Below are 70,360 nucleotides of genomic sequence, written 5' to 3'. Positions count from 1 at the left end.
CACACACACACACACACACGTTCACTCATCATGATGATAATAAAAGGACGTTTTCCCAGTGATACATTTTTACCCCATTCCCCTAGACAAGAGCATAAAATTGGTCAATTAAATGCTGGATCTGTGTAAGATGGAGAGTCTTGATGGAAAACACTAGCAGTGGTGATGAGCACTTTTATTTCCACGACACCCAAGACGCCAATATTCGGCCGAACTGAAGACCACTTCAGATTCGTGCTGTTTTACGCTGGTATTAAATTCTAATGTGTAAGAAATTCTCATGATCGTACTATGCAGTTCTCACAATAGTACTTACCTGACCGTCCGAGTCCTCATCTCTTGAAAAGTGGACCGAATAAATGTGGACCATTTTACGAGACTAAACCCTGATCTGCATCTGCTTCATTAGGGGTAAAACAACTGAAGGCTGTTGAAATAAAGTAAGGCTAAACAGAGAAATAAACAGAATTGATTAGAAACCCTCTTATTTTTTTACCACTGTCATTTCTAACATCTGGGTTTGAAAGATGGGGTGAAAATCTATAGATATTTAGCACATTTTGTGTCTGGGTGCTCTGGTTTCCTCTCACAGCCCAAAGAAATGTGTTTCAGCTGAACTGGAGGATGTAAATTGTCCGCAGTGTGTGCGCATGGGTCAGTGTCTTCAGGGAGTTTAGGGTGTGTACCTCGTTACAAGATGCTTTGGGCAAAGGTATCAGGTAAATATTAGTCAATAACTGTTGCGTGACTTTTTGAGGAAAAGCATCTGGTGAATTAATGAATGTAAATGGAAATATTTGAGTTGAGCTGAAAATGTCCACCGCATGTGGAGGGGGGTTCGTTCATAGCCGGGGGGGGGGATCCTGAAATGTTTACCTTCAGGTGAAAAAAAAATGGAAAATTTGAAATATTAAAAAGCGGACCACTGCTGGGCAGCAAGATTGTTATAAATTGTTGCACCCGCTGCTTGTGTTGTGTGATTTTATGCATCCGTATGTCTGCATGCCTGTTTATTGTGATCATAGAGTCTGCGTGTGTGTGTGTGTGTGTGTGTGTGTGTGTGTGTGTGTGTGAGAGATTGGTAGAGGAGAACTATGCTCTAGTTCCGCACTGCAAATCACCACCTGCTACACAAAAACACACTTACACTCAGTTAACTTGAGAAAAGACTGAATTTAAATATTTTGTCCATTGGGCTGCTGACCGTTGTTGGTTTGTCCCACACACACAATCCGTGCTTTTCGTTCACTTTAATGTAGTGACAAATTTCCGTCTCAGCAAGGAGCGCCTTCCGCACGAGATGTGAATCTCAGTAGGGTTAAATAAAGGGATGATAAAAAAAAAAAGAAATGAATTTGGAGTCAATTTCCCGCCCGCCGTGTCCGGCGCATACGGTCCCCACGAGGAGGCCGAAGGTTCGGACGCGCGCGAGCGCTTGTGGGTGAGCTCCTTTGGGCGAGCGTGCGCAAGTGTGGCGACGGACGTGCCGCCGGGACGGACATTTGCGACGAGGGCGGACGCGCCGACCAAGGAGAAGAGCATGTGCGCTCAGCTGTTTCATTTTCATTTTCAGCCTTGTCCCAATTAATTTTGTCGAATTAATCGGAGGCGCGTGGCGCCGGTACAGCTGTGCCCGGGGAACGGCCACCCCCGGCACGAGTGCCCACACCCATCTGGCGTCCTCACGCCACCTCACCAATCCTGCTTCCAGCTCCACCCTGACATGTGGAGAGCAGGAGAAGGGGTGGAGGGTGGGGGGTGGGGTGGCTGAATTATAACCAGTCACAATTACTCGCGTTGCTGTCGAGCACTGCTGGGTGTGTGTGTGTGTGTGTGTGTGTCTCCGCCGCAGAGGCAGAAGTTACCCGAAAGGCCTTGGATCCCGATGTCGTGTAAATCAAGGTTTAGTAATGAACTCTGCGGGCGATCACCCATCTCAAAGGACGCAAGCGCTGCTTTGGATGCAGGCCATATGGCAGTGACAGAACGTGTCTTTCTGCGCTCCGCGTCCACATTACGCCGAGTTCAGATCTGCCCTCGGAGCCGTGGGGCCTTAGAGCGTCGCGTGGCGGCGGGGCAGAACACACCCGCGAGCGCTCCGCCGTTAGACACAACGAGAAAGGATGGGAGCGTGAACAACATTACGTTCGCCCGTCATCCGTCCATCCCTTTCTTGGTGAAACGACGTCTCCGTGATCTCCGAAACAAATCGAAATCATTTGTAAGCACGTCGTCACGCATGTAGGCGATTAGCGCTAACCCTGTTTTTAGGAGGTAACTGCAAAACAAATTACAGCCAAATAACTTCGAAATATCTCAGCAATTCCATCATGTCTGTTTTTTTTTTTTTTTTTTTATTGGAATTTTCTTGGTATTTTTCTTGGTGTCAGAATGTGATTAGGGTGTAATTAAATAGTGGAATTGTGAGAAAGAACCCGGGAAAGTGATGGTACACATTAATAACGAAACTGTTGACGCTGCGTAGATAAAGATAATTTCTGCATACTGCACATATATAATTGCAGTTGAATAAAATACCACCACATCACTTGGACATTTGCTTAATATTGCTAATTAAACAAAAAGTAGCCTCGAGATGTCAGTGTATAATTTATGTGTTAATATTTACTGTAAAATGTTTTTTTTTTTTTTTTTTTAAAAATCCCAATTCATTCTGTACCTCTGGAAAATAACTAGGTAATAAACGCAGGATTTATTGTAATTGCTTGATGTAGCAAGTTTAATGAATGGGGTCATATACAGGGATTTAAAATCACCAATAAACGGCACGTTCGTAATGAGTTAAATTAGACGGGAGGAGCGCTGCGTAGGGGCAGCGCGCGATGCGTTGTTCGGCCGAACCGCACGCCGCGGTGTTGCCGTGCCGAGCGCCAGGAGACGCGTCGCAGCGGGTTTACCTTCAAGGCCGCGAATTCCTCCGTCGGCAGCGAGAAAAAGAGGCGAGCGAGGTCGTGGGCGAACCAGTCGCCCCGGGAAACGAGTTGATTCGCGTCCCGCACCCGCCGCCCGTACAAGTACGCTGCGCCGCGTAATTCCCGTTAACGTTTTCGAAAGCGGAACTCGCAAAACGCCGCTTTTGCTCACTTTCTCCGAAACCAGGTACAGGCGGTCCCCGGGTTACGAACGCTCGACTTACGAACAACCCCTAGTTACGAACCGCCCCGGAAAGCCTGCTATATGAAAAATTTGAGTTACCGTACGTACGTACGATGATTCGTAATAACGCACGGCGCTACTTTACGACGTGCGTCCGAACATTGTGGCCACGGCGGTTCGTCAGCTCGCGATCCCGAGGTCGAACAAACACACACACACACACACATTTTCAGAACCGCTTGTCCCATACGGGGTCACGGGGAACCGGAGCCTACCCGGTAACACAGGGCGTAAGGCCGGAGGGGGAGGGGACACACCCAGGACGGGACGCCAGTCCGTCGCAAGGCACCCCAAGTGGGACTCAAACCCCAGACCCACTGAAGAACAGGACTGTGGTCCAACCCACTGCACCACCGCACCCCCTTGTCGAACAAACACTTCGTTCTATTCACTCGGACCACGTTGCTGTAAGCGTCTTGCGTCTTGCTGTATTTCGCTTGTTTTTACCCTCCTAACCATGACACTAAAGCGTAAATGTGATGCAAGCGATGGTGACGCGTCGAAGAAAAGGAAAACGATCGCGACTGAGACGAAAGCGGAAGTAGTAAAGCGATCGGAAAAAAGATGAAACGCCAACGAACACTGGGAAAGAGAACATTAAGGTTTCTTTATTTTTGTACCCACACACACCTCTCCTCCTCTCTCTCTCTATTATAACATTTACTATTATTAACATTTAGTAACATATAGTAACATCTATTATTATTATTATTATTATTATTATTATTATTGTCTTTTTTTACATAATTACATTGTATTATTGTTGTTATTACTGTGTGATGTTAAAGATGTTTTAGTGTACTCGGAAGTTTTTAATGTTTTTTCTGCATGGAAAGGTACGTGATATACTATATAGTAAAACGAACATTTGACAAAACCGATGTTAGACGCCAACCGTATCTAATTTACGTTAAAATCCGACTGAGGAGGATGCGGAACTCGTTCGTAATCCAGGGACTCTGCCCGTAGAGCCAAGTATCTTGACGCCGAACCTCCGCATCAGATGTTACGTTTTTAGGAACCTGCACTTTCTGAGAACATTCAAAGCGTCTGTGATATTATGGTGGAATCCTCTAAACCCTCATGCCCTCGACTCTCTTATTATGTATGTTTTGAGGCAGTTTGAGACGAAACCGTTGCTCTCCTGAAATGATATGTTTTGCAGGGCAGAGCGCCGTTCCCGTCGGTGTGGAACGTGCTCACGCGTTGCCTTCTTAGGCCTCTGCCATCTGGGACGCCGGCTTCAGCCGCGTGAACGTAAATGTCCCGGCCGAGCCTAGTGGCTGCCGAAGAGCTCGGCGCCGCACGCGTTGCTCGATCGACGCAAAGAGACGTGTGGTGCGGCGAACACTTCGACCGGCCCTCCGCCTGAAGGCCTGGGGCAAGAACAGTTTCATTTACATTTATTCATTTAGCAGAAACTTTTCTCTAAAGCAACTTACAGTGGATACTATGTAGTGTTACCAGCCCACACACCTTATTTACTGTGGTGACTTACACTGCTAGATACACTACTTACACTGGGTCACTCATCCATACATCAGTGGAACACACTCTCTCTGTCACTCACACACTATAGGTGAACCTGAACGTCATGTCTTTGCACTGTGGGAGGAAACCAGAGCACAGCAGCACTACTTGCTGTGTCACCATGACGTACAATAATAATAATACACACATTTTCTGAACCGCTTGTCCCATACGGGGTCGCGGGGAACCGGAGCCTACCCGGCAACACAGGGCGTAAGGCCAAAGGGGGAGGGGACACACCCAGGACGGGACGGCAGTCCGTCGCAAGGCACCCCAACCGGGATTCGAACCCCAGACCCACTGGAGAGCAGGACCCGGTCCAACCCACAGCACCACCGCGCCCCCCCATAATAATAATAATAATAATAATAATAATAATAATAATAATAATAATTAATGTGGATCTGAAATCAGTGTGATGGCACACGAGTAGCCCTGCTGTCTCACAGCGCCTGGGTGGTGTGAGAGGACAGGGGTTTGATCCCCGCTCGATCTGTGTGGAGTTTGCATGTTCTTCCCATGTCTGTGTGGATTTCCTTTAGGTGCTCTGGTTTCCTCCCACACTCCAAAGACATGCTGTTCAGGCTCCCCCATAGTGTGTGAGTTACAGAGAGAGTGTGCTCCACTGATGTATGGAGGAGTGACCCAGTGCAAGTAGTGTATCTAGCAGTGTAGGTCACCGTGGTGAATAAGGTGTGAGTTCATTGGAAGTTGCTTTGGAGAAATAAATAAATGCAAATTTATTTTTATTTCCCTTTCAGGTCACTGGACACCAGGCATCACACTCTACACCAAATGAAGAACGCCATGCACTTATTTTAATGGAGGAAGGGTTGTGTGTTCCATTCCATACTTTTTCCTAACTTGGCAAACTCGTGAAAATACTAAAAGCAATTGGGAGACATCAATAAAGCCTGAAACTAATTATATTATAATTACACAGTGCCTTTATTAAGGATGCTCATGTTTTGTTTTTTTCCTAATATTCAGACAGTCAGCGTGACATTTCGAAACGTCTTGTCACGCACTTCATATTTCAGCACATAATTATTATATTTATATTGCATTTGTAATTCCTCTTCCAGGCTTTTACTCAATGAAATCCTTTGTTTTTGAGCAGTATTTCTAACTGACACAAGCTGTGGTATTCTGGGTGAGACCAAGGGACTGACAAATGGTACATCACTATCATCAACATTTGGCGATGCTGGAAAGCTATGCAGAACCCCCCCCTCCGTCCCCCAGACAAATTATCATGGACATGGAGATTCGTGCCGTTGACAAGATGCCAACCTCTGGAAGTGCAACTTGGCGCTCTGGTGACCATGCCAGTGCCGGTAACCGCAGTTTGCATCAACGTTTCATAGCGATAGGCTCTTCTTAAGCCGACGGTGACCTTTATGAGGAGTAGCGGGCAGTGAGACGACAGTAACACGTCTGGATCTCTTCCATCCCTGCTCTCCGCTAGCAAACACACAACGGTGCGCCAGTAGGACATTATTGATCCCGGTGGAAAGTGTTCGAGGCTACACCAGCGCACAGGCACCATAGCGACGGAGCAGCGGCACAGCGACCCTCAGTAGATGCCTGCTAATAAAACAGGATATTAAAACCGGGGGAAATGTGAGAATTGTCTGAGCTTTTGTGGAACGTTCCGGAGAACTAACGGTTCGCTGGTAACGGATGTCGCTGTCTCTCCATGACAACTGCAGAGCGATAAGAGTGTGCCATGGCAATCGCGTGTGCTGTGTGTGTCACGTGGGTGTGGGAGTGGGTGTGTGTGTGGGGGGGGGGGCACTGAGCTGCTACCCAGTAGCACCTCGGTGTCATCAGCAGACACTACTGCCACCTAGTGGACAAGCCCCTCTACATCTTCCTGTTATCAAATCTTTCCTTAGAATATTACCTTTCTGAGTCATGCTCCTGTTACAAATTAAGTTCACATTTTAAGCAATAAATGTGCTTTTTTAACTGTAAAATGCATCATCTTTAGTTTAGTTGTGTTAGGAAAAGGACAGAATTACAAAATTTCTTTTTATTCCATGCATTTTCTTAGGACGCATCAGAAGAACATAGAAAGGCTGGTTTGCAGACGGCCGCACGCGAGCCTGGGACGGTTTCTCCCTCATGGCTGTGCTGGATATCCACACGGGTTCGCGCTTCTTCACACAGCCAGCGAGACATCCTGTCCATTGTTGAAGCCCCGCAGGAGTCTTTGTCCTGTCTGAGAGCTCGGGCTGGCAAGTACATCCTGCGCCAGCTCATTTGAACCGGCCCCGGAGGTCACCGACCCCGATGAAGCCCGACGATAGAGGAAAGGGCCGAAGAAAGTAAAAGGACAAGGAGAGGTACACATGCACACACAGACACACACACCCACACACGGGCTGAGCTTTAGCCCCTGGGACTCAATCTTTCACTCTCCCTGTGGAGACTGACACATGAGGCCTTCTATTCATGGTCATTAATGGTGGCTGTGCAGAGGCCAGGGGTGAGTCTGGGGTCTGGGGTCACGCAGGAGGCAGCGGTCATCTCTCGGCCAACTACAGTAGCTCATTATTCAGGCTCGGCCCCCGGTCAATAGCCCCGACTAGAAGTTCTTCACTTCTGCCTGAGCGTCGCAAATGAGAATTCTCACGATCGGTTATCGTTACGGGCTTCCGGCTCCAAACTCAAATGTACTTTAAACTGCAGTTTAATCAAGAATTCGCCCGTAGTCTTCGTTGCGTCTAAACGAGAAGGGATCCAACCTCTCTTTGCAGTGTTTGTGTCTGATGAATGTGTCGTTTCCCCGCGCTGTCAGCTCCATCAATCTGGACGTCTCTCGCTAGCCCTCCCGTCCTGCTCGCTTTCATAATTTCATCTGCGCGCAATAATTCTATTAAATCTGCTGCGGCAAGCGGTGAGCATCCAGTGTTTGCTGTGATGCCCGTGGAGCGGGACACCGAGAATCCACCGCACTGTTCAACAGCAGGGAACTGAGCGGAGCGTCTGCGCGCGATCAACCGGTGTCCGTAGCGGACGAGCCGGACCCTTTCCTAGCGCCCAGCCGCAGACGTAGCGCTCGGCGCGTCCCTGGGTCCCCAGCCTGCCTGTCTGGCCCATCCTTCTCGAGCCAGCATTCAGAGAAAGAAACCAGCTGCATCGCTAATGCACCGTCGACGTTACCATGGCAACCGCTCCCCCTTCCCTTTTTGTTTTTTCCTGTGTACCCTTTGTAGGTCTCATTTTCACCGCTGCTGCCTGGCACTCTCTGCCAGTCTGATCCACCTGCTCCTACCCTTTCACTGGCGAGGTCACGGGGAGGTCAAGACGAAATATGGAGCGCTACGAACGCCGAAAATCCCCCCTCCTCCTGCTGAACGCCGCGTTGCCGATGCTTATTCCCCTCGCTCGTCTCCTCCTTCTGCTCCCCGTCTTTTACATTTCTCACAATTGTGAAGCCGAATTATCTGGCTCGTCCGAAGGCGTCAGCAGGGAATGTCCTCGGAGGTATTTTTTAAGATTTGTAGCAGGCGTTGACACAAATGTAGGCTGGAAACCTTTGCCCCTGTTGTTTTATGGTTCGGGCTCCACCAGATCAATGGCCGTGTTTGTTAGGAGGTCAAAAAGAGAGCCAGTGCCGCTCTCTGATGACTCCGGCTCCCTGACAAAGATCGGAGAGGTCAGAGCAGGGTGTGTGTTTGCGTGTCATGTGTGTTTCCACGCGCTGTGTATTCGGTGACAGACAGACGCAGGATTGCCGCCCGACGTCACTTTGTGCCTTTCTTATCCGTTATTCTCCTCTCGTACGTAGTGGAACGGAAATTCGGTGTTACAGTACTCGGAGTGCCGAGGTGTTTTGAGTTTTCTTCCCTTTCTGGTTTAAGCTCTCATTAGCTTTCAGCCCGAGAGCCGAACGTTCGGTGGTAATTTTCTTTTCCTGAGGAAAATTGACTTGTTCAATACCATTTCTATTATGCCAATGATATTCTTAGTAATGGCATTTTAATCAAAACTATTGATTCGGACCCCTGGATACGAAGCTCAGTTGCCCATGACGAAACATGAATAAGATTGGAGAACATGATGAAGCATCATATCTTTCTTACTTTGGAAAAAATAAAAGGAGGGCGGCGGGAGCAGAACAAGTGGCGGCTTATCGGCTTTCTCTCACGAGTGTACTATATTTGAACTCGTATTTCTTGGCGGAGAGGGAAAAAAATTCAGAGACCAAAAGATTCGGTAGGGAGGGAGATCTTTGTGGAATTACAGAGCGCAGAATTCATTTGTAAGTGATTTTGAATTGCGCTGTAATGGAAATTGTTTAGAAGAAGGAGATTTCACGGAGAAATGTTAAAACACCTCCGTACAAGCAAGATGAGCAAAAAGAAAAAGTTGCACCGACGCATCTGGGAGAAGGCACGGGAGCCGCATGAGGGACGAGAGAGGAAAACAGCCCCACCATGACACCATCGCCATGAGTCCAATGGCCACGTGTACCTAATAAAGTGACATTATTGGACCAGGTTCTCTAATGCTCGCTTCAGCAACCATATTCTAAAGTAACAAATGTATTGCTCATTCAAATTTATATTTACGTTCATAATTTATTGACCAGGCCAGCAAGTGCACTGCTCACAGGACTGTATTAATCAAATCTTTGAAAATCAAACCCTAAAACATACATTATAACGTACACCTAACTTTAAATAAAGAAGGAAAGGCGTTTCAGTTTCATGTATTTTTGGTGGGGGAAGAAGAAATGCAGTGAAATCCATTGATTAATTCTGAAATGTATACATGTACGTTCTGTTAATGTTTTATGGTAGTGTATTGTGTTATCACCGTGTTGTTGGAATCGCGTTATCGTATAACATCACGAGCAATGGTAAGAAAGAATTACGCATTTTTGAAAATATTTAGGGTTTTTTCATTCATTGTGTAAATCCGGTGCTTTTTAATGTGTTATTTCAACAATTTATACGAAAATATTGCCCCTGCGTGGGTCGTGCACAAGTGCGGTTACTGCCAGGGTTTTTTTCGACCCAAACTCACACTTTCACTGAGTGATGACTGTGTGTGTGTGCATATGTGTATAAAATATATATAGTTCAGATATATATACTGTACATATATATACACATATATATATACACGCACGCACGCACGCACACACACACACACACACACCGATGAGCCAAAACAATAAAACCACTGACAGGTGAGGTGAATAAAATTGATTATCTCGTTACAGTGGCACCTGTCAAGGGGTGGGATATATTAGGCAGCAAGTGAACAGTCAGTTCTTGAATCTGATGTCTGGGAAGCAGGAAAAATAGGCAAGCGTGAGGATCTGAGCGACTTTGACAAGGGGCCAAATCGTGATGGCTGGACGACTGGGTCAGAGCATCTCCAAAACGCTAGGTCTTGTAGGGTGTTCCCGGTATGCAGCGGTTAGTACCGACCAAAAGTGGTCCAAGGAAGGTCAACCGGTGAACCGGCGACAGGGTCATGGGACCCCAAGGCTCACTGATGCACGTGGGGAGCGAAGGCTACTCTGGTCCGATCCCACAGAGGAGCTACTGTATCACGAACTGCAGAAAACCGTAATGCTGGCCATGACAGAAAGGTGTCAGAACACACAGTGCGAGAAGTCAGAAGGTCTTGTGGAGTCCATGCCTCGATGGGTCGGAGCTGTTTCGGCGGCACGAGGGGGGCCTACGCAATATTAGGGAGGTGGTTTTAATGTTTTGGCTGATCGGGGGGTTGCATAAGGGGTGCGGTGGCGCAGTGGGTTGGACCGGGTCCTGCTCTCTGGTGGGTCTGGGGTTCGGCTCCCGCTTGCGGTGTCCTGTGGCGGACCGGTGCCCCATCCTGGGTGCGTCCCCCTCCAGCTTTGCTGCAACCCTGCTTGGGATAAGCGGCTTCAGACAATGTGTGTGTGTCTGAACTCTGCTTTTCAGCTCAGTCTGTGTAGTGGAGTTGGCAGGTCACAGGATTTCTCCCCCCTTGTTGGACTGGATTTCCTCTGGATGCTCCAGTTTCCTCCCTCGTTGCAAAGACGTGCTGTTCGGCGGATTGATGATTGACGTGTCCTTAGGGGATGAGCGAAACCGCGCTTGTGGAGTGCTGACCCCCTTCAGGACATACCCTGTTTTTACCTTCTAAACATTTCAATGACTGGTGCCACATCATCACAACTAGAAAAAAAGTTTATGTCTTAGAGCGAATTAACTACGGCTGTACCTGGGGTTACTCCTGTTTTTGGTTTCCGTCCAGCAAGTCCAGTGGGGCTGAAAGTGACGAGTTGTTAAGTTTACATACGTGTGTGTACATTTGTGTACTCTGACTGTTGCTCTGTGTGTGAAAGAGAAAGAAATGCCTTCCTCTTAAAAATGCATATGTGTGCATCCACTAACCGTCATGTCCCGTCCCGTCCCCCCCCGCTGCCCCATGCGTATCTACAAAACGCACAAATGCATACGGAGCTACGGGGGTCATAGTCATTAGCTGTTACAGTTGAATGGAAGGGCCTGGGTTCAAGTCCCACTCCTGCTGTAACACCTTTGAGCAAAGCATTGATACAGTAAAAATCAGCCTACTGTATAAATGGGTAAATTGTCGTAAGACGGTTAGCGTACAAACCAAGCGTTGTATGTCACTTTAGAGAAATGTGTCAGCTAAATTAATAGATGGTAACGATACTAATATTGGCCACAGCTATGTGTAGAGCGCGTAGGTGCCCCACACACTTCACAGCTCCTTTCTGTGGACATAACTTTGGTCGGAACCCCTGGGTGAGCGTACAGCCCTTTTCTTTAGTGTTGGTGATGAATCATAGCGCAGCAGCGGGACGTCCCTGCCGTTCTGCGCCAGACCTGCTCCTGACCCACAGGTGACACGCTCGCTGGAGCTTCCGTGAGACAGAGCCATCAGCGGAGCAGCCGGAATCACTCACCCAGCGGGAGATGCAGTCCAGCCCCCATCTTTCACGTACGAATCTGGTTCTTATTCCCATCCCGCAGCAGGGCTGTGTTCTGTAGGGCCGCTCGTTTGAAGTGACGCGGAAGATGAAATTTATTGACGGTGCAGTCAGTGTTCTGTTGCTCTGTTCGGTGTTGCAGAGGCCCTCGCTATCCTGATATTATTCCGGATCCCTCGGGCAGAGTTGGGAAAGACCACAGCAATGTGTGTGTGTGTGTGTGTGTGTGTACATGGTGTGTTAATATTGTTAACCTAACCCTAACCCTAACATACTCATTACCTTCTTCAGTCTTATGAAAGCCTTCATCAGCCAAGGAGCTGTGGGACCACCTGGGCTGCTGAGCCCTATGATCCCAGGAGTGTACAAGGTGCCAGAGTGCAGAAACCCCCTGTGTGACACGTGCCCTGTTGCGTACAGTGCTACCGATTCTGTCTCCTGTACTTGTACGGGACCTGTGACTGTATTTTAAAAGCTGCCTGAGAGTAATTCACGTCCTGATTAGAGCATGAGGACGTGGACGACATGCACATTTTGCTTCACGTAATTTTCCACTGCATCGGTATATGACCCTACTAGATGTTTGCATCTTCCTTGCGTAAATATCCATGGATATACTGATGCATAAGGAGTATGAATGGAAAGAAAGTTCCTCATTGAAGCGTCAGATGGGGCTTTCTAGGGATTTGCTGTGAGTCAGAAATACCATCTAGCAGCATCAAGGTCTTGGCTCATTTCTACTCCGTCCTTCTGCTCTCTTTCAGCTGTCCACCAAACCCCATTCCACCAGGAAATAAGACACGGGAGTACAAAACACCATAAGGGTTTGTCTCGACGTGTTTACTTGCACATGATCTGCTCCTCCTCCTTCTGCCCTTCGCAGCCACAGGTGGTATTTGGGTGGAAGCTGAAAATACTCCTCTCCTGCTCTACATGAAGGTCATGCTATGCTAAAAGTTGTAGGAACTTCACATCAAGCATAAAGCCATCGTGATTAAAGCAGAAGGAAAAATAAAACATGGTGAACGCGTGCTTATCGGGTCACTTGTGGGAAAAGTTGCAGTAGTGTCGGTATTCTTATCTGACAAATTAAGGATCGTGCCAAAACAATGGAGCGGAGGCAGATTCTCCGGGAAATTTGCTTCCCTGTTGTTAGGAATCCCGACAGCCCCGTCCCAGCATTGGGGCTGGAGTGTATTAGTGTACGTCTGATGCTTAAAGGGAGACATTAAATTTATTACTGCCATTTTTTTTGGAATTGGCACGAATCCCGTCATAGCATCAAAGAAGCAGTCTTTCTTGTATCGAGACACTGGACTCCGTTTGCTAGTTAGCTCTTTGTTGGCTCTTTGAGCATGACTGCCAAAAGAAAAAGCCTGAACCACAGTTGAGATGACAAATTTTATTAGTGTTAGTCATTTGGTTCTGCTTGTTAGAAGTGGGAATCTTTCTCCTGGCTCTTTTCGGACTGCCATTTGTCAAACTTTTATAGCAGGAACCGAAAACGTAGAAACATCACGCTCTGCAGATGTTTAACTTATTAATGTGTGTGGTGTAAACACCAAAAAATGTAAAACTTGCACAACTACGTACCTGCCCGGTCAAATGAAGGTGTGCGAGTGGTCTGGAAATGGGGTCTCCTGTCTTTCTAACATCGATTTTGCGCCTCTTTTGGCTGCAAGATTGTCGGCTCATGGTTGTTTTGGAGAACATGATCAGTGTTTTTGCTTTAATAGTGAATAATGCAGGCAAAATGTATCCTCTTTAATAAGAAATGGTGAAGGTAACCCTTTAAAAGACATTGGTGCTATTGTTCTTTTTGAGATTATGTAAAATGTCAGGGATAGAACTGCTGGTTTTAATAATTCTGACTCTTTGCTGAATATACTGGCTGTATTTATGACTTGACAACCAGTTTGTAAAGATATGTTTGTATGAAAGATGGGTCCTTTTGTCTCCTCACACTGCTGTGTCATCTTGCTTTTCTTGTTGCAATGAAACATGAGTGTCATAGAAATACAATGCGTAGAAAAGGGACAGAAATGGCTTTTTTTTTTTTCAGGTTTTTTGTCTGTTCTCTTTGACTGAATTTGACTCACTATGTTTTCACACCATCTTGTGTCCAGAAGTTGAACTACAATTAACATGGAGGCAAAAAGTAAAATAATTTGAGTGGGAAATGAATGACAGCAGCCGGAAGACCCACCATGTGGAATTAGAGGCTCAGCGAGAAGCACAGCACAGCAGCAAGGTAATGAAGTGCCGACTAATCGGCCTAAAGTCACTGATGTTTCTTAGAGAAGGGCATCTCTAACAGGGTTCACATCCCACATGGGTTTCCATGCCAGCTCCAAAACTCCCTGAAAGTGCTTGCTTGGGTTGCGTCTGCACCGTCCCTTTCACCACCTCATCCCACCCTGCCTCACGGAGCATATAAAGGGCCTCGTGGGATCAGCCACAGCCGCCATACATGTCCTAGTCCTACTGATGGCCCCAGTATTCGCCAGAGACACACAGAGTGAGCACTGTATTCGCCCTCTTCGTAGAGTAACACGAAGCTCTACCAGAAGACCGGCCTCTTCAATCTGTTTAACCAGGAGCCTGAAATATTACAAAAAGAAATGTTAGTGGAAGATATTTGACAATGTTTTAAAAATGAATGAATATGACGAAGTTGGAGGTTAAAGTCCCAGGAGGGGCAATACATTAAAGCGCTCAGAACTACCAGAGCAATTACCCACTTTCATAACTTGGAAAATTACCCCTGGAAAAAAGATCGTAATTATGCACAATCTCCAGATAATGCTCCTATATTTCTCTCTCTAACCTGAGGCAGCAAGATCGTTCTCATTTATGTTGCCATTAGAAGCTACGTAAGTGTCCTTTCACCTGAGTTAACCGCCATGACGGCTATTAATTGTTTTATATCAGGGGTGTGCGGTTATGCCCTACAAGGGCTTTACGGTATGCAAGTTTTCATTGAATTGCAGCCCAAAAATGATTGATGGGAACAGAAAGTAGTAGGCTATTACCTGGCTTTGGAAATAATGAAGTGATCTGATCTGTAAATGTAGACTTGTAGCCGAACAATGAGTTTAATGGATCAGTTGAGCTCAAGGAGATTTCAGGAGACATAGAGGCCTACGGCCCTTGTGGGGCATGATCCCCACCCCACCCCTATATGACACACACTAGGTGGCAGCATCTACTCATTGATTCTATGTCTCTGGCAGCTCAGTTCATGTGTTCAAAATGGAAAATGGAAGGTGGTATTGAAATGACCCTTTCAAAGACATTAGCACACAAAGCAACAAGTGAAGAGGAAGCTAGCACATATTGGCTAGGCAGCAATGATTATTAGATATAGAGTGAAACAACTGGGGAATTCCTGGCTTACAATGACATGTTGACCTGGTAAACACAGCGTACCTATCCACACCGAGCAATTTAGTTACACGAAGTAACGGAATCACTTAGACAAGTAGGCCTATTATGTTTTTTCAGTTTGTGGATAGAAAAATAGCCAGTCAAGATCCTAAGGCTTAGAATATATTGGAGACATGTGAGGTAACATTCAGAACAGGCAATTATATGTCTGCACTGGAAAGACTGGTTCTACTGAAAATTATTTACACCCTTCCAGGAGTGAATAGTAGCATGAATGGAACTGCATAAATGTTTCATTTCAGGTCGATTGCTGCAAAACGTACATTTGTCTTGATTATGTTTAAATATAACTTTTTTTTTAATTAAGCACAATTAAACAACATTCCCTTATTTTATTTGCGATACCAAAATTATGGTCACAAAACGTATCGGTTGCATTGGCCGCACCGCGCACGTGCGACACAGGCCCTGGCGTTACGCGGGAACAAATGTGCCCTTCCGGTTCCGGTTCTGGCCTCTGTGTCGAACACGCATGCGCTTCGGATGTTGGCGGGTTGATGAGGCGCTCCATCGCTTCCTTTTGTCTGGGGTACAGGTCTCGTGGAAAAAGCTGGAAGCTGAGAAGCCCGGTGACCATTTCAGTGTTAGTGAGCCGTCGACGCCTATTACGCTTCGTTAAGATTTACTGTTAAATTAGATGACCGAACTTTAATAGTAACGTCGCTTTTAAATCGTTTCTCCAAGGTAAGTAGGTTTTTTTTTTTTTTTTTTTGCTTCTACTACTACGGCTCTTCAGTAGCTAGTCGCGCTGCAGCTCGCCGTAGTAGCTTGTTTAGCAGGCTAACACTACAGTGTAGTGCAAATAAATATGTTACTCTTAGAAAAGTGGTGAACGATTTGGACTTAATGGAAATGTCTCCATTGTGATTATGTTTGCGTCGTATTTTTGTGTGTGTGAGATTTTATATGTGCTGTGTGCGTGTGTGTGTTCGTGGGCCAAGTAGTTGGCACTCCGTCCGTGTGTTTACGCGAGTCATGAATGAGACGGGAGTTCATTAAAATAAGTAAAGAGAAGCAGCTGGTGGTGGTTGAATAGTCAGTGAATGTGGAAGTTTCGGTTACACAAACGCATGATAATATGTATTAATATATCATATTATATCATATCATGTGTGTATAGAGAGAGAGAGAGAACATCCTTCGCCACGGTGTCTGTGTGCAGCAGTCAGTGATAGAGAAAAGGCGGTAGGAGGAGGAGGAGCAGCAGCAGCAGTCCTCGTCGGATCTATTCACACCTTCTGATTTTAGTGAGAATGAGAGCAGAAGCTCCAGGTGAAAAAGCAGAGTGTTTGGAAGAACAGGGCTGCACCTGCACGAATGAATACTTTCTAAGCAAAAGACTTGTGCTATGATACGACACACACACGGATGGGCTCAGGCTCGCCTTTGCATCCCTGCACACCTGGCCACGTGACTTGTTTCCCTGGGTTTCTGTTTCACTTTTCCTCCTTCTCGACTACTGGCACCTGCGTCGTTTGAAGTACTGATGTTGTGGAGCCAGTGCTTGTGTGTTGTTGCAGGCGAGTCTCCGAAGAAACGAAAACGAGTGCGCTTGTGCCCATTTCCCCATCCACCGAAGCGTGTGTATGAAATTACCTTACACACCTTTGGAATGGTATAACCACTAAATACAGTAAAAATAACCATACTGACACATCCCAGTTTGTTAGTATGGTATTTTTTACTGTTTATTTAGGGTAACTATTTTGCTCAAGGGTACTATAGTAGGAGTAGGGATTGGCTGTAATGGCTGTTCTACCTGCTGGCATCATTTATTGGTTGCTTAGTTAACTTAATGCTTCTACCCTAAAGTCATATGGTTTTACCTGTTTTGTAAATTTCATTGTTTCTCTAGAACAGCATAGGTAGATTATCCCAGGTGCTGCATTAAGTATCTTGGGATTTCATCCGGCAACTTTGAAGCGATCATTTGCCACTACATGACCTGCTGCACAAAAGAATTTTCTCTACTGTTGAAAAACCTTGATTAGTATGTTTATTTTTTTTCCCCTTCACATAAATGCACATTGAATCATATTGCTTCATATGGAATACCTCTTAGAATTACTTTGAAACATCTGTTTCCATGTAGATTTTTGTGTGACGTTGGCGAGATCAGTTACGCTGTACTGGTAGGTTGGCATGTCATCCAGATAAAATACCAAATGCATCGTCATCCTGCCATGGCAAAGCTGAACAGATGTGAAAGGCCAAATCATATATAAGTGCTCTTAGTTTTTTTTTAAAGGAGTGGTAATTTTTTTTTTTTTCGGGGGGGTCAGTAGAAATAATGCTCTTAAGGAAATTCCTATTGCAAAGGATTTTCTATGGTTTAAATAATTGAATGTTTACATGTAGTTTATTTTGAACAGTTTATTGAAATGGCTGATTTAGTTGAATTATGTTTGCAGAAATTGATTTTAAGTTGCCGTGTGTGTGTGTGTGTGTGTGTGTGTCTACCCTGCATTAGACTGGGTCCCTTCTAAGGTGTAACTCCTGCCCTTTTGACCTTGTACTCAGTGATTTGCAGTATAGGCTCTGGACTGTCAAAATCCTGATCAGGACAATCGGTTCGTGAAAGTGAGTAAAATTCAGCGTGATGGAAAAGCTATACAGTGGTCAGTTTTGTTGTACGTGGAGCATAGCATTCACCTGCTTTGCACAATGAAACATAGGCAGTGAGTAAAATAGCTACTGGGAGCATAAAATGATGGTGTAACCAGGCAATATTGTAGTTCTGAATAAAACAGTTGCATGAAAAAATGCAGCGTATTTTGATTTTTATTAAATGGGATCTTTTAGTGTGATGGAAGGATGTATTGGATTAAAAGGGGTAAAGAAAATTAAATTGCTGAATGAAAGAGAAACAACAGCTTGCAGTACTCGGCTTGCCAAGGCCTTCAATGTTTTATGTTTAAAATTATTTCTTTATACTGTACCAGAACTTATATTTCCATGCTCAGTTTCAGGTGACCCTGTGACAGTTTAAAGTTGAAATTTGCAAGATGTTTGAAATATTAAGAAAAACCAAACATTGAAATCATTCATGGCAGTTCTAATTTATAGACTCTTAATATTTAATGATCATTTCTTGCAAAATTGTAAAACCCATGTGCCAGTATCTTGTTACAAATTTTAAAATGGACAAAGTGCATGGAACGATTTATGGAATTTAAGTTGGACAAATGATACATTTGAGCTTTTGGACCGTTGAAATACTTTTCAGTGGTGGGGGAAAAATTTCTAACTGGTGTTGAATGAACAAATGAACAATCATCACCAGTTATGGACCCCCCCCCCCCCCCCCCCCCCATTCAAAACTGGAAGCATCAGTGCCTTACCATATGCATATAAAATTGCTATACCAACATTGCAACTGTTTCTTTTTCTCCTTTTCTAATTTAAACATCACTTAACAAAAAGGTGGTGTAACATTTTGGAAATTAATGGAATTGTTAGAACGCAAAGTACTTTCCAGCTCTGCTTAAATTGTCATCCAATTTAGGAAAAAATATCTGCTACACTTATTTTCTGCTTCGTTTTCCCTTTTGTTCTGACTGGATAAATTCAGTGTTGCCAAATACTTTAGTGTTGTTATGCATACACTTTGCATGACAGAACTGATGCTGTGGTGTAAGTAAACAAATCACAACTGCTCGCTTTGAATGTATTTGTGTTTCAATGTCAAATTCATTTGTTCGCCTGCATTCCTAATAGCTTGCCAAATTAATGGTTGAGTTGTAATATGCCAGTTTACTGGCTTGGTTTTAGCTCACCCTATAAAATGACTTGGTGACACAGATCTTAGTGCAGCATTGTTCTTGATTGCTGCCATGCGCCTTAAGTAATGTAGACTTTTGTTAATTGATCCAAATACCTGCATAATACATTTTTATTTTATGTAACTCTTTTATAAGCATCTCCAAGTACTAAAGACAAACTTGTAGTTTTTGTGCATGAACCAGCCCTTGGATAATTGGAATTTTATTATTTGCCATTTTTTCTGAAAAATCTGGCAAAGTGGTACACAAATCAAGACAACTGCTTGAAACTTCTAAGAAATGCCAAATGTCAATTTATTATGGAATTCCTGTAAATGCTGCACTCTAATGACATCATGATCAGTAGTATTTTTTTTCTTTTATGACTGGTTAATTGGTGAAATGCCCCCACAACTTATTTTGATATTTTAAAGCATTATAGCTTCAATATGTAACAAGAACATTTTTGGAAATGCAGATTTTAAGGAATAGTCATTCTTTGCACTGGCCTCTCTTAAGGTCATTGGTTTTAAAAAAAAAAAAAAAAACTCGTGCGATATTGGAGTGACCATGCAATTGCATGACCACACCCCACTGCTGTCCTATTAATCTTAAGACTGTATATAAAGGTTCTTACAGAAAGAGAATGTGATGTTCCTGGGAAGGGAATGCTACAATTTGGGATTGTTGTAAGAGAGAGCCTGATCTCCTGTAGTATCCAGGTGAGCTTAAGGGACCCAGAAGAGGTCAGAGTCAGATGAACAAAGAGTGCAAGTTGGGGAATTGACTGATACATGGTAAGAGAGGTACAGGGATATTAAGCCATATAAAGATTTATAGGTAAGAATGAGAATTATGAAGACCACTTGGGATCTTACAGGAAGACAGCACAGGGATTTTAAGGTGTAATGTGATCACTTGTATGGGACTTGGTCAGGATTTTTTTTCTTTTTTTTTTTTAAATTTTTATTTATTTATTTAAAAAAAGCATACACTGGAACTTGTTCAAGGTGGATCTTGGTGCATCAGCAAGGAGAGTATCAGAATAGTCAATTCAGGAGAAGATAAATGTGTGAACTAGTTTTTCAGCTGGAACATGGGACACAGTCTAGCGATGTTTCTTAGGTGAAATGAGGTTTTAGCAGTACTCAACATACGTACGTTGAAAGTTGTGCCAGGGTCAAGTAGTGCGACTTAGATTTTAACTGAAGTACCATGGCATGTACACACAGATTCTTGCCTTAAGTTTCCCTAAGTGGTAGGGCAGCCAAGAAGTATGACCTTGTTACGGTTGAACTGCAAAGTTCTGTCATGCAGTATTTAGTATCAGAAATGTGAAGAGGGCTGACAGCTTCTTTAGTGTCAGGTTTACTGTGGATATAGATTTGAGTTTCATTGGCATTAAAATTAATTCAAAGTGAGTGATTTTTGTTTGAGTGGGAACATGTATACATTGGGGAGCACAAGGCCTACTATCAAGCCGTCAGGAACTCACTAAATACCCAACTTGAGAAGTGAATTGAGGGAAACATGGAAGTGGCAGTGTGTGTGAGAGAAGTTGAGCAGCCTAACCTCAATATTCCAAATATTTAAGCTCAATGTTCCAAAATTCCAAAGATGTTTTCACAAAAGGGCAGAAAAATGTCATGATTACTAGTGCTGAGATGTATAACTATAATGGAAAGGCAGCCACCGATAAGCCATGGGTAACTTTACTACGGCAATTTTCGTGCTTTTTTTTTTTTTTTAAGTGTTCATCAGTCTTAGCTCCAGTGTGAATAAGGTAAACACCCTAGCTTGTGAAACCAGCGTTGGGCATACTGGTTCCATGCATGTTGACTTTGTTTGCTTACAGTACTCAAGCAATTAACGCATTAGTAGTGTCACTTCTGAAAAGCTGTCCTCCTGCAGCCTGCCTGCATGATAGTATGATTTCAGCTTCAGGTGCAAGGTAGCTTGCTGGTTTGGACAACCCTCTTCACATTGATACGTGCCAGCCCCACGCCCTTGGTGAGAGCACATTTTCTGCCTGTCAGTAAAATGTGTGTTAGCTAGTTACACACACTCTATTAGCAAGTGCTCTTAGGTGCATCAGGATGTTTGAATTGTTTTGAAGGCTGTTGCTGGCTACTATGATGTCAAGTTCCAGTAATCATTGTGCAGTATTACTGCTCGCTCACACTCAGTGTTAGTAATCATTATGCTTCCTGTTAATTATCACACTTGGACAATGAATAATCCATTATCATGCTAACTGTATTAAGTCATTATTGAGCTGACTCTCAAACTGCCTGTAACCATTGTCCCCTTGACTGTGTTCAGAACTCACTGTTTTCTGTATTAACGCTTAACAAATCCTTAGTCCTGAGTATGAGACATTAGAAATGAAGTATGTTGTCTGTTGATCAATGCCATTCTCCAAAGCTCTGTTATTTCTCCCTGTTGACACTTTAATTCCTACTCCCCCCCCCAACTTTTCACCCTGTTCAGCTGACGTTGGCACGGAACCTGCTAGATCTACTGACCCCTCCCAGCCGAATATGAGCCAGCCTTCAGAGCCCCCTAAAGAAGCAGGTTTCCGACAACTTTCTTCCATGCAAACTAATCTGTCTGTTATCAGTATTGTGGGAGGGTTTGAGGGGGGCAGAAGGTGCACTTTAATTTGAAAAAATAATTTTTAGTCCTAAATGCAATGGCCACAACATTCTACGTTGACAGAAATTGGCGATTTTTGTTTGTTTGGGAAGCTTTCTACTCAGGACATTGAATCGGGTTTCAATTTGAAACAAGATTGTGATTAAATACCGAGTAACAGCTAAATGCAGTTATCAGCAGACTACCTCTTCTGATAGCCTTGATAGTAAAATCCTGAACTGAAGAACAGAATGTCTTCCTAACGTTGTCAATGTTTTGTGGAGTTGTGATTGGACTGTAGACTATTTTCCCTTTACTGACTTTGGCTTGTATTGTATGAGGGACTTTACTATGTTGTATTGATAATGCCTGTATTCCATTTTTGTTGCCATGTATTAATTGACACTGGGTAGATATTAGATGCAAGTGTTCCTGTATTTTAGTAACCCTGACTTTTGATTGTTGTAGTTATTTAAAAAGGCATATTGTTTGACAGGTTACCTGAAGTTCTGTATTTTAGAGTATATGGTGTTGCTGCCAGTTTGAAAGTACTAAGTTGTCATACGATACACTTCATGTTGGAGCAGTTCTAGTTTTATACACAGTGTTTTGAGACACAATTGAAAATGTTCAGTCAGAATTAAATTGCATACAGAAATGGAAATCTGATGCATTTAGTACTTGGGGGCAATGTTAATTCACTTGCTTAGTTTTGACAAATTACACAAGTACAAAATATAAGAGTACTGTACTAACAAACAAGGATTTTGTGGACTTTGTCATAATTCAGGTGTAGCAGTTTTAATAGTTGTTTTGACAAGTCTTTGTACATGGTTAGGAAATTTTTTTTTCCCTTATATTTAAAAAGGGAAACTCACACGTTACATCATTCCTTACGGATTTCACATAGATCGGATTGTTCCGAAATCACTGTAACCACTTTTATAAAGTGTCCGTTACTGAGAAAACTACTCAAAAGGACACATTGGTCATTTTCTGAGTGTTAGATGTCCATAAAGACTGGCAAAATGTCATGTACGTGTTTCATATATGCGTTTTTCCATAAATTATGGATAATGGTTAAATCACTTTTCCAAAAAAGTAAGGATAAGGTTTAGACACTGAAATGTGTATTTGTCTTATCAAAAAATGAAGTGTTAAGAGTAAAATGGTAAACTCTAATGTTGGATGTCTGAGTACAGTTGCTGCTGAAGACTGAAAACACATACTTGAACCGCAAAGACCGCTGTTGGTAATTGATATTGGAGCAACAAGTAGTGCACAGCTGAGTTTAGCCAACTGTACCCAAGTATAGCAGTGTAAGGATGTTGCTGTTGAGAAAACATGTTTGGAATGTTGCATCATATAGTAAAGTCTAACTAGAAATTATTTGAAACAGTTGGATGTCTTGGGCAGAAATCAAGCCATATAGTGAAACTCTACACAGGAGTTCAAGTAGGCTGCTGGCTGACTGTGTCCTCCCTAGCATGATTAACATGTGCCTCCATTCTCTATTCAGCAGACCCCCGGACAGAGGGCAAACTGGCGTCGGCAGGCAAGAAACAGAACAAGAAGAAGGTGGAGGAGGTGGTTGAGGAAGAAGATGAAGAATATGTGGTGGAGAAAGTTCTGGACCGGCGGGTGGTGAAGGGAAGAGTGGAGTACCTCCTTAAATGGAAGGGCTTTTCTGAGTGAGTAGACCTGTACTCGGAAAGCATGCAAATGGCGTGGGTTTCATAGGGTGTGAATAAGTTGATTAATTTACTTTGTGACAAAGTAAATTTAAAATCTTCTCGTGCTGAAGCATGAAACGGAAGAATTCCTAAAATAGAGTAGTTCTTGGCTTTGGTCCTGCAATATTTTTTTAGATTTAATTTAATTGAAGTCGTGATTTGCTTCTCTAGGTCAGATTATTTTGGTTTTTTAACACAAGCATTCAAACATGGAGTCACGTGGATTTCTGTGTACATGGCCCAGTGAGGACAATACTTGGGAGCCAGAAGACAACCTCGACTGCCCTGACCTGATTGCAGAGTTCCTGCAGTCCCAGAAGACGGCCCACGAGAAAGAGAAAAAGGAAACTGGGGGCAAGAGAAAGACTACGGAGTCGGACACGGAGGTAGCAGGGGAGGAGAGTCGACCCAAGAAGAGGAAAGAGGAGGTGAATTCTTTCGAGTACAAGTGTCTGTCTGGGCGACCATGTCTGCAGCAGGGTGATGCCAGTAGAAGTGGGCGAGCATCGTGAAGTAGTGTTGGGATCTGAGTCTTAGTTTCTGTTGAGATATATTTAGAGCTCTGTGGCAGTTTAAAATTGGTGTATTTACCAACCCAGATGTCTGATGGGTATAGATGGTTTCTGTGAGAAGACTTTCCAGAATTGGGGGTTATCAGAGGCTTATTTTCAGTGCAGCACCACTTAAGATTCCCCCCCTTCGCTTTTCAGCCAGAGAAGCCCAGGGGCTTTGCTCGAGGGCTTGAGCCTGAGCGCATCATAGGTGCTACGGACTCCAGTGGAGAGCTCATGTTCCTCATGAAGTGGTATGTCTCTCTGCATTCTAAGTCTCGTTTTTTCAAACGTCAACACTGGACACTTCCGGAGAGGCTCACTTGGTATGGCTCTGAAGTGAGCTGTAACAGCGTGATGAATGCTGTAATTGTCGTACTGATTAACATGTGTAGGCAGTGGCGCAATGAGCTAGGCTGAATTGCAAGGCAGGTATGTTTGAGGGATGGTTTTTTTTTTCTTCTTCTTCTAATGTGGAAGAAAGTCACTACAGAAAGTGTCACTACAATGCTTTGTGCACCATGTTCTTGCAGTGTCGTTCTTGCCAAGCTGAGCGGATGTTTGCCGTTCTGCTTATTTCCAGCAAACTCCATGTTCGCTTTTTGCCCAAGCATGTTGATAGATACTCTTGGTCATAGTTAGTGTGTGATTAAAAATAGGCTAATGATTTTGACATTGTTTGGTAAGAAGAGAAGTTCTCACTTGCTGATTTGGGGGTGTTAACCTAGTAGTAATTTTTGTTACATTTTTACATTTTAATTATATAGTTTTTTTTAAGCAACTTATGTTTACACATTGTCATGATTTTGGAAAACTGTTATTGACTTGGGAAAGAAGTTATGTTGCCTGGGGGAATTACCAGTTTTCACTAAGCTGTCCATTGTAGTCCTGTAAAGGTCATTGTGATAAGTGTTTTTCATTTATAGAAGGCTTAAGTAGTGGCATTAATAAAAACCCTCCTAATATCTGTAACAACAGAAAAGTAATTGGTGACACAACCTTAATGTGTGTTCTTCCCGTTAATGCCTAGACTTGCTGTTCTCTTCTCGCAGGAAGAACTCTGATGAGGCAGACCTGGTACCTGCAAAGGAGGCCAACGTGAAGTGCCCACAGGTGGTCATCTCCTTCTACGAGGAACGGCTAACATGGCACTCGTATCCAACCGAGGAGGAAGAGAAGAAAGAGGACAAAAACTAACTGCGGCTTTCATTTCTGGGGGAGGGGGGGTGGGTTGTGGATCCAGGGAAGCTCATCACTTTTGTTACCATCTTGCTTTCTACAAACCGTGACTTGCAGTGGCCTTTGAGACATAACACCGGAGAAAGGTTTTTGATGAGGGGAGAAGTGTTGGGCCGAAAGAGACTGTTAAGGAGTGTGAAGCAGTGCAGTATTCCTTTCCGGGCTATGAGCTCTGTGGTCATGGTGATCAGAGTGGTCACTGAACCATCCAGTAAAGGCTCCTCTTGTCATCAGAAGTCATATTGAGTTTAAAATATCCACAGATTTTAAGATTCCCAGCACTCTGTCCTGTCAGAATATTTTACCAATTGTTGGATCATGTCTGATATAATGAAATATTTAATTTTATTTTTTTTTTTTTAACTTTAGGTTTTTTGCTAATCAAAATCAAGAAGCAGCTTGAAATTTGTGGTGTTGCATATATATTCAGTTGTAGATGGCCTGATTTTCAGAGTTAAGTAAATGAGGAAGGGCGATGGTGCTGATGTTGGCACCAGGTCTCCAATGTATGGGGCAAGTCTCAAGGGTTCAGTTACCAGACTTCATTTATCTCAGATTGGCCGTCATATCTATTTTGGAGCCTATGATTTCGCTTTCCTCAAGTGGAGGTCAAATTTGGGTAATGTATTGGACTTTGAAATTTGTACTAGATGAAATGTTGCAATGTGTCTCTATACCCACATTCCATGGCCTGTTTACAGTACTCTGGGTAAACCTGACACCATGACAGTAACCACTGAGGCTCTTGGTTATGGAAAAAGGAATACTGCATTCCCTCTGACTCTTTACATTATATTATTCCTCTGTCCAGTTGAGACTGTGTTCTTTTGTTGGCCTAAGAGAAAGTGGGATTATAATGAGGTTAGGGTGAAGGATACCCAAGTACATTTAAACAAATCAGTGTGAAATGTGTGTGTTAAGTGTCAAACTGAATTTCAAGCAGATTGAGGTGATCTGTTGACTGAAGATCTGTCTCCCGAAGGAGCCAGCAGTTGAACTCGGTGTAATTCTTAAATGGGCCGAATATTTTAACAAGAGGGATATATTTTCGTCTCTTGAATTGTCCTTGGAACAGATTTCTGCATTGACTTTGCTGTAAGTATTGGTATCAACAATGGTTTTTGTTTATTTTACAGTATACACCATAAATGGTAGACAAACATTTCTTGCATGTCGGTATGTGTTTGTCCAGTGTGACTTTTACCTACGTTTTTGAAGAATAAACCGTTCATTTGTGATAAAGTTTCATTGTCCAAGTTTTGCTCTTTCTTTAGACGACCCCCCAATGGCAATTTATATGATGTGCAATAGCAAAACTGTAACCCTGTCTACTTTGTTATAAACAGGTCTTGATCAGTTTTATCTTTTAATCAACAGCAGTTTGAAAACTTAATAGCTACTAATATGGATGCAAGTGCCAAATTTTTCCCCTTGCAGGTTTTATGGAGAAATGCCATTTTTAACTTGCAAATTTAACATGTTTCCCGCTAGGTGTTGAGACAATGTTAATTATTGGTACACAGTGACTTTAGCACAGGAGTTGACTTGCGGTTGTGTACTTCATGGCATTCACGATTTTGTCCTTACAGCTGTAACGTGCTAAGTTGTGAAAAGTGAAATTTTCTGGAACCCAGTTGCCATATGAGCATGTTTGCTTTTAATTATTAAAATGAAGTCCAGTCTAAGTTAAGCATCTGCAGTTACTCTGAAAGTGGGCAAATGCACTTTGGGCTGTGGTGGTTGAAAGAGGAGAAATCGAACACATTGGATGACCTCTGTAATACTGGCTTATGTAACAACTCATATTAACTGTCATCAGTTCACCTGGCAGATGAGGGTCTCCACCTGAACTGCTTATTTTTGAGAAAGATTTGTCCAAGGTTTTGGGCAGCTTCAATATGGGGGGTGAAATTATATACATTTCAGATTCCTACAACCATCAGTTTCCTGGGTTTGTTCATGGTGTGATATGAATGTGTTACATGTTCACTGTGAACACAAAACGTTGAGTTGCTGGAGGTAGTGAGGTAAAAAGATCCCTTTCAATAATTCCACTTTGTTTGGATGCAACTAATTCTTATCTAGTCCTCACGAAGTTCTAATAGAATTCCGTAGAAGTAATGCGAGAAAAACTGCACCTTTACTCCAAACCCGTCATGTGGCGCCCTGGTCGGTATCCGGTGTGCAGCTGCGAAGAAAATTTGCTGCTCGTTCACTTAGTCTTCCTTTACAACATTACACTTGGGCAGCACGAGGCTGAAGAGTGAAGAATTCCTGCTCCCGCGATCCCACCCTAGGCTATTACTATACCGACACGTGCTGCCCCCCCCCCAGCGCCACGGGCTTCCGCCGCTCGCGGGTCCGGCTCTTTTCGCGCACGAGTTGCAAGGTCGCCGTTGACGTCAAAGGCCCGCAGGCAGCGCTGAGACTCACACCAGGAAAATATAACAATAAGTGACGAGGCTTTCATGTAGCACTGAGTGAGTGGAGGGACTTTTACTGTTGGACGCGTGACGTGATCACACTCACGTGGCCGTAGTGCGAGACGGCACCTTATCGTTCACACGTGTGACGTCAAGTGCCACAGCACCATCCGACAGCTTTGGAGCGTCGGACTCGGCTTTCAGTCTGCAGATGGCAAAGATGGCAAAAAAGGGCGTTGCGCTCCTTCCGTTCCCGTCGGCGGACGAGTTGACGGGAGCGCGCAGGGCCAACATGGCAGACGCGCCGGCCCGGCCCGACCCGACCCGGCCCGGCCCCGCCCCTCCTCGCCCCGCCCCTCCAGAGGCTCCGCCCACCCGTGACTCAGGCTCCGCGGGCTCCGCTACACTGACAGCCCAGATCCGTCCACGTCAACAGGCGAGCGCTGGCGATGGACTCGGGGCTGCTGGTAGGGACACCTGGGGGCTTGTGCACTTTCGCGGGAAAATGCCGCATTGCCATCGGTGCGTGATGTGGCGACGCGCCGAAAAGCCGTCAATTATGACATATCATATGTGTCTTTTCTATGGCGAAATCTGCAGAGGTGATGAAATGCGGCGAAGTTTACCGACCTCGACTCGACTCGACTCGTACAGCCGCGCGGAGCGGTTCGTTGCTGCGTTTCATTGAAGCGCGGCTCGCGACGTCTGCGCGCGGGATGCGTGCGTCCCGTGAAGTGTTTTTTATTGCGGGGAAAAAAAATACACGTATTATGTATGTCGTGGATATTTTGTTCGGCAATTTTTACTTTACACGCCGCCGGCGGGGGTCTTTCTTGCACGCAAAACTGCGGACAGTTTTTTAACACAGAGCTCGGGCGGCGCCGAGTGCAGTGAGTGCAGTTTTTTTTTTTTTTTTCTTTCTCAATTTTTGGGAGCCGAAGAGCTCAAATGGAAGTTTTTATTTTCGCTCTGCGTGGAACTGCAACTTTTCGAGATGTGTGCGCGCGCAGCGCTGCGGAGGGACTCGGCGCGCGGCGCTCTGTTGTGGCTGCCACGTCTCCGGCCCGTGCGCTCCTCCGCAGGACGGGGGGCTGCGCTCACTCACTCACTCACTCACTCTCAATGAAATCATTTCAGTGCGGCAATCAGTGCAAAGTATTTATTTACAAGGCTGGAATGAATCATTACCTTGATGTGGGGGGGGGGGGGACCTGGTCACCTAGGCCCTGGTCACGGTTTACCACGTTTACTCCTGCACTTTACTGTCCTCAGGCACTCATAACTTGGCCTTGCACACAGGTTCTTCTCATGAAGGGCGGGCTGCTCAGGAGATGGTCCCCTGGAACGACGGATTTCCTGAGCAACAGGTGTGAGGCCTGATGGGAGCGGAGTGGAGCGCCGCGGCCCAGGCCCAAGTTCTGTGATACACTTCGACTCTGAGTCCGGGCCAGTCAGTGCATAACAGAACTTTGGTTTGGGCCGCTCACCTTCCCGCTCGCTCGACACGCCCTCTCCGGGGCTGTTGCGGTCGCCCGTGGGCGTGTAAAAGTCAGCGGGGGAGTTGATGGCGGCTGTGGCAAAAAGGAGCGGAAAGTTGCCTTCGGCCGAAACGTTCGGTACCGAAAGGCCCGGAAACGGTCATGCCGTCGGACGTGGTGGCCCGTGGATGGAGATCACCGCCGAAATTACCTGAAAGATGTAATGAAATTTTAATTAATCGGCATAAGGAACTTTGTCATGTCATCCAAGCTCCGAATTAAGTCAGATATGATTCTGTGAACAGTCTGCAGCAGCCTCTTCAAGTTGCACATTTTGTTCCGAATACTTGAAATGACATGAGAAAATTTGACTGCTCAGTTTTGATTTACACCTTGAGGAAGCCCCTCCTTTATTCTTACACTTTTTTGCTTTTTTTCCTTCCCCCATGCGGTCAAAATCGAGAGGGGTGAATTTCTCACTCGCAGATGGTTAATGCATCGCAACCTGAAGTTAATATAGCTTCACGCTATGAGCCAAGGTAGTTAAATCCTTAAATCACGACAGTTGTTTTGAACATCGGCAATAACGTCTCTCCTTCCTCGTAGGAACCGTCTCTGTACGCGGTGAAGGCCGTTTTCATCCTGGACAATGAAGGAACTCGGCTTCTCTCAAAGGTACGGCCCTGCGGTCTTAGCATGTGGTCCACGTGTCTTTTTTTTCTATTGTTTAACAGTAATTAATGAGTGGGAAAAAAAGCCAGCGTGTGTCGCTGTACATCTTAAATTGATAATTGACCTCCCCTCCCCCCCCCAGTACTACGACCTTGACCTGTATCCCTCACAAAAGGAGCGGGAGAATTTCGAAAGGAACGTCTTCAACAAAACGCACAAAGCCGACCGTAAGTTCGCCCTGCGGATGTAACGCGTTTTAAACGACGAAAATTTTCCGTTGTCCTTTTCAGGCGCTCGGAGCACAAGGTTGAACCTTAAAACTAAGTATTGCTCTTTGTGATGTACATTTCCCCGTTAATATAGCAGGGAATTCGTACCCTGCAAACATCCTATACAGGATTGGGGTTTTGATCTCGTCTTCGAACGCCGCGCGACTCGTGCGTGACGTTTCTTTACGTTGTCTCTCCATCTTCAGAGGAGATTGCGTTTCTGGAAGGCATGACCGTAGTCTACAAGAGCAGCGTTGACGTGTTCTTCTACGTGGTCGGGAGCTGCCAAGAAAACGAGGTACCCTGGCGAGAGAATACGTTCGAGAGCAGGCTGACACGCGGCTGGTGGCTCGTTCCGTATCGGATGCTAGCCGTACTGACGTTGATTCGTTCAGATGATGCTTTTCTCCAAAGCGACTTACAACGTTAAGCTACTTCTAATTATTTACTCATTTGTACAGCTGGCTAGTTTTACCGGAGCAATTATGGTAAGTACCTTGCTCAAGGATACTACAGCTGGAAGTGGGGTTCAAACCCTCGCCCTTCGGATCCAAAGGCACCAGCTCCAACCAATCCGCTACCAGGTGTCCCCGCTGTTATGTTCTGAAAGAAATGGTTGAACGGTTGCGCCGGATCACGCACTTCTGCTTTCTCTTTTGGTACGTTTCAATGACGTGTAGGTTCGTTCGAAAGTGACTGACCGCTTCTTTCTTTCAACAGCTCCTGTTGATGGCAGTTCTCAACTGCCTCTTTGAGACCCTCGCTCAGATCCTCAGGTGAGCGCTCCTTCTCTCGCGCAATTCGGAAAAGGAATGCTTTCCTTAACCACGAAGTCGGACACGCGCATACAATTTGATACAGTCTGAGCATGGATTTACATGTCAATGTATGTTTTTTTTTTCCTCCCGTCCTGGGTGCGTCTCCTCCCCCTCCAACCTCGCGCCCTATGTTGCTGGGTTATGCTCCGGTTCGCCGCGACCCCGCTGGGGGAAAGCGGTTTCAGCCAGCGTGTGTGTGTTTATTTCTCGTTTTTAAACATAGTAATTACGTATTTAGCAGATGGTATTATCAAGTGGTTGTCGTGCTGCGCATGGTAATGAATAACTTTTCCTCCCCTTATGTAAGCTACTCATTGATTTAACAGATCAGCACTTTTTTCTTTTTCCCCTGCTACTGCCCTTATATTGGGTTATCAACCTCCTCGATACTCCTTTCGTATCGACAGCCTAATTTGCGGATCAGCGTTGCGTCCGTGTGAACTCGCGCCATATCCCTGCGCCGTCCGCTCCGGAGATGACCCCACCGAGCTCTTTCGTCTTCGATACCCTCATGCAGAAGCCCATTATGCAGACGTGTTGCTTTCCCGTGCAATTTCAGTAAATACAGCATCGGCGATAGGTGGTTCCTTCTCGGAGGCACTATGCTCATGGTTGTGTTTCCATAGAAACCAATGCAGCAGAGTTAAACACCGGCGTATTCCTTTTTTGTATTCTCATTCTCCTCTCTCGGCCATGTATTCCACGTCTGTATATGTTGTCGAAATGCTTGAAGAAGGAACGTCAGCATGGATGTACCATATTTTGTAATAGTGGTAATATAAAAAAAAAAAAAAAAGATACAAATCTTAAGATACTGGTGCTCTAGGGCAAAAGACTCTGTGGAGACTGGTCATTTATAAAGTGAAATGACGCTTTGTTGCCTTAGCCGTTAATTATGTTGCTGTATATGATGTGTTTTCTAGCTGTGCATCCGATTGTGTCGATGTGTTTGTGTCGCGGCTTGAAAGGGACTCGGAGCGGCGGAACGTCATCTTTCCTTCCCTGTCTTGTATGCTTTTCAAAAACAGAAAAAAAGAGAAACATTTTGCATCAGATTTGCTTTATGTATTTTTTTTTTTCTGCCCCTATGAAATACCATAGTGACATTTCCAGGGCACTTCCAGGTAGATGTTCTGCATTATGTATTTTCACCCCGTTGCCACTAATCACTGAGTAAATGGCCTCCTTGCAGGAAGAATGTGGAGAAGAGGTGTCTGCTGGACAACTTGGATGGCGTCTTCCTCGTGGTGGATGAGATCATTGATGGAGGGTAAGAAAAACAGCACGGAGAGTTCAGCTCGGTGCCAAAGTCTTGCTTGCAATCCTGTGCCTTCTCTGCTATCTCCTATTAATATTGTTTTTTTTTTTTTTTGTTTTGTTAGGGTCATCTTGGAGAGTGACCCCCAGCAAGTTATTCAGAAGGTCAATTACCAGGTAAGATTTACAGCGTTACCTGTGGGATTAAGCAGATTGCAATGAACTGGCAATTGCGTGGGTGTGAATGAATAGAAACCTGTGTTGGCATAGCTTGGTAGGGCAGTGCCACCCAGAAGCATGTCTCAAAAGAAAATTAAGTGGTTTTAAAGAACTTTAATTATTGCATTATTGTAGATAATTAATATAGAGGGAAAAAATGGGTCCCTGCTTCATCGGGCTTAGAACATGAAGCAGAAAATAGACTGCAGTTCCCAGGTGCATTTTTTTTCTGCTCATTCGCTGAGACCTTTTGAGATCCCAACGGGAACGAAGAACAAGCCTCTGCGGTGCCAGAACGTCTCTCTGTGTTTCTCTCGCAGGCAGATGACCGCCCCCTTTCGGAGCAGAGCGTGGCTCAGGTGATGGCATTTTACGTAAAGATGCTGTTTGGTGCAGCGCAGCACAATGTCTTGGTGGACGGTGGAGTTAAGGGACGGGGAGGTGGAAACTCTGCTCATCTTCTGCCAGTTTTTCAGAGCCGTGCTGGGAACTTGCAGTAAGGCAACAGTAACTGTCCACACTGTAAAAGCACTGGTATAAACTGGAGTTTACTGTCCACGTATTAGAGCCTCGCACGGAGTAGGGCTGCGTGGTTTACCATGTTACCGGAAAGTATGGAACAGCAGCTCCTCTGAACGAGCCATGCGCTCGCAGGGCTGTGGAGTCGGTACACGAACCCTTCGACTCCGACTCCAGTAACCCAACAGTTGCTTCCGACTCCAACCGAGTGAACTGGGTGAGCGTGACAGTTAAAAACAGCGCCTTTTTTACATCTCAAAATCGCTGTTGCTGCAAAAAAGTGATGCACGCTCAGTTGCTTGTGTTGATCGGAATAAAAAGAAAAAAAAAAAACCAGCATTTTTGGTTGAAAATAAGTGCTTTAATTCAACTAAAGAGACGTGTTTGCAAAGACAAGCGGATCTTTTTCCATTTACAGGTAGTGGTAAAAAAAAAAAAAAAGTTACTGTATATTAACGGTATTGTTAATATTTTGCCTCATAGCTACTATTGCGTGGATAATTTGTATCTATAGACACATTTTGCTTTACATTGCAAGTACAGTGTGGAATTTGATGTTCCCCAACGGTAACAGTGCATGTTAACAAATGATTGCACTCTTTTTTTTTAATCTCAAAAATCGTGATCTGGAAAGTCAAGTAGCTGTAAAGTTCTTAAAAATGAATTGTTAGTGGTGTTATAGAATTGTTAGAGACAGTGCTAGTGAATAGCTTTTGAATTTAAATTGTACCACTTACAAGTACAACTGTGAAGTGTGTGGGTTTTTCCTTTTTTTTTTGTCCCCCCCCCAGGTTTTACAGTCTGCAAAGGAGCAGATCAAATGGTCAATACTGAAGTAACTCATTTTACCCCATCGATTCCTGAATTATCATTCAAGTCAGGTTGGCTGCTGAAGTCTGCAGATGGCATACACGCAGAAATTCTGCGTAAAGATCTAATAGTGCTATTTATGTAATTCAGTCTCATTTTTAAGGACCGGGAGGAGGAAGGTATTGTGTTGAGCAACAGTTGTGTGGGGTAGTCTTTAACCAGAGCGCCCTCTTGTGGTAGCAGCCAACTGAGCGTGGAAGTCAGCAGGGGCAAAATCTGTATTTAGGTTGTTGCAGCTTCCTTTTTGCGTTACGATTGTATCAACGTAAATTATTCAGACAGCGCAACCTTTGGAGGAAATAAGGAGAAGTTCTGATTGGTGTGGTGTTTGCGTAGAGGTATCCGCAAAAGTCTTTATCGTTCCTTAATGTTAAAGACGACTTTTTTTCTTACACGTTTGTTGATTTCTCTCGTTTTTGACACTGGCGACCCATGATTTGTGCTCTGAACCCAAGATGTTTGTTTTATGTCACTGAATACATCTGGTGCCAAAGATGTACCAAGGATGCCTTTAATCCTCTGGGTGCCCTTTATTTAGTCTTTTCTTGTAACACGATGTCTTAGTGTTTTAATCTGTTGTTTCATCATGGAGTCTTTAAATGTGTCTTAGATTTGTTTAGCTGTGCTAAAAAAAATGTGTCCCAGTTGTGTGTCTTGCACTTGTAAATATATTTCAGTAAGAAAAAGATTTACTTTTTTAAAATATCTTTAGAAAATGTTTTACTGATACCTTTGTGATACATTTCAATGTATATTGAATGAGTAAAAATAAATAATTTTTTTTCCCCCCGGCTAAAGATTATATAAATTCTACATATATCCAAAACTATTTGGAACAATACTGAAGGATAGATGTGTCAGGGAACTTTGACTAGATGCCACTTATACATACCAATAAGTGAGGACCCAAATATGCATTAGAATTACCTTAAGATTAATTCTGGGAAGAGTCTTTTTTTACACATCTGGAGAATGTAGCAGAACTAAATGTTCTGTTTTCATTCAATTAATTTGTTGCACCATTGCTTGGTGGAATACTTAATAACCAACAAAACAAGGCACTTATATAAAAAAAAAAAAAAAAAAAGCAAATCAGAATTAAAAACAGCACATTAATTACTGAAAAATGAGATGCTTTTTAGCCAGAAGTTTTTTTGTATGATAGTGAAAATATTTAATAAATTGCAATATTTTGTTTTAGAAACTCTTTGATTTATCGATGATGTAAATCAGTTTATCCTTCCAGTTAGTGACAAACTCGGAGTTATATTCTTATCAATGTATATTGACTTTTTTTAATAAAAAAAGATAATTTAAAAAAAAAAAAGGTTCTGCTCTGTGGTCTTTTGGTATTTTTGGTTCGTTTAGAAATGTGAATTTGCTTTAGTATGATAGCAAATTGTCATTTAAGAATGAACTTAAGGGCTGGACTTCTTTACCGCAGTTAATTGAGGCTAGCGATGAGTCTGATACCGGTACATACATACGTGTAGACAAGTCCATGTCCCCAGGTTCTCACATGGACAAGAGAACGTAAGCATTTCACTTTGGAGTGCTGTGACGTATCTTGATAACTACCTAGTTTGTCAAGTTTGATTTAAAAAAAAAAAACTTATAGAATATATTCATTTTTAATATGTGCTATGATATTTATACAATCAACAGTAATGATTCATTTGGTGTGACGAAGTAAGCGATTCAAGGAAGTTCGTGAACAGAAGGCAAGACCCTTGTCTGAACTTAGCAGCCCAAAATAACAATTGTAGTGATATTAAAACATTTACATTTATTCATTTAGCAGATGCTTTTCTCCAAAGCAACGTACGTCCCATAAAAAGTGCAATGTGTTCATTACGTTAGCATGAATTAGAGAGACGGACGAAGACGTGTGATTCTTAAGTGCAGCTTCTTTCCACCATATGAACCAATGTTCATCGCACGAGTATCTGCAGAAAACTTCATCACAATATCCACGATCCCAAACCACCTTCCTAGTAATAATTTCTTTTTTCCAGATACACATAAATATTTCTATTAAAAAACAGAAAGGTGCTTAAAACACTGTTTCAATGACTGTTATGTTGTGATTGACAGCAACTTACAGGTATGTAACAGGGACCCCTACAAAAGATACAAAAACCTGCTGGGTTGGTGCTGCGGGAGGACTCGAATAATAATAATAGCCATTTCCGGTAGCTTCCCGAACAGGATGCCAGCCATTCTTCGGATATTTAAAATTGTCCTGAGCTGTCAATGACATCAAAGGAGCGAGAACGAGGGTAAACCTCTTGACACGAGTTTGTGGAGAACCTGATGTTCTCCTCTTCGCGGTGATTCTGGATTATCGTGACAAATGAAGTAAGTGCACGGAGTGTGTGCGTTGCTCCCGTGTACCTTAGCGTATCTAGTAATGTGAGGCGCCTTGGACAGAGGTATCATAATAATAATAATAGTAATAAAGTGCAGGCTTAAGGGTCGAGCAAGTGTGGAGCTATTTTAAAATCCGCCACTGCCAAAGAGCACTAGCGGTATAATTGGCCTTGACCGACAGCTGATGGACTCCTGTTCTCGAGAAGATTCACCGCGAAAGGCCGGAGAGAAAAGCACTAAATGGCTGTTTCTGGGAGAAGAACACGCAGAACCTTTAATTGCTGCCTGTCTGTAATTACAAAGGTTTTATTCTGAAGAACCCTCTAAATATTGTTTATGCATTCCTGAAAACATTGTCATATGACATTTTTTTTTAGAGAGATTGTTACGGGCAGGAAGGGTAAGCGCGAGCGTTATTTCACAATAAGCATTTTGCTCCAATCTTTTTCTCTTCGTACGCTGCCGTGACCCCGTGCCGTTCACACAACCGATGAAAAAGAAATTCCGCCTCTTTTAAATAAATTATCTAGTATTCGTAGTTGTTCAACTGCTTTCGCCCTTCCACCTGCACCACCCACTCCTTGGAGGTAAAAATGTGTCTGAGGTTTTAAATCTACCCGCAGTCTCCCAGAGAAGATAAACAAAAATTATACAGAAGTTTTGTTATATATTTTATAGCTGATAGCAGAGAATAAATGCTGTAACAGCAAGGTCTTTTTTATAGTATTAATATTAATATTTGAATGTTTGTTGCTATTTCAATTATGTACGTGCAGCAAAGTTTTTTCCCATCAATTATTGATGTGAACTTGTAATGAAATCATGTATTCTAAAGTACTAGGCAGGATGAGTGATCATCGGTTGTCATCATTATTGCACATCATCACCAGGCCACCCCTATTTGCTGAGGGTTCGGTGTCCGTAACGGCTGGACATTATTTGCCCCACACCTTTTCATAGCTGCTGTAGCGATCCGAGATTACGCTGCGTTTTCTGAATATACCTCTCTTTTGGGACTCGATCATTTTGGGTGGTCGTTGTGTGGAGCCTATCCTGGGTTCACCCTGGATGGGATGCCAGTCCATCACAAGGTAACTACACGTGACCAATGGGTGGCATAGGGAGTAGCGGGTGGCGTGAGAGGATGTGGGTTCGATCTCCACTCAGTCTGTGTGGAGTTTGCATGTTCTCCCCATGTCTGCATGGATTTCCGCTGGGTGCTCTGGTTTCCTCCCACAGTCCAAAGACATGCTGTTCTGGTTCCCCCGTAGTGTGTGAGTCTCACAGGGAGAGTGTGTTCCACTGATGTATGGATGAGTGACCCAGTGTAAGTAGTGTATCTAGCAGTGTAAGTCACCTTGGGAAATAAGGTGTGTGGGCTAATAACAATACATAGAGTTTGTTGGAAGTCGCTTTGGAAAAAAGCATCTGCTAAGTACACACACACACACACACACACACACACAGAGTCTGAGACCGCTTGTCCTGGGCAGGGTTGTGGTGAACCAGAGCCCAACCCGGCAACACAGGGAGCAAGGCTAGAGGGGGAGAACGCACCCAGGACAGGATGCCAGTCCATTGCAAGGCACCCCAAGCAGGACTCGAACCCTAGACCCACCAGAGAGCGGGACCCAGTCAAACCTGCTGTGCCACCGCACCCCCATCCGCTAAGTAAATAAATGTAAAGTTCAAAGTAGAAGCAAGTCAGTTTGCTTTATTAATATTCTGTGCAGCTTTTCCACTCATTTGTGGCTGTAGTCGAAATGTTTAATGTAAAGTTCAGGTGATACAGTATTCTAGTTCTGAGAACCTCTTGAGAAACCTTTAAAACCGGAACAGTAACAAAAGAGAATCGCGGTCCGAACCTCCAGCGACTCGGGTGTTCCGAAAAGAGGCTGAAACGCCCCGTCAGGTGTGTCGAGGTGGGCGGGGACATTCCAAAGAGGCACGTGACGTCACTGGCGGTGCGGACCAATCGGGAAGCGAAGCGAGCGGTCGAATATTTGAAGAGCGGCCGAAAAGGAGGCAGGATCGTGGCACGGCGCCTGGGTCGGTGGCAGGTAAGGGCGGGAATTTCGGCGACGCCGATATAGCGATACCGCCGTCTTTTTCTTTAGCGGCGCTGTTTCTTCCCCGCTATTCCACGCAGGATCTTGGAGGAACTGAATGAGTTCTTTTACTCCCGCTGGACCGTGTTGTAAGGCAGCCTTTGGAGGGGCGCGTGACAGGTATTCGACTTTAATTCGCGACTAACCCGTTAATTTGGCGGTAACGGGTGCAAGAAGTAGTTCTCGTAAAGGACGAGTTTTGCTTCAGCGCGAACGGTTGTTGGAGCTGCGAACGATTTTTTTTTTTTTTTTTTTTGTCAGTTTGTTTGGTATCTTTAAGTTCCTGTGTGGCCTCGGCTGCTTAGAGAAGAGATGTTTTAATTAAACTTTTTTTTTTTTTCCCTTTAGTTCAGTTGTGGGTTAGTATGATTAGGTTCTTATGTCAGCTAACTAAATTTGAATTATTTTGTCTGGTTGTGTTATGTTAATGAAGTTAAAATTACCTACTAAAAAAAATACTAGTATTTTCCCTGTTAAAATCCAGGTTTAACTAGTTAAATGATCTGTTGTAGTTTCTATGCATGTTATGTACCCCGGCTTAAGTTAACAATTTGGTAGCTCTTAAGTTTTTAAAATGATCTGTTTGTCAACAACAGGTTTTAAAAAGTTTGCACTCTAAAATGTCAGCAATTTTCAATATCTCTAATAGGTTATTGATTTCTAATATTTATTTTTTTTTTCCTCCTCTACATTTTTAAAATGCTTTAAAAAAAGAACATGGCAAGTGAAATAACTTGGCCATATGCCACTTGGTCTACAATACATTTACTCATCATGTGAGTGACACTTTCCTCCATTCCTGTAAACATGTATAAACAAGCAATTGTAAGTAGCTTAACAGCTAGAGTAAATTTAGGGTAAGTACCTTGGTAAAGGGTATTACAGCAGTAGGTGAGATCTGAACCATCCACCTTTGGATTGGAAGGCAACAGTTTAACCAGGTGCCATATATAATATTAAAAGGTAATACTGCACACATGTTGCATTTGATTATTGGTTAATCTTGCCTTCGCTAGCTGTAGGCTGGTCCCATTTTATTGTGTAATAGTTGGCCGCATGCATGACAGTAGCTGGCTGAACCAGTTGCCTTTTGCTTTACTTTTTACAAATATTGCCAGATATATTAGGATTACTTTTCCTAGATACTAGGCCAAAATGCTTTGACCAGCTAAATCCAGTACTGATGCACTAATTAAATTCAACTTCATCAAAAAGGTTAATGTAAATGTTGAAACAGCTTCCTATTATGCCTTAATCCCTATTCTAACTGGTTTGGGTAGTGTAAAGACTAATCTGTCATGGTATCGAGGGAGGGAGGAGATGTTTCCATATGTGAAGAGAATTTGAAATGATTGAGTTTGTTGGTTTTATTTGTTGTGTATAGCATATCATACTGGTTCTTCATTTACCACTGAGGTGTTTTCATAATTGCGTTTCTTTTTGTCAGACAGTAGCATCAGGTTTTCTCACTTCAGATTCTGGACACTTATCTATCCATTTCCTCAGATCTCCTCTTACCCAATTACTGCTCACGAATGATTTAATGTTGATATCTTCAGTTCAGGGAAGTGATTTCTGTTCAAGTCATTAAAACAGCTTGTCAAACTTATTTGAAATTCATTGAATTAGTAATAAATGTCAGTATCTGTTGGCTGATTTATCATATGTTCAAGTTCTTGCAATGTTGGGCCTAAACTGTTCATTGCTTGAAATGGAAAAAGTTCATTATCGTAAGTGCACCAGCATGTAACCCTGAGAAAATGAGTGTCTCAAGTGGGTTTTTTTCCTTCTCCCCTTCCTAATCCATTCCTTGCTCAGAATGTTCTAGGGGTAGAAAACATATTGTACAAGTTTTGCTTAACCCACGGGTGCAGTGATTCATATGGGCCAGTATGTTGCTCTGTTGCATTCCTGTGCAGGAGCTGAAACCAGTCTGATCGCTTCTGGTTTGTTTTTTTGCAACAGTTGAAATGGTCATGTAGGTTCTTTCATATGAATGCGTTTGGGTCTTTGCCCACAAGTGGGAGTATTGGCTATTATTGTTAGACTTTCTGCTTTTCCTCACCAGAGGACAGGCATGGTTCAGCCGTTTTACACCGATAATGTAATCTGCAACTTTGCCTGGTCTCAAGTACTGGATTTAGAGCCCAACTGAGAATCAAGTTGAAACAGTTGAGGCCTGCTCTTGGGGGCTTCATTCCTTAGGCTCTTTTGGTGTGTGGAATGGACAATTCTGGCCCTTCTGTTGGTAGATGTCTCGCATAACTGCTTCTTTTAGTGTTTCTGAGAAGGGTGTTGTACAGAAATCCAGCCTGCATATTTGCCTGCTTTAACGTGAACGTCATCTGCCAGCAATCAGGAACAAAAGGCTATATCTGTAAACTTGAAAATCAAGAATGATAATCAGTCCTTTTTTTCCCTCTTCTCTCCAGACTGCGTGAGCAACCCTAGAAGCGTGTCCTTCAGCTATAGGGACGTGGGACAGAAGAACGGGAGATTGCAGGTAAAAAGTCACCTTGGCTTGTGTTGCAAGTGTCTAAGTTTTGTGTTTAAATGCAGGAAACTTTTAGTGCTTTAAGTGGACTGATTGAAGCACAAGTTGGACGTTTTCAGGCAAGAAACCTTGGGCACCAAGGCTCTTTTCTCCCTACATGTTGGCTTCAGAGGTAGACATTCAGTCCTTCAACGGACACTTTGCTCCGTGGTAGAACCGTTAAGGTGCTGATGGAGTGATCTGCACTCTGTTTTTGTTTGGAAGATTTGTTTAATCTTTATCAGTGCTAAATTGTTTTATTGAATAAAATCTGAGAGGAATATACAATATCTTCAAAGGCCCAGAACAGCTTTATCCCAGTATTTTTAACATCCCCCTCCTAAGTGTAATGAAAGTGTGGAAAATATTACCTTCACTGTTATATAAATATGTAAGCTAAAATGGGCAATTGGTATACTTTATGTCTCGGTGTGACGTGAATAAGGGTGTTCGTGAGGTGCCAGTTAATAATCATCGTATGTCACTTTGGAGAGAAGCAACACAAGGAATGTCTTGAGTATCTGATCTTTTTACGAAGGCACGTTTTAATAAGCAGTGCAGTCTATTTTAATTTTGAAGGGATTAGGACTCGCATTGTATCGTGTTAAGTACAAGTCTTTCACCTCAAGAAACCCTGGGTAAAGACCTCAGCTTAATAAAAACAATACTGGTAATTGTTACATACTAGCATGGGTTAAGATGGAATTTTTATTGCTTTAAACAGGACTGACACTGGTGCAGAGGAGACACTTCTGTGAAGTGGTGGTTTAATATAAAGCTGGGTTTCAACGGCTCGGTACTCGCCAGTAGCCATTCGGTCATGAGTGGCCTGGAGAAGACCCCCCCTCGCAACAGCGGGCCCACTCATTCCAGGAACAGCAGCCATTCATCTCGCCACTCCCACATGGTGAGGGCTGCTGAAGCGACGTTTTGTTTACATTTAAATTTTGTTTGCCGCATCCTTTCAATATTCACATGTTGCAGTGAATCAGTTTGCTTCAATAGACTGAATTCTGTGTAAGACTTGGTTCAAAAGAATCTTCTCTCCCCCGTTTTCATCTCTTAACATCTGCGGTACCAGTCAAAAGTTAAAGCTATGAATTGCTGCTGAATAGCTAGGACATGTTAGATGATCATTATGAAATCTAATGTCCAGCAAGTGTACTCAATCTTTTTGCTGGTACTGTGTGCAAACCTTTATTTGGGTATAAGTATGACCAATAGCTCACTGGGGGGGGGAAATCAAAGTTCAGTAGTGGTATTGGTCTTGTTTAAATTATCAATGTGATGTTAAATCCTGAGCCCCCCCGCAATGTGACTTGACCACTGTGCTCTTGTTGCAGCACTCAAGGGACTGGGAGATCATGGAGGACCTTCAGAGCGAGCTGAGCACAGGTTCAGAACATCTGCAGGAACTGTCTGTTCCAGGCTTGTGCGAGGGATTCCTGATGAAAAAGAGGAAGTGGCCACTTAACGGTTGGCACAAGGTGAGTTGTGAAGCACAAATATGACCGATGTGGCATTTGCAACAATGGCTACAGCTTGGACTAACGTTGGTTCTTTTTCAGAGGTACTTTGTGTTGGAAAAAGGGATCCTGCGTTATGGTAAAACTCAGCAGGATGTAAGTAATCTTTTACTGTGTCCGAAAGTTCATTAAAATGAACCTATCCACTCATTCAGTACACATGGTTTTATATATATTTTTAGTATGTGTATATATACACACAGTCTGAACCGCTTGTCCCATACGGGGTCGCGGTGAACCGGAGCCTAATCTAGCAACACGGCATGAGGGGGAGGGGACACACCCAGGACAGGACACCAGTCTGTTGCAAGGTACCCCAAGCGGACTTGAACCCCAGACCCACTGGAGGGCACAACCCAATTCAACCCACTGTGCCATTGTGTCCTTCATGGTTATGTTTACATGCATTTATTCATTTAGATTTATTACATTAATGGTTATAAAACCATTAATGCATCTTCAAAGCAGATAAGATGCCAAATTGTTGACGTGTTGAATTTGAAGGGCTGTGTGTGAGAAAATAGGGCTGTTGTAAAAATTGACTGTTTGTAATTCTTTGTTCAGGTTCAGAGAGGAAAAATCCACGGGTCTGTAGATGTCAGTCTTGCCGTGATGTCGGTTAACAAGAAATCTAAGCGCATCGACTTGGATGCAGGTGACAATCTGTATCACATGAAGGTAAACAACTTATTTTGAAATGACACGATACATCTTTATTTAAAATCTCTAAATCAGGAAAACAACTGAGTTTCCTGATGGGGAAAAGTGTCAAGTCACACTCCTGCATTAGACCAATGTGTTTGTATTTCTATGCAGGTTTTTGTACCAACCTATAGCCCCCCCCACCCCTAAACAAATGGGAATAGATGTGTTAATGAACTTAATTCATTTTATTTGTAATTTTTAAAGTGTGGTAATGAGTTAAGGAGAGGGAGTTTGCCATCAGACTGCATGTGGCAATGGAATGACTGCAGGCTGTGCTGACCTGAACATCCTTTCTCTTCATAGGCAAAGAGAGAAGAGATCTTCTACATCTGGCTGACCAAACTCTCCGCCCATCGCATATTCAAAAAGAACGAAGCGATCCATGCGCACCAAGGGGTCCTCCACGCATTGTCTGTTGGTAACGGCCTGCCCACGATAGCCAGCCTGGCCCAAAGGAACCGGGTTCTACCAGATATGGTGAGTGTTTGGTAGATCAGTGAAGCAAAACCTGATGTTACCAGGTGGCTGTCGCTGATATTCCTTTGCCATTTCTTCCTCAGTACCCAAGCAGTACTTCACTTTACCGCATGGAGACTCTGAGGGAAGATGAGCCGGCTGGGATGACCAATAAGGTGTCGGCATGGCTGGAGCAGAATCGGGAATCTGACCAATGTGCACAAGGTATTCGCACGTGACTGAGCCTTGCGTTTAGATGGCCATTTCCCATCAAACCTAAATGGTGGGCACAAATTGTGCATCCTGACAGCGGAGAAATGCAAGCATACGCAAACGGAACAAAGTTTGCAAGGGTAACTTGCCAAGAAATTCCAGGGTCTTTGTTGAAGATGGATTTCTGAACCTTGTTTCCACAGAACTTGCCCGCTGCAAGATGGACCTGGAAGAGCTGAACCAGCTGGTTCAGAAGCTTAATCAGCTGGAGAACAGCTGGCCTATTACCAGCAATGAGCTGGGCCACAGGATCAGCATGCAGGTGAGTAGACTGTTCAACCTGAGTCTTGATCAAGGTGAAGTAATGAAAACTAGCAGAAACAAAAGGACAGATTTTATGTAGAGGACTGAAAAATTGATCAAAAAATGGTATTGGTAAGCTCCAGGACAGTTCACTTACCTGCTGAACACATGTCAGGGTCACAGTGGTCCAGACCCTATACTGGAATCACTGGGGGGGTAGGTACATCATGGATGGGACATCAGTGCATTAAAATTTTAAGAGTAGGAAACTTTAGGTGTTTCCACAAGTGAAGCTGAGGTCATTGGTGATGGTTTAGATTCACTGAAGAGAATGTCATTGGCACTTTCTGCACTGGTGTGCTGTGCTGCCAAACACATTGATCCTGTACTTCCAGTTCAAGGCTGCCTCCTCTTGTAGAGGCACAGATGAATACTTGCCATATTCTGAGAATAATCCAAGTGTCTTGTCTCTTCAGAACCTTACTCTGGAGAAGCCCAAGAAAAAGTCAGGAAAGATCTGGGGTCACTCGCGTACTCTTTCTGGGGTTGAGACCGGTGTGGTGAGTATAGCCTTGGGACGGTGATGCGTGACTGAAAGCGCAATGTACTCTACGCTCAACTCCCTACATTGACACGACTTAAATGACACATGCTCACACTTAGGACAACTTAATTTCCCAGTTCACTTAGAATGCTTGTTTTCTGAACTGATTTGTTTAATGTCCCCAAATAAAATCCACTAATGTTAGTGGAGCAATTAAAATCAAGACAGATTACTTGTATTCTATCCTAAATGAGTTTCTCAGATGGATAAGCTCAATTAAACATCAAGTCTTTGCCTAAAAGTTTAATACTGAAAGAATACTTTGACAAGACTGAACACTTGTACCTGATTTTCCTTTTCTCTGGTTATTTCTGAAACTTGGCCATTTCAAAGTGAACAAGACAAAGTCTAATGTATTAACCAAGCAGGCTATGAAACATCAAGTGCCAGAGTAACACATTATCCCATTTATGCCCAATTAGGTTGTTGACTAAATGGAGAGATGTCATGTGTATAATGAATTTCTCATGCTTCTAATCATTCATTCAGTATTACTAAACTATATAGTATAAAACAAATTGTATTGAAGTGGAACTGGGTATATGAACTCAACCTATATGTGGCTTCTCACCTGCAGTTCACATCCAGTCACCTACGCACTTCATCGACCCTGGGAGCCTCTCTCCAGTCCATCCCCGACTACGTGTACTCGCAGCTCTCCACCCCTGCCGTCACTTCCCCCGAAGGCAGGAAGATCCAGCAGGATATCTGCAATGTGTCTCAGAGGTGTAAGTACAAGAACTGAGGCAGAAGGGCATGCGTGTTTTTATCCGCCACATTGAGGCAGGCCTGTCTAGTGATGTCTTCAGCAGCTTGTTCTTCATGTAATCTAGTTCACGATCAGCTCTCGCAACAAACGTGCGCGAGGAACGCTGAGGAGATAAGCTGCTATTTAACATCATGACTGACTGGTTTGTTAGGCAGTCCTGAAAGGAGTCATCTTCATAACTCGCGTTGATTCAAAACATAATGTGAGTAGTGTGCCTTTACACTTTTTTTCTCTCTCTCTAAGTGCACACTTCTCTGTCATCGGTGTTTCAAGCCCTGGTCCAGGAGCGTGAGAAGTTACAGCAGGTTTGGACGGGACCTGACTTTCGGCAGGCCACATCCCATCGCTTGGCTAGCCTGTGTACCACTCTCTCCGAGGTGCGAGGCCTGCCATTTGTAAACATGCTACGTATTTGCTTCACTGGGCCATAAATGTGACATGACCTTAACTCTCCACCTTGATTATAACTCTAGGCTTTTCACACCTAGCTACAGTACAAAGGATATCCATTGCAGAATACAGATCCATTTCCTTGGTAGTGTCCTGAGCAAAAATGAAGTAACTCAACAAACAATTTTTAAAAAAAAAAAAAAAAAAAAAAAAATGCTTATGAAAACATGACTTCTCAGTGTTGGCTTTCCGTGGCTTATTTTGCAATGCTGCCGCAAACCGGTTCCACTAGCTGAGCTGAGGCTGCGGCTGTCGGGTGAGGAGCTGTTGCCAGCGTTTCTAGGAGGGGTTCAGATGTTTACAATATGCACATCAGAGGAACAAAACAAGATACTTGTGTCCGCAAGAGTAGAGTAACGGCAGTCCTTGGTGCATTGCCCCCATCTTAATTGACACTTCTTGTTTTATCTCTGAGCTGAACAGCATCATACGACATAAATTCATGTATACTTCCTCTTTATCTGTCCAGATGGAGGTTCAGTCACGTCTGACAAAAGTTCACTCCCTGTCGTCTTCAGACTCCTCAGATGAATCCTTCTGCACCGTTCGCCAAGAACAGGTGTTGCCTTCTCATTCACTACTGTCATTACTTCCTATTGTCGGTTTTTCATGTAAACTGCGTAAATCGAATGGAGTTTGTCTTGACTTTCCTGGCTCCTTGCCTCATTTCAATCAGCCAACGCCATCCTTGAGCCGCCACCCCATGCGGACCCCATCTCTGGCTGAATCCGCTGCGGAGTACTTTGACGCCAGCGAGGTTCTCAACTGCGAGAGCTCATCGGAGAACGAGGCTTCGGATGAGTCGGGGCTCAGTGACGTCACTACCAGTAACTCTGATCCTGAAGAGTTGCACGGTTGGTTGAAACTCTGCGCTCCATCTTGTTGAACATCTAGAGCCCTCACAATAAGATTCTAGCAGCTGTTCCTGTGTCCATTGAGTATTTTGTACCATTCTTGGAAGTTTGCACATTTGGATCGTGTCTCTGCAAGTTCTGCTTCAGTCATTTTCTTCTCGGTATTGCTGTATTTCTGCACTTTTCAATGAAAGTAATGGTGTCATGGCCTTGTCTTCCCAGCACCAGTGGCTACTGTGGTGTATCGCAGCAGTATTTCAAGGGCCGACTTGCCCCGAGCTTTGCGTGCCGACACAGGCCACCGCACAGCCTTGCCCGCTCCGTGCCCTGACAACAGCCACATCGGCCTCATGACCATACTGTACAACAACATCGGGAAGGACCTGTCCCGCGTTTCCATGCCAGTCGCACTCAACGAGCCCCTCTGTCTGCTGCAGAGAATGTGTGAGGACCTGGAGTACTCGGATCTGCTGGACACTGCCAGCCACACACCAGATCCTTATGAGAGGATGGTAATGTGACAGTACATAATCCTAAACTCATTAAATGTCAGTCAGTCAGTCCCATCTCATTCTTTGTAGGTTGACAATGTGCTTAGATGGTTGGTGGCTTTCCCTTTTAACTCATGTTCAGACTAATTTGCTTATGTAATAAAATGAGGTTGTAGTGTCATAACCCACAAAGTTTTGTCCAGGAAAATGAGTTTATAAAATTCTCTGAAGAACCCATGACGGACAGTTTACTGTCCTCAGCTTCATAGTAGCTCAAATGTACTTTGGATGTTCTCAAAGCACCCTCTGTCCTATGACTCCTGTAATCTCAACTGTTGCTACCAGCTTTCCCTATTTGCATACATCCTATTGCAGTGATGGGCTCTCAGCAGAAAACTCCAGAATGTTCTAGAGATTTGTTTTGGGGGTGGGAGGACAAATTCTGGCTGCCAAAACTTGTTTCATGACTAAATTAAATGGTGGTTGAAGTTCTACTACAAGATCAGTTCTTGTGAGCAAGTTCTAGCCAGTGATGGACTTGACTGTGCTGCACAGGTGTACATTGCTGCCTTCGTCATTTCTGGCTATGCCTGGGCAACATACCGGAACCGCTACAAACCTTTCAATCCCGTTCTGGGGGAAACGTACGAGTGTGTGCAAGAAGAGAGGGGTTTCCGCTACGTCAGCGAGCAGGTAAGGCCTGTGTGAACTTTTCAGTGAAATCTGCAAGTTGTCCTGTATTGGTGACTTTCCACAAACACAATGCTGGAGTTGGCCAGGCCACATTTGGACAAATCGTCTCATGGGGCAGAAGTCTGAGACATGATCTCTTCCAGGTCAGCCATCACCCCCCAATCTCGGCTTGCCATGCAGAATCGGAGAACTTCACATTTTGGCAAGGTTAGCTCTAATTTTGTAAGCTTATGCTTGGCAAATCGTATTCTATGTGCAAAGAATTTTTTTTTCTTCCAAAAATGGCTTAAATTTAAATGCTACCAAGACAAATTGGGGTTATACAATCTTCTTTTTTTTTAGACCAGAGATTTAAGAACAAATTTTGGGGCAAGTCGTTGGAGATCATCCCCACCGGAATGGTGAATGTTACACTTCCAAAGTGAGTGATCCCTATGTAAGGAACAACCATGTAAATATCATAGTTGTAGGAGTTTTTGTTCCTTAAGTTTTAGAGGTGAGGAGTCACTGGGGATGGTAAATTTGCAAAGCTCAGTGGTGTTGCAGACTCATCTCTCCTTCCCTATAGGTTTGGCGACCATTACGAGTGGAACAAGGTGGTCACTTGCATCCACAATGTGCTGAGTCAGCAGCGTTGGCTGGAGCATTATGGCGAGGTGCTGATTCGCAATATCAACAGTACAGTGTGCACATGTAAGATGGTGTTCATGAAGGTGAGTTCATTTCAGTGTAGAGCATGTCCAGCAGATATGTGGGATAATGAAAATGCAAAGGGATGTAAAAGGAAATTAGATGTTTCCAAATAACCCACCTGGCAACTGAAAAGAGAACAACTCCCAGGCTAAGGATTTTAAAGGGAAAAATAAACCTCTGGGTGTTTTGGTGCCTTACAATGGGCTTCTGGGTGCTTCTCTACCTAAAGAATCTACTGAACTTGGGCAACGTGGAATTGGCATGTTGGCGAACAGAAGCCGTAATTTGGTGGGTTCAGGCAACCTGATCTTAAGTATCAGCATCTAGTTGCTGCCAGGACTCATTGGTTTCTGGGGGTAACAAAACTGTTCATATATACATGCCTGGGGGTGAACTTGTCTGCAAATGGGTAGCTTAAGAATGTAAACAGTACTGTTTTGGTAGCTTTTAGCATTGGCTGGTGGAACTTAGACTTGACAATTGACATGAAACTGAAGAGTGAACAATGGGGAATTGCATCTTCATTCACAATGAGAAAGCATGCAATAAAGTCAGATTTAAGTGTACTTTTTTTTTTTTTTCTCCATTAATGTCTCACCAGCTCATTTCTTGTTCATACTCTAAATGTGGAGGAGATGTTGGTTTGTCACCGTGTCTGAAAGGTGTCTCTGATCTGCAGTCTCGCTCCTGGGGCTCAGACAACAACGTTAACGAGGTTCAAGGACAGGTCCTGAATGAGGCTGGTGAGGTGGTCCACCATTTCGGTGGGTTCTGGCATGAGGGGATAGTCTGTGACACCTTGCCTGTGCCAAAGTGCATCTGGAAACCTAGTGAGTTGGGCTCATTCTCTTGGTGCTATAGGGTGGAGGGGGAAAATGAACGCACAGCACTTGCGGTAATCTCAACCGCAAGTCATAAATTGTACCATATCTTGAACACGCTTGGATCATTTTGCCTTGATTATGAGCAAAATGTGAATGTATTGCAGTGGGACATGTGAATTTGTTGTAATGCCGGTTTGTGCCAATCCCTCTTCAGACCCTCAGCCCAAGAACTCTTATGACTACTATGGGTTCTCGCGCATGGCAATGGAATTGAATGAGCTAATACCAGAAAAGCAGTCCATGCTGCCTCCGACTGATACCCGCTTCCGCCCAGACCAGAGGTGAGCTGCCCTCGGATGTGTGATCGAATGGTGTCCTGTAGCAAAGTAAAGCATGTTCTACAGTGGATACATCTTGTGTAAGAAGAGGGATGAGTGGAGAGAAAGGGAGCTTTTTACATTTCTAAGGGTGCAGTTTAACTCTGGGTTGTTAGTACAGAGAACTATGGTTTACCCTTGAACCACACAAGTTTGAACTGGGCGGGTCCACTTGTACAGATTTTTTGCAATACTATATGCCATAATTTGGTAACACATCAGTGTATGGGTTAGGATACCGTGAAGCAATTGTATTAGTTTTAGCAATGTATGAATTATAGCCATAAATTTTTTTTCCACTTGTCTGTTCATAATACAAAAGATGTAGATATATGTATCATATTGATGTACAGACCTTTTCTCCTGTGTAAAGTATTGAATACAGAACTAAATGTGTTTTTATTGTAAGACTACAATGTGTATATAATGCATATAAGAGAATGTGTTAATCGACTTATCGATAAGGCTTCTGGTCAACAGTAAGCTATAAATTTTTGGAGTTGTATTCAGATTTTCAAACGCATGGGAGGTTGGGGCCCCCCCAAGCTGCATGTTCAAGGGTCAACTGTAATCTGGTCTAAACTCATCACCAGAGTGTTTTGTATGAGGCTCTTAGCACCTGATTGCTTGTTTTGCCTTGTAGACTTCTGGAAGGGGGCAAGGTGAGTGAGGCAGACAAGTGCAAGGATGAGGTGGAGGAAAAGCAAAGGAGGAGACGGAAGCTTTTGGCCAAAATGGGAGAAGAACATGTGCCCCGCTTCTTCACGTGAGGATTTTTTTTTATTATTGTGGGGTCTAGGAAGAAAAGTAACTGGAAGCTGAAATTCTTAATCCTTAATATTCAAAATGGGTTATGTCCATGACTGCTAGATCTTTTCATATGCTAAAGTGAACTTTTTATGTTCTCCCTCCCACCCACCTTGTCTCCATGGACAGGAAAACATTAGATAAAGCTGGCAGAGAAGTATGGGTCACAAATGGAACCTACTGGAAGATCCGTGAGGAACCAGGTTTTGCCAGCACGGAAAACCTGGATTTGTGGCGAACGGATCAGTGAACAAACATGGACTCTACACACTGAGGATTGAAGATGCACTTTTAGAGAGCTACACTTATATAGTCTGTTCATTTCTAGGGGAGAGGTGGAGGTAGCATACATGAGCTGCTCTGAAATACAGGGCGGAGATGGTCCTTACGAAGGGTTTCCCCTGTTCACAGCACCGTCTTTTGTGAGAATGCTGCTCTCAGCTCCCCGTCCTCCCCTGCACGCTGTCTTGAGCTGAGCAGGAAGTATGTTGAGCTCCGAGAACTTGGGGCTCGCGCAAGCCGAAACTTAGGGGCTTCAGACATTTCTGAATCAGTCGTGAAAGTTTACAGCCAGTGTTTTATTTATGTATTTATATATAATTTTTATGAATGCCGTTTTATGCAAAGCTTTCATTGCAATGACTCCATGTTAACCCTTGCCTGTGCAGAGACTGCACTTCAACATCCTTGGGGGTTGCTCACACAAGGGTGAAGGTTCTGTCGTGAAAGACGTTCACTTTGCGAAGACGGTCTTGCCGTTAATTTAGTTTGTGGGAGATTGGCATACTGCACTGCTATTTCATTCTTCTTGAACCAGCTCTTTCTCACATTTTTACCACATGTCATTTGATTTGTCTGTTTGGTTTGACATGTTTTATTATGTTGACTGTATACTTTTAGAATTAGTAGGTGACCCCAGCAACTAAACGCTTCTGTTTCTAAAGGCCTGCAGTGAGCTGATGCAGTGAGGTCCTCGTATTGATGTTTCAGCAGCACGGTCTTGGGAACAAGAGGAACTATGTAAAATTGTATTGAAAATATTGGTGGTTAAATTGAGAACCTCAGTGTGTAAAATTTTGATCATATGTAAATAAATTATAATAAAATTTGATTTGGTGATCTGCATACCTCCTTTTAAAACTACCCTATGATGGTAATTGAAGTGTTGCCGTCTGTCTCCTACTCGTTTCTCTGCAATGGCTTCCTATAGCTCCCTGGACCGCATTTAAGACCCTGATCACAGCGTACACATGTAGCAATAGAACTGCTCCCAGATATTTGCAAGACTTGATCAACTGCTACGCCCCATCCAGACTGCTATGCTCTTCCAGATCTGCCGGTTTGGTGGTCTCCAATGTATGAAAGATAAAATGTGGAGGTTTTTGGTTCTGGCTCTGTTGTGGTGGAATGACTCCCCCCACCCCATTCAGAACTGCTGGAACTTGAGCCATGTTTAAAAAGGGTCTGAACTTGCTTCTTATGGACTCCTTTTGCCCATTATCTCTTAAGCTTCTGTAAGGTATAAATGTTCCTGTGTCATAATCATACCCCCCCAAAGCTTTTACACAAATATCAAATTGTAGGAAGGTGATCAGGATTCATGGATTGAGTTTTAGGCTGCTACTCAGGTGGCGAACATTGGTGCGTGTGCGATTGTTTGTTCCTTTCCACTGCGTCTGCAACGGTGTCCTCCTAATGCACAAATTGTGTTCTCGGATGTACATCGCTTTGGAGAAAAGCATCTGCTGAATCGCTAAATGTAATCGGTGCTTCTGAAACCATCTCATTGTAAAGCTGTTGGCTCTTGAATAGTCTGCCCTCAGTTTGGAACTGGAGGATTAGTGAACTGGCAACAAAAGCAAAGTATCTTCCGCTAACTGATTTTACAGCAACGTTTAACGTGGAATTCTGATTTAAATACTTCATTCCAAAGTCTTCGGCAGGAAACGTGAACGTTTCGTCCACGGTCCAGTTCCACAAATGCTTTTGGGTGTGTGTTATGGCAGGTAACCCATCCTTTGGTTTTCCCTACCAACATGTCAAACACATTTACAGTTACTGTTTTGTGTAAGTGCAAATTAACGGTAACATTTCACACGGAACAGGTTACGTAGTGCTTGGCCATCGTTTCCTGCTCAAAAGATGGAGGTTCAATTCTCACTCCCAGCTGTCGTATCCTTGACTAGAGCGCTGCAGGGTAACTATCGGTGGAAATTACCCAGCTGCATAAAGGGGCAAACATCACTAAGTTACTCTGGGAAAACGATGAGCATCCATGCATTTACATTAGACTTAATGGATAAAGAGGGAGGTCAAATCTGAATTTTAACTTTCTCAACGCTGCGCTGATCACCCGGAACATTTTTCCACCTGGGAATATAAAATTGCGTTCCACGTTACTATTGCTTCCCGTAAGTCATGTGTACAAGTAGGGGTTGAATGGTGCTGGACGGACTTTCTGCACAGACAGCGGGTGGCAACAGGCATTCCTTCACATCAACTCAGATCATTTTGGAAGAAGTCTATCAGCTGCCTACTTTGTCAAACTGAATCAGCAAATTAAATATCACAACTGAAATAGCAGAATCTGCAATAACACACACACGCATTTTCTGAACCGCTTGTCCCATATGGGGTCACGGAGAACCGGAGCCTACCCGACAACACGGCGTAAGGCCGGAGGGGGAGGGGACACACCCAGGACGGGACACCAGTCCGTCGCAAGGCACCCCAAGCAGGACTCGAACCCCAGACCTACTGGAGAGTAGGACCCTGTCCAACCCACTGCACCACCGCACCCTCTCTGCAATAACAGAAAAATTTAAATCAAAGGCTTCCATAACTTATAGTACAAACCGGAGCTGGAGAATGCAGACCTTTTGATTGTGTTGGGTGCAGGTTACAATGATGACAGCAGCACTGAAAGTTGCATACAGGCTGTGTATACACACACACAATGTCTACAGCCGCTTGTCGGCGAACTGGTCCCTAACTCAGCAACGCAGGGCGCAAGGCTGAAGGAGGAGGGGATGCACCCCGGACGGGATGCTAGTCTGTCGCAAGGCCCCCCAACCAGGACTCGAACCCCAGACCCACCATAGAGCGGGCCCCCCAGGCGGAGTACAGTTCCATCTAAGCAAGGTAAACAAACACACTGGCACAGGATTGTTCAGTCCTGCTCTACTGGGCCACAGCGCCAGCAGGGTTTTGTGTCCCAACACACGGTTGATTAGTTCAAGTGATTATTTAAAAAAAAAAAAAAAAAAAAAAAACTGCAGAGTCTGCATGGTTACAAAAAAAAAAATCTGGATGGGGAACGTTCCCCAATCAGCTTGCGATTCATCGCTACAAAAACCAAAGGATGACTTTGTCCAGCCGAGTACCGGAGCGACCCTCCTGGGATCTTTCCTTACCGTCCGAGTGCAGGTAACAGATGGAACGTGGTTCCTTATTGCTTTGGAGAAGTGCCCATTAAACGGATCAGTGTAAATGATTCAGTATGAGGAACAAGTGACGTTGTTTCCTGCCCAGAAGTTGTTTTCAAGATGCACGTGGCCTTGCAAAAATGTGATCATCTTGGTGCTCTATATGATATACTGTATATGCTTAGAATACCATGTTACAGCATATATATATAAAACATACTGTATGTTATACAACATATGCTATGTAATGTATACGCATACCATTTATACAGTATTATAGCAGCAGAATGGTGGGAACCTTCCCATCGTCCCTTGCTGTGTAATGGTTATGGATTTTTAAAATTGTTTGATAAGCATATGTTGTGCTGTCTTTATTCTTTTTTGTGCTTCTGATGGTTGAGCCTCTGGGGTGAGTTAGTGCGCATTGCGCGATGTAACGTTTGGTAGGTCACCATCAGTGTGTCTTCTGTTGCACCTCATGTCCTCCATGCCGTTGTGGATGATGCCACTTCTTTCATGGCTGAACACAGCAATTTGGTCGGCGATGTCTCTTTATGAATTTATTTTTTACATCGGGGGTGCCGGTCTTGACGGCAACCCCTCAAAAGGGCCGAGAAGATGCTCCCTCCTCCATAGCGGTACCTGATCATTCGGGCTTATTAGGCATTGACTTGTCTCGGGTGGGGTCTCCCCCTAGGTTCAGTTCGGGGGAAGAGTCCCACCCGACAGCTGTGGAGGACGGAGATTTTTGTTTAGAAAAACTGTTTGGGTAATTGATTTTAATTTGCAGGATTTAAAGTATTTGAGATTTTCAAATGTTTTGTTTTTAGAGGTGCCTTGTATGAATTCTTAATGTTTTATGGTTTTTATTGACGGAACAAAATCAGAATGTGGGGGTTTTGTCATGGCTGCCTGGCTACTTTTTTTTTTTGTCGGTGTGGTAGTCATGTGTTTTAAACCTTGTATTCAAATCGCTTTTTGGTGATGGGTTTCAAAGTCCCACGTTCCTTTTGTCAAAATAGATATTTATATTTGTTGTTAAATTCTGATGCTTATTTCTCATATTAGTGAAATAAGATGTTTGGGGAAATGAATAAGCTCTGTCATGTTTATGTTGAGAAATATTTTTCTAATGAAATGTGAGGATGTTTTGTGTTTGAGTTGCGATGTGGAATATTGGAATTTTTTCTTCTTATGGTATTGAATAAAGAATAAAAAAAAGAAAAAAGTCTCTTTATGAGTGTGAAATATGTGTTTTTTTAAACTACTTTTGTAATGAATTGTGCATTTAACCTGGTGTCCTAGTGTCAGGGTACAGGTGGGGGTCTGCAATCTCAGACTTTCTCTAAACAGTACGCAGAGGCTAGTATTTGCTGGGGTGTTTGAATTCATAAATTTAATGCTGGTGAAACAGAAATGAGAGGCACAGTGGTGCAGCAGGGAGCACTGCTGCCTCACAGCATCCCGGTTGTTCAGGCTTTCAGTTTTAATTTGGCTCAGTCCACATGGAGCTTGCCTGTTCTCTCTGCGTTGGAGTGGGAATTCTCCCATTACTCCACTTTCCTCTAAAGTCCAAAGACACGTTTCAGGTGAATTCTGATTTACCGCAAATTACCTGTCGTGCGCAAATGTGTGAGTGAGTACATTTATTTACGGGAAGCTTTTCTCCAAAGTGACTTCACATGAACTCTGGTGATATGAGCCCACACACACCTTATTCACCAAGGTGACTTACACTGCTAGATACACTACTTACACTGGGTCACTCATCCATGCATTGGTGGAACACACTCTCCCTGCGAGACTCACACACTACGGGGGAACCTGAACAGCATGTCTTTGGACTGTGGGAGGAAACCAGAGCACCCAGCGGAAACCCACGCAGACACGGGGAGAACATGCAAACTCCACACAGACTGAGTGGAGATCGAACCCACATCCTCTCACGCCACCCGCTACTCCCTATGCCACCCATTGGTCACGTGTAGTTACCTTGTGATGGACTGGCATCCCATCCAGGGTGAACCCAGGATAGGCTCCACACAACGACCACCCAAAATGATCGAGTCCCAAAAGAGAGGTATATTCAGAAAACGCGGCGTAATCTCGGATTGCTACAGCAGCTATGAAAAGGTGTGGGGCAAATAATGTCCAGCCGTTACGGACACCGAACCCTCAGCAAATAGGGGTGGCCTGGTGATGATGTGCAATGATGACAACCGATGATCACTCATCCTGCCTAGTACTTTCCCAACTGTAAGTTAGAATACATGATGATTTCATTACAAGTTCATATCAATAACTGATGGGAAAGAGGACAAAAATTCAGACATCTGGGCAGCCCTTCGAAGGATTTCTTAGGGTGAGATGATTGAGCACTGAAAGGCACGAAGGCCGCCGATGCGAACGCAGCGCTACGACGGTGGCGCCTGCGTGTCACGTAAGCAGGTGCACAACAATCGACACATTCTTCCGTTTCTTTGCGCCGGGAGCTTTTATTTTGAAACGCACCGGAAACAGGAAGTACAAGCATGAGCATCACAGAGGCAGCAGGAAGTATGTGGAAATCTCGGGGAAAAAGCAGGCGGTTGCTAATAAAGAACGGGAATCAGTGTGTTATTTGTCCAAGCGAAGCGCTTAAATTTATTAACGCTTTAAATCCGTTTCTGTATTCAGGTCACCTAGGGGGGCGGGGGGGGACATACCGTGTCGAACGCTGCGGAGCGGGTAAGTTCAGTTGTTGTGTGAGGTGTCGGTTTTTTTTTTTTCTTTTTTTTAACTCGATGATTTCCAATGCGGTCGGTGCTTATTTTAATGAAACCTTTTGTGTAGTCTTCAAGTTAGCTGGGTAGCAGTGAGCCTCTCAAAGTGCTGCGCATTACTGTGTGTAGCAAATACTACAATTTATAGATATTCGTGCGCATCCCCAGTACTTATCGCCGGGTATGATTTCTCGCAAGTTTCCTGTGCGTTTTTTGGAGATGTCGAAGTACTAGCTAGCATTAGCAATGTAGCTAGCTACCCACCTACTTCCGTCTTCCTCCGGTATGCGTGTGTCAATGTGTGTGTGTGTGTGTGTGTGTGTGTGTGTCACGCTCTTCAGCTATACTCCCTGCACATCCTGCGGGTGTAATTTCGGTGATTCATTGATATTAATAGCTGTGCTCGAGACTCAGACTGCGCTCTGACTAAATGGAGTCTATGATGAGGTGTTAGCGACCGAAGGGTTGATGGAGGAGGCTGGAGAATAATTTTTTTTTTTTATTTTTAATTATGTTTTCTTTTTATATCTTTTTCCCGGGTCTAATCTTTATCCCAAAAAGTCAGTGGCAAATAACGCCTGAAGATGTGACGCCCATCATCATGTGTGATTTTTTTAAAATTTTTTTATTAAATATTATTTGTTGGTACTTTTCAGCCAGAGGAATGTTTTTTTTTTTTCTTTTTTTTTTTTAATTAAAAAAAACAACGTAATCCCAGAGCCTGAAATAAAAAAAAAAAAAAAAAAAAAAAATAGTTAGCATGCCTCCGGAGCCTTTCAGACTCAGAGTCCGTCCAAGCGCTATTTGCTAATGTCGGCAGGATCCCGAGCCGCACAATGTACCGCTTTATCCAGCCCGGATCCAGCTGCCCGATTCCGCCCCGTTTCAAAATAAAAGACACGCTCTCGCAAAAGTCAGTGTTTGGGTGAGGTCCGGTCTGCACACATCTGACACGCACTCTCTGCCATCGCTGAATTGAGTCTCAGAGGAATGGGCCTGGAAAAGCCCGCACTGGCCTGAGAAAAGGGCCTCTGTCGGTCTCTCGCAGCACAGCCTCTCCCTTTGCCCACACATATTGAAGATGTAGTGATCGTAGCGCATACGTAGGCTGTCGTTCATTATAGGTGACATGCGTTCGCCTGCTGCAGTTACTCTTCCCGTTTAACCTCCTTGGAGGGACGTCGTTTCCGTACCGATCAATTTAAAAAGGCAAAAAAAAAAAGTGTGAAGAAATGTTTTCTTTTATTCACACCCTGCTGTTAATGTGATTTCCCCTGGAGATTCTTTTTTAAATCGAAATACTCATCTATCAGTTTAACACGTCTGTCAGTCGTCTCGCAGCGCCTGGCTGATACGAGAGGACGTGGGTTCGATCCCCGCTCAGTCTGCGTGGAGTTTCCATGTTCTCCCATGTCTGCGTGGGTTTGCTCCCACACTCTAAAGACATGCTGTTCAGGGTCCCCCATAGTGTTTGTGAGTGACACAGAGAGAGTGTGTTCCACTGATGTATGGATGAGTGACCCAGTGTATCTAGCAGTGTAAGTCACCACGGTAAATAAGGTGTGTGGGCTGGTAACACTACATAATATCCATTGAAAGTCACTTTGGAGAAAAGCATCTGCTAAGTACACACACACACACAATCTGAGACTGCTTGTTCCAGGGAGGGTCGCAGCAAACCAGAGCCTCACCTGGCAACACAGGGAGCAAGGCTGAAGGGAGAGAGGACACACCCAGGACAGGATGCCAGTGCATTGCAAGGCACCCCAAGCAGGACTCGAACCCTGTCTGCTAAATAAATAAATGTAAATCTAAAAAATGTAGCTTTCATTAAGCATTCAGCTTTTTATTTTGTATTTGTTTTGGTGCAGCATAAGAAATACAGTTTAATATTTGCCTGCCCCCATGTAATGCTCCGTAAAGCACTGATGTAACAGCAGAGTACACAGTGGGGTTAACTGCAGGCTAGCCAGTATTAAAGGCGACTGTAAGAATAGGTAACGGTCATTTGTGCTGCTTCACTGAGCTCTTTGCTTTGTCTGGGAACAAGTCTGCTTTATTACAGAGTCAAGGTTTTATTTTTAACTTGCGTTAAAAATAGAAAACAGGGAAAACCTTTGACGGTATGAAGAGTGCAACACAATGGCGTGTGTGTTACAGTGCTATAGTGTATATTTGGGTGAATGTAAGGAGCTCAGTGTGCTGTATCTAGCATCATAAGTCACCTTGGGTACAAGTGTCAGCTAAATACTAGTTAATCATTGCAAGTAGCTTTGCAGGAAAGAAAGGAAAGCATTTGCGAAACAAATATAAATGTGTGGCGCCGACAGAGGTGCGCGAGCTCCAAATTTGGTCCTCGTAAATGTAAAGAGATGCTTCGTAAGCCGAAGTAGGGATATTAAATGAAAGCCCTTGTAAAGTTGAATTCTTCTAACCGGGATGAGCAGTATCTCGGGAAATAGACTAAGTCGTTCTGCGGGGAGCTTGTTACTCAGATTGAGTGTAGCGTAGAAAAAGACGTAAATGTCTTCTGCCTTGAGATATAAATGTCGCCGTGATGGTGCGTACGCACAAACGGGCTGGAACCTCCTCGATTACAGTTCCCACGACAGCCAACAGTGCCGACACCTGAAAGACCTACCTGACCAATACCGGTAAACGAAGCAGTTATTTTCATGTTTCTTCCCTCTAAATGGCTGGATGGATGAATCTGATGTATGTGCCATTGCCCATCATTCTGTTGCAGCGCTCAGCTTAATATGTTGTAGGTGCTTACAAACTCGATGAAAGGGTGATTCGCTGAAAGTCTCATTCGGCCGTGCGCTGCAGAAGAACGCAAAAGTCGCCACGCCTCGACTGCTAGCGCTAGTGCAGGCAGTCAAGAACTTTAGGCCTCGCGTCCGTTTCTGCTCCTTCGTGAGTCCCTTGCGGACCGTGCGGTTTCAAGGAGGTCAAACTGACGGATTTCAGTTCACTCAAGAATGTTGCTCCAGGATGCGAGAGGCTAACGCTGGCATATTCTCCAGATGCATAGACGTCACTGTGAGCTGCAGCGGGAAACTAAGTAGTAGGCCATTGAGGATGTGGCAGCTATCCCTGGCTTGGCCATCTCAAAGCCTGAGCAAGAGGTGGAGCTTGTATTCCCCTGCAAACAGGAGGGGTGGTGATATGAAGTGGAGATATGGGGCAGCAGGTAGCCTTAAGGGCCCCGATTTGTGATTTCGCTGCTGCTACTTTTCTCCCGCTGAGAAAGTTACTTAGCTGTAGTTTCGCCAGTAAAAGGCTATTTAATCGATGCAGCTTCTGCAAGTACCTTTGCATAAATGGTAACTTAGGCGCTGTACTGTTTAAAATAAGCTATTCTTTCTTAGAATGTTATCCCGTAGAAATCATTTTCATTTTAGCAATAATTGGCGATGATAAGTCTTCTGGATTCGTGTGCATTTTTATTATATCCTGACATCCAGGTCTTCGTGAAATGGGAGACGCAACTTGAGGGAAACCAAAAAACCCAAAGCGCATCGTCACCGCGTCAAAGTGCAGCAGCTGTTCAAACGTACCGTTTTGCGTATGCTGTAGTGCTCAATAATTTGGTTTATTAAGTGTTGGCTGACCTGTGCTTATTGCAAATAACACACAAAATTCCAGTGCGGAACAGGGAAAGTCAGACTTACAACCCTTGTGCTACTTGAGGGCTGCAGTTTTAGTAATAATGTGCTATTTTTAAATTGGAAAAAGCTGCATAATGTAGCATCCATTAAACTTGGTCTGCTTGAAAATGACATGAAAAATGTATTTAATACAGTCAGTAAGTTCGAAGACTGGTTGCCGTGTGACGCTGCGATGGCATCGACGGCTTGCAACCGCTACAGCGAAACGTGGTAGCAAGTTTTCAGACTTATTGTCTCTACAACTTATTCTTCTCTGCATTTTTTTCCAAGGCGGCATCTGTAAATTACAATTTATGAAGAAGTAACATAAAAATTTGTACTTGTCTTGGAAGATGTAGAGTACAGTGCAGCAACTGAGTGCAACAAGGCTCACATGAGATAGTTTAACGTGGGGGGATCCAACACTGTTTGGCCAAGGGCCACAATCATCATTGTGAACTGGCTTGAGGGCCACACATGCAAAAATCTAAGTAATTCAAGAATTGTAAATTGTCCAGATTGAAAAATTAATGTTTATTTTATTGAACGATGCAATAGTATTAATTACATCAACTAATTTAACAAGACAATGTCGTCGTTGAGTTATTTGTCTTACGTTCAGATGGACATAGAATACTGTTCTGACCACACAATTCTTGTAGAAGTCCAGTAAATAGAAATTGTTGAACTTTCTTGGACACACATTGAAAGCAACACACTCTAATAATAATAATCAGGACTTTGAGTTACTTTTTAAAATCTTCCCAACACTTGTGGCTAACTGGCCAATACAGTGAGCTTAGTATGTTGCGATAAGAATTTTATTTTATTTTTTCTAGGAAGGTGTTAACAAGCCCCCCCTTCGGGATATATTATATCGGCAACTTGCTTGAAAAATTCTTTACAAATTTGCCATCTGAAAACAGTTACGGTTTCTTGGCAATAAATGGAGCCGCTGTCCGGTGTGCTGTAGCTCGTGATTCCGTTGGGAAGGCCATGCTGTTAAAAAGCTACCGCTGTCCCAGAAGTTTACTTTTTGCTTCAGATGCCTAGAAAGTGGCCTTGAAATTTGTCTACCCTTTAGATTACATTGATTAATTTAGCTGATAGATCTCTCCATAGTGACTTAAAATGTTAAGGTGCTTACAAAGATTTATCCGTTTATACAGTTGGGTATTTTTGTAATGGAACAATTTAGTGTTAGTTTCTTGTTCAAGGGCACTTCAGCAGGAGGTGGGATTTCAACCTACAGCCTTCAGATCCAAAAGCAGCAACTCTAACCACTACGTGACCCGGTGCCTATAAGCGCAGATTAATGTTTTGTATTACAATGTAAAATAAATGAATGTAAATGTACAATGTATTATTCTTTTGTTTGTTCTTAAGTTCAGCAAGGAAGTGCAGGTTTGTCTAACTAGCTCAAAATATTTCCTACCTGCACCAGACTTTTCTCTTCTTGCTTGATTTACAATCCATGTTCAATACAGGTATTCACATTCAAGCGAATATAATTAACAATAAGTAGCAAACTTGCTGCAGTAGAGCATATCATAACCTATGTCAACCAGTGGCACTAAACACAGCTATGGCCACTGAGGATGACTGAGCTACAGCTAAACAACATTCTTTAGATCCCAGCCGGCAACACTGTGCTCTTCTACCACTCGCCATTACCGGCCAAGGCACACTGTTGCTTAACACACGCTGTTTTTAACTGAAACTATATATGACGTGATCCAGTAGAATCTCTTGTATACATAGTAGTTGTATATTAGTAATATACACATGTTCTCGCAGGCTGCATTACGTGAGATGGCAACGGATCAAGGGTTTTGTCATTAAACTAGTCAAGTGACTGGAGAGTAATGAGGAAGAAGTACATTCTGAGTGTGCGCTGTGATTTTTGCTAATTGAACTGCCGTTACAGTGAAGGGGTTAATACATAGAGAACGAGTGCTATATGTCTAACCAAATTTAGTGTTACCGATATTGTTTCCTAATAGCCTTTCACACCTTCTACTTTTATTTAGTGTGACTATGCAACAGAGTACAGCGAAGCTGCAATCAACATATAGCCTCTAAAATTGTAGAAAGGGATTATTATAATCATTATGATAGGAATGCACCTTTTATTACTTTGTCAGTACTAGATAAGTCTTATTTCTGCCTTTTAGTTTTCATTGGTGAATTTCTAATCATATGGTTCTGTTTTTGTTTTGCAGTGTACTCAGGACCAGTAGATGGAAGAGAGTTTAAAGACTGAACTGGGACCAAATCTGTGGCATTGATCACAGCAATTACTGAAAGATCGTGAAATGATCGCCCTGGCTCATTCTGTGCCGAACAATGAATCGGACTTGAAATTCACCCCTTATCTTGCCCTGTGAATTGTTCCTAATTCAGTTTCACCTGAACTGATCTCTTTATCATGGCTATGTTTAAGATTGCAGAAACTGAGGACTTCTTGAACAAGCAGTGTGACGTAGTCATCCCAGATACCATGCCAGGTGAGGAGTATATGGACACGCACATCCAAGAGGATACAAGCAGCAAGTTCAAGTGCGAACAATGTGGGCGGTGCTACAGGCATGCGGGCAGCCTGGCTAACCACAAGAAAACGCATGAGGTGGGCTCCTTCCATTGCCCAGTGTGTGCTAGGGTGCTTTCCAATGCTCTGGCTTTGAAGAACCATGTCCGCATTCATACAAGTAGCAAAAATTTCTCTTGTTCTGAATGTGGCAAAGCTTTTCGGCTGGCCACTCAGCTTGCCACTCACCATAAAGTTCACACATCCAAGAGATCTAGCAGAGAATCTCCTCAAAAGGTCAAGCGCGCAGCCAAATTGCCTCAGGAGAATGGAGAAATGCCAGACTCCAGTAAGCAGAATTTCAACAGCATGGAAGATCCGGACATGGAGTTTGATAGCATCTACGCAAGTACCATAATGAATGGTGACATGAATAAACTGGGTAACTCTGACAATTCTGCAGAGAAACCGTTTGATGGCAGTGATTCCGTGGACAGACCGTTCAAATGTGACCAATGTGACAAGACATACAGGCACCACGGCAGCCTTATCAACCACAAGAAATCCCACCAGCTTGGGGCCTTTGAATGTCCTGTCTGTTACAAGCAGTTCAACAATCTGGCTGCACTTACCAGCCACCAGCGCACGCACACCAAATCCAAGTTTCGAACTAGCACGTTGGGTGTAGGAGTTTCTCCCCAGGCTGTACCCGACCTGACCGTTTCTTCATCCCAAAATGAAAATGCAGCTACCTGCTACTGCCACCTCTGTGAAGTAGTTTTCCCCAACAGCAGCAGCTTTCAGGACCACATCTTATTGCATAACGCAGCTTCTTCGGCGGGTGAAGTTCCGGAAAGTTTCTCGGACTCAGATTACAGTTTATTCTTAGGCTCTCAGACTCGCTCTTGTCCTTCACCTACATTACTTCCCAAACAGGAAATGGGAGATCAGACTCCTGGGTCTACAGTCACTAGGCAAAAGTATACCTGTGCATACTGTGGAGAAGGATACACTGACCTAGAAAGCCTTAAAGATCACTACTTGTCTCATAACTCATTATCAACTTCAAACTGTCAAACTGAGCCTTCAGTCTTGGACCCTAAGCATCTTAACAATGGCTCAGAGTCACACACGGCGATACCGTCGTTTACCAAAGAAGCGAAAGAGACGGAGGGCTCATCTGGAAATGCGAAAGAGCGTCGATTCACGTGCCAGATTTGCGGGAAGAGCTATCGACACGCAGGTAGCCTGATCAACCACAAGCGCACCCACCAGACAGGTCAGTACCAGTGTTCCATCTGTTGCAAACACTACCCGCATCTGGCAGCCCTACACAGCCACTTGCGCAGCCACAAGGCTCGGCCACCTTGTCTGCCCGTCAGCACAGAAGGGGACTGGCTCTCCCCAGAGCCTCTAACACTTGAGGTTCAGCAGAATTGCTTTAATTCCCAGGACCATGAAAGCGATGAGGTCTCTAAGCACTCTATCCTTGACGATTTTGAAGGTACTTCACACTGTGTTTCTGACGGCAGCCATACCGATGGCCTAGATGAGTTTCACGAGCAGTTTAATTCCCATTCTCGAGACAGATCAGAATTCACACCTTTGCATCAGAGTGATCACCCTGTGGAGAGACACATGTGTGCGGATTGCGGTGAAACATATGCAGACATTGCCGGAATCAAAGCGCACTTGTGCCCTCAGCGGTGCCAAAACCACGACTCTTTAACAAATGGTTTATTAGTAAACCTTGATTTCCAAGAGTTGGGAGATGTGTTTCTGCTGGAAGATGAGGGGAGCGTTAAAGGACCTAGGAGAAACTATGATGGGCAAGCCCATATGAGCTTCAGAAGTTCTGATAGTGAGGCAAATCAAGATGGAAAGAATTATGATACGGAAGAGGAAGATGGAGAGGTGTATCAGTGTTCAGTGTGCGGGAATCATTACACAAGCCTCCAGGCACTGAGAAGTCATTTGCGCAGTAACGCTCATTCCCAAGGCACGCCTAATACAGATCTTTCCTCCTTATCCTCCACAGAGGAGGAAACCTGGAGAAAGACCCAAGAAGTGGACGGCAGTCTGACTATCTGTAGCACATGTGGAGAGAGCTTTTCCAGGGAGAGTGACCTCCAGGCACATCAGCTTCTGCACGGACAAGACGTGGCAGCAGAGAGCAAGAGAGATGATGACTACAGCACAGTTGGTAAAATGGAAGGAAAGAGTACAATATGTGGAAACTGTGGTATGTTTTGCACAAACTACAACCAGCTAGAGGCTCATCAGTGTGTCACAAGCAAGGGGGACAAAGGGCAAAAGCTAAATTGGAAAGAACAAGGAACGAATGAAGAAAAACTCGAGAAAGGTGCGGACTGCGGTGGTCGCGGAGGCTTCCAGCAAAGACCCGACTCGGAGGATCGTCCTCACCGCTGCGATCAGTGTGGTCGAAGCTACAGGCATCCTAGCTCCCTTCTCAACCACAAGAAATCCCACAAAACCGGAGTCTTCCGCTGCTTTGTTTGTCAGAAGCGCTTCTATAATCTGCTTGCCCTCAAGAGCCATCATAGGAGTCATTTTGACCTGAAGAGGTAAGCACCTTATGTGTCATTAAGCTTTACTTGTACGCTCGGCCGTCTCGTTGGTGTCATACAACGAAAAAGCACTGACCGACAGCTTATTAAAATATTATACATCGTTCTTCAATGCAGCAGGACTATCCTTCAGCGCAGTGTTGTTCGTGCCCATTATGTGGTCGTTTTACTTTCGCAACTGGTATTTTATTCTCTGCGGAGGCTTGTCTTAGTTGTTTTGGGCAGTTGCCTGGTGACTCAAAGCCATAAGGTTGTTGTGCCACAGTAGGGTCAGTCTGACTGTTTTCCTTGAGTTTATGTGTACATGTCTTAAAAGTATAAACTTCCTATCACAATAACCTCAGCCAGTTGGAACCATGAGTCAAGGTAAATATAGAGCACACCTGAAGTGGCACATTGAATGTTATTAATGAATTAATTTAGCTGACACGTTTCTCCGAAGTGGCTCATAATGCTGGCATGCTACTTAGAAATATTTACCTGTTTAATACAGAACGGGTTATATAAGGAATGGCTGTGTATTCATTCTATTCTCAATGCTTTTGGCGGTTTATAGTTTTTCTTTATGTTACATACCCTAACTGTGATTTACAATCATAATGCGCTTTGGAGAGCTGCTCATAAATCATTTTGGTGCCCAAATTGCCATTAATTGAAATGGAGAAATTTCTAATGCTGTCCTGAGCACCTGCTTCTGTCCTGATTGTTGCTCAGTGTTTTTTGTCTTTATTTCTTGTTCCTGTTTTGTAGGCACAAGTGTGAGCAGTGCGGCAAAGCCTTCAAGATCCAGAAACAACTGGTGAACCATCTAAAAATCCACGAAAAAAAACGGACAAGAGGGCGCGGGGCTAATCAGCAGCTTCAGAACTTTGCGCAAATTGATGGGAGCGAGAATGGACAGAGCTTGAATATGTTGGCCAAAAGCAGAACGGGACGCAGCCAGACCTCTGCAATGTGCAGCAAATGCGGGAAAATTCACAGCTGGAACAAGCCCTGCCCTAACAAGGATGCCCACCAGAAAGTGCAAAATGAGGGTGCGTTCAAAAATAAGATTAGACTCTTTGCGTGTGATCAGTGTGCTCATTCTTACTGCCACGCAAGGAGCCTGGCAAACCACAAGAAGATACATCACGCATCAGTTTCAAACCCAGGTTCTCCAAAGAGTCGTTTGAATGGTGCGAGTAACCAAAAGAGCAGCGCCGTGCATGTGTCGCCCCAAACGGACGAGCGTCCCTTTGTTTGCGATATTTGTAATCGGACCTACAGACACGCAGGGAGCCTCCTAAATCATAAAAACACGCACAAGACGGGCAACTTCAGCTGCTCCTTCTGCTCTAAGCCTTTCTACAATGCCATGGCTTTGCGCAACCACACTCGTATTCACACGCAGAAGAAGAAGCATATCTGCAACACCTGTGGCAAAGCCTTCAGACTGGCAAGCATACTTCTCAATCACCAAAAGGTTCATATGCAGAGGAATGTGGATTTCAGCTGTCCCACATGCGGCAAGAGTTACATGGGGAAGTCTGGGCTCAAGAGGCATCGTTGCGGAAAAAACCAAGAGCGCATCTCCAAAGGGGTCAAAAATGACGTGAAGGCGGGAGAGGGAAGAGAGAACCGCTTCACGTGAGTAACGTGATGATGCACGACACATCTGTGAATAGTTGTTTCGTTTGATGATCCCAGACACAAACATTGTCAAAAGACTTTTTTTTTTTTTTTTTTTTTTTTTTTTAAATAAAATAATTTTGCAACTAAATGTTATCATTTTACCTCAAAATAAATTCCCAAGCTATTTCTGTGGCTCTGCAACTGAAGGCTTTGCTATTAAGTTTATTTATTCAAGGAGTTAAAAGAAAGCTTGCATTTTGTGAGTGAAGAGTTCATTCTGTCCTGTACGTACTTTGGATGTCAGATGAATAAGTAGGGACTGAACTCTTTGGGGGGCTTGTAAGTAAACAATAACATTTTAAAGTCTATCATAAATGTTTTTTTTGGATGAAACTCAAAGGGTTGCACGAGTGAAGTAATGTGATTCATACTTTTGTATTAGTTTTTTTGTTTTATTTTACTGTAACATGGCCAAAATGTTCTCGCAGAGAATAAGACGATATGATAGTACTGTGTGCCGTAGACAAAGTGCACACACTGCTTTTTCCGTGTCTTTAGTAGCATGAACAAGACAGCTAGATGCCAAATAATAGGGGGGAAAAAAAAAAGAATATGTGAATATTTATTAAAAAAACCAGAAATTCAAAGTAAAAAAGATGCAAGCAAACATCTCCAAAAAATTCTCCAAGAAGCTCAGGAGTGAGTTTCCTCTGAAAGAACCTCCTCCCATGTGCAGCTGTCAGTTCAGGAGATGGAGTGTGTTTCCTGTGGTGCTGGTTCACCATGTGGTCTCCGCATTATGCGGGACACAGATTTTAATCATATTATCCCAATTGGCTATACAACAAATGGTTTTTCAAGAAGTTTTGATAGGAATGAGAACGGATGTCATACAATGAAGTTTAGTCTTTACAACTAAAGTTTGGCTAGAAGACTGACGATAAACACGTATGAATTATGTTAATAGGTACATCAAGAACTGCTACTTTATATAGACATTTGTTCATTTTGCAGACTCCTTAAGCTTTTTAACATTAAGGTGACCCAAGAGACAAGTTATTACGCAGCATAAAAGTAGTCATTGTTATGACAGAGAAGTAACGTGTTTGTGTGTAATTTTAAGAAGAGCTGATTTACAAACAGGTGTAGCTAACTTTTTCTTCCTTTATCGTTGTCTGAGAAATAAGGAATTTAATCTTTGCTTTTGTTTAGGAACAAAAGTGTTTTGACTTTTATTTTAAGCATTATCTGTGTCCTCAGTCTTTCTTGTTTTACTAAACACACTTCTGCAAGGGCAAACATGGCCGGTGTGCTTCTAAATATTTAGACTAGGTGAGCAAACCTTGAGCAGTAAGCTGTGTACACTTTTGCCTCAAATAAATCCAGAAGAAGCTTGTTTCAGTTTGGCTGTATTAAAATTGTCAAGTGGTATAAACAGGATTCTTTCTGATGTGTTCTGAACCCCCCCCCTTCAGGTGTGAGCAGTGTGGTCGCTCCTACCGCCATGCAAGTTCTCTGCTTAACCACAAGAACACTCATACCACAGGCATTTACCACTGTGTATTGTGCCTCAAGACCTTCTCCAATCTGCTGGCGCTGAAAAACCACCGGCGGATCCACTCCGAAACCCGGCGTCACAGCTGTCCGGACTGCAATAAGACGTTCCGAGTGTCCTCGCAGCTGCGCAGCCACCGTCGCGTGCACGTGAAGGAACGAGAGCTCGCCTGCATCCCCTGCCAGCGCAGCTTCCCCAGCCGCGTCAGTTTCAGGAGGCACCAGGAACTGCACAGCCAGGCCCAGCAACTGCCACTACAGGATGTGTTGGGAGAAGAGTTGGACTGGGGGTGTGGACCAGATCTCATTCTGTCCGCTCCAGGGCAGGGTTCTGACGGAGAACCCAGGCTAGCTGCGCACTCTTCGTGCGCCTCAAGCAGGCTGCCGCAGCTGCCGTTGCAGCAGGAGAGCTTTGTGGAAGCAGTCCACAAGATGCACGTTTGTGAGCACTGTGGCCGCGCCTACCGCCACGCCAGCTCCCTTCTAAACCACAAAAACAGCCACAAAGTGGGCTCCTTTGTCTGCTCCACCTGTCAGAAGGAGTTCTCCAATCTCATGGCCCTGAAGAACCACAGGCGCATTCACACCGAGCCGAAGCGCTACGTGTGTTCCGACTGCGGGAAAGCGTTCCGCGTGTCCACCCAGCTAATTTGCCATCAGCGTGTCCACACCAAGGAGAAGCCCTTCCCCTGCCCGTACTGCGGCAAAAGCTTCTCCAGCAAGTCCAATCTGCGGCACCACCAGAAGGTGCACCAAAACACATTGGAGGCCCCTTTAGACATGGGCACCAGTGCCTTTTTGGGCCTCGGTATAGACTCCTACCTCTGAATCTGGCTTGATGGACAGGGTGGTTTCCGACAACTTGTAGATGAAGATGACACTTTTCTTTCCTAGTCTGCACCTCACATAGTCCTCTACTACTTACAGTTCTGCAAGGTTTTTTCAGGCTATGAAGAAATGTGTTGCAGTATAGATTCAGGTCTTTTCAAATCTGCCTCAAATACAACCACAAGCATGGTATGTTCATAAGAAGGGCTAACACTTTGAGACTAAGGATGCTGGCTTCAGTTTGCCAGTTGACATCTCAGGTTTAAATTATGCCTGCCCGACCCAGTCTGTTAGCTGGTTTTTTTTTTTTTTTTTTCTCCTTCCTCCCCCCCCCCAGTGGCCACCATAGAGACCAACAAAGGAACTAACGTGTGTAGTTTTGCACCCTTTATTTCTCCTCTTTTTGCACCTAAGCCAATCGAGTTTGATATCAAATAATTAACAATGTAGAAAGCCCCCACAAATTGGTGTCTGACAAACAAGCAATAAAGAGGGTGAGGAAAGCAAATGGGAAGCTCTAGTCCTTTAAGTAAAAAATGGGCATAAAAGTACCGATGTAAAATATTTTGCCAAGTTAAAATAATGCCTTTAGCATCATTTACATAAAATACTGACATACACATATAGATACTTGAATCTTGGACTATTGACTTTGTAGCGTTGTGTATTTTATTACTTACGTTAAATAAGGCTGCCACAGGTGCGTAACACTTTTAAATATTTTTTTTAATCTCCCACATTACTGCAATATATAGTTTGTATTAAAATTTGCCATAAAACATGTAATTTGTGGATTATGAAAATTCAAAAGCTTGCTCTTGATGAATTTAAGTTAGCAGTTGGACAAATTAAAGATATCCTATTAAATATTAATTAGTGATAGTACAGTGCCAGTTGCTGTGTCCCGTGCTTTGAAATGTGGTAATCATCGATGGTGGCGAACTCCTTGGCTGCTTATGAATATTTGTGCGTGTAAACGGAGAATTCTGCTCAGAGTCCTCTCTGCTTATTGTCAAGATTTAGTTTGCTTTACACATTTCCTCGACACAAACAGCCACGTAGAGACAATCGTTTGTTA

General features: G+C 43.9%; 4 protein-coding genes across 7 annotated transcripts in view; all 4 read left to right on the top strand.

Annotated features, from left to right (window-relative positions):
• Positions 1-15,591: 15,591 nt before the first annotated feature.
• LOC108937097 (chromobox protein homolog 1) lies at positions 15,592-26,710 on the top strand. The gene is made up of 6 exons (XM_018756862.2): positions 15,592-15,802; positions 21,370-21,453; positions 23,033-23,204; positions 23,491-23,674; positions 23,957-24,051; positions 24,850-26,710. Exons 2-6 carry the CDS (start codon positions 21,420-21,422, stop codon positions 24,992-24,994), a joined length of 630 nt encoding a protein of 209 aa, XP_018612378.1. The 5' UTR covers positions 15,592-15,802; positions 21,370-21,419; the 3' UTR covers positions 24,995-26,710.
• Positions 26,711-27,857: 1,147 nt separating this feature from the next.
• Positions 27,858-34,617, top strand: LOC108937107 (coatomer subunit zeta-1-like). Its single transcript, XM_018756867.2, has 9 exons — positions 27,858-27,926; positions 29,544-29,612; positions 29,752-29,836; positions 30,085-30,176; positions 30,599-30,654; positions 31,889-31,966; positions 32,079-32,130; positions 32,493-32,531; positions 33,483-34,617. The coding sequence occupies exons 1-9, from the start codon at positions 27,909-27,911 to the stop codon at positions 33,528-33,530; spliced, it is 537 nt and encodes a 178-aa protein (XP_018612383.1). The 5' UTR covers positions 27,858-27,908; the 3' UTR covers positions 33,531-34,617.
• Positions 34,618-37,941: 3,324 nt separating this feature from the next.
• On the top strand, positions 37,942-51,416 carry LOC108937084 (oxysterol-binding protein-related protein 6-like). Of its 3 annotated transcripts, XM_018756843.2 has the most exons (24): positions 37,974-37,991; positions 38,081-38,159; positions 40,472-40,542; positions 41,297-41,479; positions 41,916-42,059; positions 42,141-42,194; positions 42,663-42,776; positions 43,107-43,280; positions 43,364-43,484; positions 43,676-43,794; positions 44,252-44,335; positions 44,957-45,107; positions 45,392-45,525; positions 46,068-46,157; positions 46,275-46,452; positions 46,675-46,964; positions 47,499-47,636; positions 47,780-47,843; positions 47,979-48,057; positions 48,205-48,349; positions 49,009-49,159; positions 49,368-49,494; positions 50,174-50,296; positions 50,467-51,416. In XM_018756843.2, exons 4-24 carry the CDS (start codon positions 41,393-41,395, stop codon positions 50,585-50,587), a joined length of 2,688 nt encoding a protein of 895 aa, XP_018612359.1. In that variant the 5' UTR covers positions 37,974-37,991; positions 38,081-38,159; positions 40,472-40,542; positions 41,297-41,392; the 3' UTR covers positions 50,588-51,416. The 3 variants fall into 3 exon arrangements, with proteins under 3 accessions (XP_018612367.1, XP_018612359.1, XP_029109775.1); XM_018756851.2 differs by lacking the exon at positions 38,081-38,159 and having other exon boundaries at positions 37,942-37,991; XM_029253942.1 differs by lacking the exon at positions 37,974-37,991 and having other exon boundaries at positions 38,062-38,159.
• Positions 51,417-56,328: 4,912 nt separating this feature from the next.
• LOC108937360 (zinc finger protein 62 homolog) overlaps positions 56,329-70,360 on the top strand; it is a 15,295-nt gene continuing 1,263 nt past the window's right edge. Inside the window, exons 1-5 of one of the 2 annotated variants that reach the window (XM_018757256.2) lie at positions 56,329-56,489; positions 62,397-63,980; positions 64,740-65,286; positions 66,040-66,915; positions 68,376-70,360. The exon at positions 68,376-70,360 is cut by the window's right edge and continues 1,263 nt beyond it. In XM_018757256.2, the coding sequence (XP_018612772.1) occupies positions 62,603-63,980; positions 64,740-65,286; positions 66,040-66,915; positions 68,376-69,282 (3,708 nt within the window). In that variant the 5' untranslated portion in view covers positions 56,329-56,489; positions 62,397-62,602 and the 3' untranslated portion in view covers positions 69,283-70,360. Of the gene's footprint in view, positions 56,490-62,396; positions 65,287-66,039; positions 66,916-68,375 lie in introns of both variants that reach the window. The other variant, XM_018757245.2, reaches the window with a different exon arrangement.

The sequence above is a fragment of the Scleropages formosus genome, chromosome 8 (genome assembly GCF_900964775.1).
Source record: "Scleropages formosus chromosome 8, fSclFor1.1, whole genome shotgun sequence".
In the NCBI taxonomy this organism is placed as follows: domain Eukaryota; kingdom Metazoa; phylum Chordata; class Actinopteri; order Osteoglossiformes; family Osteoglossidae; genus Scleropages; species Scleropages formosus.
The sequence above is the reverse complement of the archived record's forward strand: the minus strand, read 5'-3'. Positions and strand labels throughout refer to the sequence as shown.

Excerpts from the sequence above, each read along its gene's own strand:
- LOC108937097 (XM_018756862.2), top strand. The coding sequence starts at position 21,420 with ATGAGCCAGCCTTCAGAGCCCCCTAAAGAAGCAG. Across the intron at positions 23,205-23,490 it reads AAATGGAAGGGCTTTTCTGA|TGAGGACAATACTTGGGAGC; the intron begins GTGAGTAGACCT and ends TACATGGCCCAG. Across the intron at positions 24,052-24,849 it reads CTCATGTTCCTCATGAAGTG|GAAGAACTCTGATGAGGCAG; the intron begins GTATGTCTCTCT and ends CTCTTCTCGCAG.
- LOC108937107 (XM_018756867.2), top strand. Across the intron at positions 29,613-29,751 it reads GAACTCGGCTTCTCTCAAAG|TACTACGACCTTGACCTGTA; the intron begins GTACGGCCCTGC and ends TCCCCCCCCCAG. Across the intron at positions 29,837-30,084 it reads CAAAACGCACAAAGCCGACC|AGGAGATTGCGTTTCTGGAA; the intron begins GTAAGTTCGCCC and ends CTCCATCTTCAG.
- LOC108937084 (XM_018756851.2), top strand. The coding sequence starts at position 41,393 with ATGAGTGGCCTGGAGAAGACCCCCCCTCGCAACAGCGGGCCCACTCAT. Across the intron at positions 45,526-46,067 it reads TGTGTACCACTCTCTCCGAG|ATGGAGGTTCAGTCACGTCT; the intron begins GTGCGAGGCCTG and ends TTATCTGTCCAG. Across the intron at positions 50,297-50,466 it reads CATGTGCCCCGCTTCTTCAC|GAAAACATTAGATAAAGCTG; the intron begins GTGAGGATTTTT and ends CTCCATGGACAG.